This window comes from Dama dama, chromosome 4 (genome assembly GCF_033118175.1).
Source record: "Dama dama isolate Ldn47 chromosome 4, ASM3311817v1, whole genome shotgun sequence".
Classification (NCBI taxonomy): Eukaryota; Metazoa; Chordata; class Mammalia; order Artiodactyla; family Cervidae; genus Dama; species Dama dama.
Window position 1 is genome coordinate 12,683,318 of NC_083684.1, and position 71,549 is coordinate 12,754,866.

Consider the following 71,549-nt stretch of genomic DNA (forward strand, 5'->3'; position numbering starts at 1 on the left):
CCCACAAACTACTCACTTCTCTTGTACCCAGTGATCCCGCATAACCATTCATTTTACAAACGCTTCCTCTGCTGAAACAAAACAAAACGAGTCTGAGAACCTCTGGTGTGTGCCAAATCCTGACATGTATGGAGGTGGCAGCTGAAGCCTGGATGCTTCTGGTGGGCATACTCCTACCCCATATATATATATATATATATATTTTTTTTTTTTCTAATTTGTTACAGTCTTAGCATATCATGCAGGGATAAAATGACTTCGGGGACATTTTCAGAAATTGCACCCAAGTCCAAGTATCTTTCCTGAAAAAGGAGAACTCTTAAGGCAGTGTCAAGCGCACCCGGAAGCCCTGCCCCTGGACAGGTGGGCTGGGATCTCCCCTCCTGTCCTCGCCTGCATTCCTGCTGGATTTCCCAGATCAGCATAGGAAACTTGCCTCGACATCCAGTCAGATTCAGGTTCACCTTGGAAACGCTTGTCCCCTTGTTGGAAACGCTTTTCAACCACACTGGACAAAATCTGTTTTACACAATTTCTCTGCAGGCAGCTTGGCCTCTGCAACAAGTTCAAAGAACTGGGGCTGCAAAATCTACCCTTTTTCTCACCACCCGGCACCCAACTCACTCTTCATCTTCCTCTTCCTAAGAGCAGACTGCAGTGACATTGCTGTATTTTAACATATCACTCCCCAATTAAAACCTGAAAGAAGAAATACATTTTTTCTGTCAATGGCTTAAGAGGACTGTACCTCTAAACTGCTACTAAAACTCCCTTAGTCTTTTTTTTTTTTTTTTTTTCTTCACATTTGTAGCATTTTGGAGCAATCTGCTGGAGTCAAAGAAAGCAGTGAAATCTCCACAACCGACTTCAAAGCCCCTGAATCCTGTATCCACGGAGGGGAGCCTGGTAGCCAAACCAGAGGGGACCTTTTTCAAAGCGGCGGGTGCAGGAACTTACCAGGCATTTCTGCCTTGCTTCTGTGACTGATGCTAATGGTAGACACGTGACCAAAATCCCCACACAGTTCTCTAAAAAATGCCCCTCCCTCTCTTCTTGCGAACACTTTTGGCTGCGACAGTGCAGATGATACAGACAAGGGCTGGAATGGAGGGTCCACTGTAAGTGCTCCGTTAGCTCCTTAACACATAGGATTCTTTCACCCCGTGGGGAGTGTGGAGTGAATGGATTGATGAAGACGAAGGGCTACACCTGGATGGTTTTACTTTTGTAAAAATGAGTGCTGGGCAGAAGTGGCTTCAGAAAAAGGAAACACACCAACTGTCAGGGCACCAGCCAACCCAGTTCATTTCTGTCTTGTGCTTTTCTGTCTTCTGATTCCATGCCCTCTTTGGCCTGGCCTTGCAATTTCTTCTCCATGGGACCCCTGTTTACCCATCTTGGTCAATGTCCAGGACAATCCTTCCTCCCCAACTCACATAGAGACACACACAGTTTACTCCAGCTATGCCCACATTGCTGTACTGAACTAAGATTCGGTCTGTGAATATTCTGTGCTATTAAATATTATAAAAATTAGCGCCGCCCCCCCCCCCCCCAAGATGTCCAGGGTCTTTCTTAGTGACTCAGTTGGTAAAGAATCTACCTGCACTGCAGAAGACTGGGGCTTGACCCCTGGGATGGAAAGGTCCCCTGGAGCAGGAAATGGCAACCCACTCCAGTATTCTTGCCTAGTAAATCCCATGGACAGAGGAGCCTGGTGGGCCACAGTCGGACATGATTTGGCAACTAAACCACAACCACCACCACCAGCAAGATATTGTCCTATTTACAGGCTCACAATACTGTGTAAGACTGCCCACTGACCCACATTCCAGTCCAAAGGGATTATTATTATTACTATTTGGTGATGAGTGGGATGAACGAAGTTTCATAAGATTATTGGTCATTTGTATTTATGTTTTCTAAAAGCTGCCATCTGCCTATCAGGTGGTTTGCCTTCTTTCTTTGGAATTTACTAGATCTTCAAATTAGGGAAATTGGGTCTGTGACCATCTCATGGGTTGTGATTTTCCCCATGCCTTGTTTGGCCTTTGATTTTGTTCCTGGTGAATTCCCTATGTGTTGGTTTTAAATGCTTATGTAGCCAAATGTATTAATCTGGATTTTGTCCAGGCTAAGGAAGATCTTCTCTTTCGTAAGTTAAAAAAACAAACAAACAAACAACAACACTAGTTTCTCTTTGCTACCTTTGTAGCTTTTGCCTTGTGGTGTTCACAAAATCAACCCCTCCACCTTTCACAAATTCCATAGTTTCGGGAAAGGGTTTAACAACCAGGACCAGCACTTATTGTTTTTAACTGTCTACATCCAATAAATCTTGAGAGCAAGAACTATGCTGAATCCTTCAACACCAAATTCTTATTCATGTGTATAGCAGGTACAAAATGAAGTGTTCGTTGATTTAAATCTTAAAATAAAGCATAACAACTTTGACGCCCAACCAGTCGGAGCAAAAGGGTCTATTTTCCAATAGCTCTCCAAAAGAGGACGTTAAGAAATAGGGCTGGAGCAGACTATATTTAACAAGCTGCCCAGGAAAGGAAACTCAGCCCACGAAACTGTCAAGGAAATGTCAGGATATGGGTCTGTGGAAAAGCCAGGAGAGGATTAAGAGAACAACCTCTCATTTCGACAGATCACTAAGATGTCGCCTCCGTCGTGTAAGGAACTTTTCCGAGGCTCCTGTTCTCTGCACACCAGATTCAGGTCCAACCTGCCACTTTCCCGGGGGAATGTGAGACAGAGACGCTGTGTGCTGCGCGCTGAGACAGAGCTGGGCTGGACACAAAAATAAATGAGGCCTGAACTCCAGGCTCACAGAGTTGAGAGCCCAAGAGAAGATGAGAAATTGACAAGGTAGACTGAAGCACGCCCCTGGAGCGGCTGTTTTGTGTGGCTTAATGCTGTGCATTAGGGGAGAATCCATGTGCCTGACGGCGCGTGATTACACATCTTGGTTAATTCCAGCCAGCGGCATCTTCCTCGGTCCTGTGTCTACCACCACCCACCTCAACTAACTAACTAAGTGCCTGCTGGTAATGATGACCAATAATATAAACATCTCATCAGTAACTGCAGAAGTGTGTGCCAATAATTTGGATGGCATCTGTCTTTGGAACCTGACAACTAAATACACTCTCTTCTTTTCCACGCAGAATTTGTGAAAAACACCATCACACGTTTGAAATGAGCTACTGTGCCAGCTCAAAACCCTCAGGATCTCTCTTGGTTTATTCTCTGGGTCCCTGACCAACTGGTGCTTTAGCTGATTGTGTAGACTCGCAGAAGGCCTCTGATCTGAACTCAACTGACCTGTTTCCCAAGACAGGAATTAAGCACAGCAGGGCACATGAGGGCAATGCGGCCTGCCCAGGTCACAAGGCTGTTTGTTTAGTGGCCATGGCAGGTGTAAAATCGAGGCTTCTGGACATCAACTTGGGTTTCTTTTCCCTGTGTGCCTTATCTGACTGCCCTAGCCCTTATTTAAAAAAAAAAAAAGGAAAACAGAGTTGATGCTAATAGAGGACTGGGAAGGCCAGAGGAAGCAGAAAAGACACAAAGCAATTGTTCCTCCCTTTTAATATTAAACTGGACCTTCAAAACGCTGACTTGTAAGAAATACAATAAAACAAGGGAAATTTACCAGCGGCTTCTTCACTTTCTGGGTCTCCATAACTTAACTGTGTCCCTGGACACTTCTACTAGGAGTTCTCAATCCTGACTGTGCATTAGAATCACTGGGAATTAATTAAAAAAAAAATACTGATGCCTGAGCCCCACCAGCCCCTGGAGGTTCTGGTTTAACTGGTCTGGTGCAAGGCATCAACATTTTCTAAAGCCCCATAGGTGCATCCAAGGTTGAAACCTAGTCTCTAGGTTCAGAGACCTATTCATTCCCTAATTCTACTCATTCCTATCTCCCTAAATGATGCACAGGACTCCTGGGTACCGGTTTCCCCTCCCCCATACTGGGACACGCCCATCTCCCAACCCCTGCAGAATCCCATTCTCAGAAAATGTGATTAGGCAGCAGCTGGACATAAAGACCCACCCCTAGACAGTGCTGATTGGACAAAAGCTAGACACCTCACCCAGGTGAACCAATCAGCTATCTCTTCTGAGAACAGGCCAGCAGAGGGGCTGACCACCTCTGCCCTGGGATGTTTAGGGCAGAGCATGGGAATCAGGAGTACTCCAAAGCAAGAAAGCCTGCCTGCCTTCTGCAGGGAGAATGAAGCAGGTGTGCAAACAGAGAAAAGGGAGGAAGGAGGGACAGAGAATGAGACCTCTTCCACCTTAATATGTTTCATGTTTCATGCCCTTAATATACACCTGTATCCTTACAACCAAGGGACAGAACCCTAAAGGCAGAGTTTTTTTACGTCTGAGATTCTAAGGAACTAATGGACTCCTTCCAGGACCTCAAAGTCCCTTAGGAGGCTCATCCAACCACAAAGGGCCAGGTCAAATTTGACAGCGATCCTGGGATTTTTAACCAGAGCAGAGGATCCCACCCTGGTATCCTGAAAGCCCACAGGGAGCCCATGAAGGCAGTTACGGCCCATGAGCCACTACTATCATTGGAAAGACCTATAGGATAACCCACATGATTAGGTTGTCCTTGCTTTTGATTGCATACACATCAGTGGAATTACACCACTTATCCTGCTGATCAGAAGCCCGAGAGCTTTCACAGAGGGCTCTGCTTAATAAAACAAACACACAGAATTACAAATGAATCCTTGAGAATATGGGCTTCATAGGAGAAAATTACGAAAGAGGTCCTTTAGTACTAAATAAAATAATGAAGTCAAGACTTCTTTATCTAGCCAACCATTTTTTCAAAACTGCCTTATTGTTATTTCCACGAGATGGTTGATTAGAAACCAGGCTCCCTGTTCATATAAATTTGGAAGATGCTGTGTGTCATCCATGTTGGTCCTTCGCTATGCAGGATCACGATACATATGAGCGCTTAAAGACTCTGAGATGGACGGAAGCAAAATTAAATGTTTCATTTGGTCTAACCCATAATGTTCCCTAAATGTTTGGCCACAGAACTTCCCAAGCACACCTTCAAAAAATAATTTAGGAGTGGTGGTATTTTTCCAGGGGGAGGGCGGATAAATGACGGTTCTAGATTCTTCTCCATTTTCCAGTGGTGGCAGCACTTATTTTAAAGCAGAGGGAAGGTGTCCAGGATCATAATCACAAAGTTCTTAGAAAACAAATCAGACCTTGCATGGTGTCAAGGTCAAAGTTTTACTCCATAGAACACGGACAGGGGCCAAGTACGGCAGGATGTTCACTCTGCCAGGTGCCCTGCGTACATTATCGTGTTTAATCCCCTGCAGAAGCCTTTGAGGGACCATCCCGACTTTACAGATGCAGAAGTTGTGTATCCTTTTTCATGTGACTACAGATTCTGCTGACAACTTTTTATTAAATGGGGCTTTCAATGGAGTGATTTAACGCTGATTTATCTTCACTATCCAGCAATTTCCTGAGTGTCAATTGTGCACCTGACACTTTACACATTATAGGGTATTAAGGAAATGTACCATCTATTATTTTTTAAATGCTCTTGAAATGACAATCTTTATCTTTGAGTAGGAAAAGGCTGCTCCGTGACCTACCACCATCAAAACCACAGGATCATTCGTTTTTTTGGAGCTAGAGGGGTCCTTAGGGTCAAGATCATGTGAAGGGCTAGCCCCCATCTTCTAGATCCTTCTCAGATTATAACGCATTTTCTTCTAGGCATCACTCAACCCCACTCAGAAGAGGATGGCCAAGGAGGAGAGGGCAAATGAGCCTGCAATACCCGTGCTGAGGTTAAACGCTGAGCTGTTTAACCAGGAAAGAGAGAATAAGCTGGGTGAGGAGAGGTGGCATGGTGTCCAGCTAGAAATGCCTGCATGCTTGTGGTGTGAGGTCAAATCATGTCTGAATTGCTCCTAGGCCTGAGTTTCTACATCTCTATAAAGGGGATTAAAGTAACCCTCCCTCTAGCTGCTCTGAGGATCAGTGATGGCATAGGTCCTGGCTACCAGAGATGCTCAATCAATGTGAAGCTCTGGATGACCATCAAAGGATGGGTCATTCAGAGGATGACGGATGGAGGAGCATCACGGTCTCCAACTCCACAGAAGTTTTCTCTAAGGCCTGACTAACAGGTGACCACCCCGAAGGGACTAGAGGAAATGGTGACTATCAGCTCTGCAGTCACTGTTTAAAAATCTGACTCTCATATAGTTTCTATAACTGCAGAGTTAGAGGGAAAAAATAAAAGTCATCAGCTCGAAACCTAGTTCATTTCTGAAATCCCTGAAAAGTGGGATTGGAAAACAAGCTCTGTATGCATTTGGTAAGATACACACATGTTTCAGCAACCAATATGGAAGTCTACTGCCCCTTCTTCTACATTGTTCCATTCCTTTTGGCGATCTTCCCAAAAGCTGAACTCCAAATAACCTCTAACGCAGTCTCCCCAATATCCTGGTTACACGAGCTGGCATTCTGGGTTCAAGCGTACGTCTCTGGTACCTTTGTAAAACTATTTTCCAGCTTCAGAAAATAAGACCCTGCTAATGAGCAAATCACTAGCAGAAGATCTGCTTTGAAAAACTCATATTTCAATTAATGAGATAATCTGGCACTGACTTAAAATGATCACTTGTTTGGCCAATGTGCATGAACGTCCTTCTTTCATTAAACATACTGTACCTCTATTATACGTAGTGTTCTTTGGGCTTGAAATTTATAGAACACGCTCTTTTATTATTGTATTTTATTTTACTGGAACATTTTAGGGTTTGTTTATTTACATTTGTGCCAGGGAACCTTCCATTTTGCCCCAGTGACTAACCCACACCAATCTCTTCTCTGTACTCAGGAACCCCAGTCTCAAGGCCTCAGACGCTGATAGTTCTATTGATATCTATGATCAATGTCATCTCCCTTTCCATACACTGTATTATTTTTCAAATGTAAAGATTTTATTGTGTACTGTCCTGTTTCTAGGTAGAATTCTATACCCCTTTTCATTTTTGATAGTAACAGTTTAATACTTAAATTTGGAAAGACATACAAGGAAGTCTATAATGAGAAAACTTCAGGATACCCCCATATAAATAACTCTCATCTTCAATGTGACAGATACAAAACAGGGTTTGATGCACAAAGCCTTTCAAAAAACTACACTTTCAGATTCAAACCCAATAGTCCTGAGAAATAAAGGGCTAACTTTTGCTTGATATTAATCACAAATTACTTTTTCCTTTAAAAAATTAATTAAAAACATGAGATGGAATAAATATTTCAGGCAACCAGCAGCAAAATGGGAAAATACCATGTGTTTGGAGTTTTAGTGCCCTCTGAGTACAGAAATTTATTTGCAGCAAGCAGAAAATAGACAGCAAGCATAAAAATACAGCACAGTCCCCCTAGTAAAATTATTTATCAAGCTAACAAGGGAGCGACCCTTCTAGTAACAACAAGCCGGCGAGGAGAAGACATGGCTTTATATTTTACCTTTGGGTTAGCAACCCAGTAAAAATGCCAACTGACAAGCGCTTCACATAAACATTTCTTTCTAAATGAGCTTCCTTGTTAGAAGAAAGGGAAAAAAAGTCTCTCTAGCTAAGGCGCACTACAGCTTACAGAGGACTCAAGCATATATACACTAGCTCTTTAGGGCCAAAATAATATATATAATATAAAAGAAACAGTTAATGTGAATGACGAACGGACTTAACAAAACAAATTTAAAGTTCATTGAAGAAGATGTGCTTATATTCTTATCGCATTATCCTCATATGGATATCGACAGACGTCCGCAGTTTTGTAAGAGGATTTTTCAGGGCCATCTTAACAGTCTCCAAGAAAAAATACATACATATATGCTCATATATAAGATATATATGTACTGACATTGCCTCTACTGTACAAGCCTCATTGCTATATATTTTTTTCAAATATTTATTTTATGAGCAAAGCCCCAAAGTCAGATTTTACAGTTTAATGATACCAAACTTTGATTATAAATTACAGATCACTTTACTGCAGCTTGCAATGGCCAAACCGAAAAAGGGTGAAGAAAGAAGAAGAAAAGAAAAAAAGTGGGGTGGGGGATCCTCGAGTTGAAACCAGACAGTGACTTGATCCCAAGTAAATTTTAAAGAAATAGTAAAAAGATGCATTCTCAGAATAACTGCGGCCTCAATAGCTTGGGAAGTAACACCTGATGGATTTACAATGAAATCACACACTTGGAACCCATCTTCCCTAAAGTGACACATCTGGTCATTAACCATGACTTTTCCCCCCCCTAATTGTATCAGGAGACAACGCACAATGTGAACGACACTGTAAAACGTTGAGTAAGGATAGAAACGTCTTGGAGGATCAGAATTCCTCCTCCTGCACCTCCGGCCATCGCACCCCGATCAGTGCCTTAAAAAAATGCAAATTTCTCAGCAACAGGGAGGAAAAGGTTTTCGTTCCTAATATGATCTGGCTCGAATAAAATAGGATGGAAATAAAATAAAACGAAATCCTTCCTTACTTTTCTTTTTCCTGTGGGGAGCTGGGTGACCGTCACAGTGCTTGCTGCTGCTGAAAGCTCCAAGCTCTGGAGGACTAGGGAAGCTGCTCTGGAGCAGGAACCCGGTGGCAAGGCCCGAACACAGCAACTCAAGCCCTTGCAGTTTGGGAGCTGGGCGGGTTCTTCGCCCGCACACGTGCAGGGAGTGTTTACCGCACGTACGGGTCACGTGCATTTTGGTTACACGGACCTTGGGGCGTTTTCCACCAGGGCTGCTCAGGATGCTACAGGGGAAGTAGAGGAGCGCCAACGGAGGTAACATTTTAATTAACCAGGGTCCCCATGGAGACGAGAGTGTTTCGAACGCATCCCATTTTTTACCAAGAATTTTATCCCCCACAACTAAGCTGGGGAAGACTCTGAAAGCAGCGCGTTCTGCGTCCACGGGCTTCACTGGACCAGCAGAGCGCCAAGCACGTGGGAAGGCCCTGCCTCCTGGGGAAGAAAGTGATGCCTCGGGGCCTCGCGTGCGCATGCATGGTGGATCTCTAGCAGCTGCTGGGAGCTCTCCTTCCGGGCCGCAGGGCAGCCCCAGAAAGCCTGTCCTGTCCCAAACCACTGCTCCTTCCCTGGAAGGGAAAGCTCTGATCCAGATCTCCAAACAACAAAGCACGTGCGCTTTCCTTCTACAACGCAGTGGTGAGGAACTGCTTCGCTTCGGGACTTTAAAAGGAGAAAAAGAGAAGGAGAATAAAAAAGCGGGGGGGTGGGGAGTCTGGGGAAAATGAGTAACGCAATAGTCTTTGAGCATCAGGACAGAACCGCCAGTAGGCACTACCCACTGAAGCGAAGGAACGAGACAGTGCTTCTCAACTGGGGTCCAGAAGATCAAAATCGGTGAAGGGGATTTCTGCTCCCTCCTGGCGACCCTCACCGCTGGGGGGAGAGCAAGGCCAGGCCTGCGTGCCCAGCAGAGTCCCCTGGCCTTCTGAAAAGAAGCGCAGGATTTCCAGCACTGTCAGACGTATCTATGCACCCCAAGATGCTTGGAAAGGACTTTAATGGTTCCATTAGAAAGCGGGCGGGGGCGGGGGTGAAATAAGGAAGAGAAAATGTAAAAGGAAACAGAAAATTCTATTCCCTATTCAAGTCAGCCCAGTAAGAGACCCCGGCTGTCAGCTTCCCCCTGCCATTTCTTGTGCATCAGGAATGAACCTCATTTTAAAATATAAACAAGCCAGAGACACACCATCGGGGGAGGCTCAAGCCCTTTAATTAACCACCATCCGTAAAAAAAGGTCTCCACTTGGATTAAGTTTGGGGTAGGGGTTCAACCCTGGTGTCAGAATTCCTTTAAATAATTGCTAACAGTCTCCCCACCCCCCACCCCAATGACTGAAGACTGCTTGGCTGCTGGCAGGAGCCAGAGAAGAAGAAAAGAAACTTTGTCTGTAGCACCCAATTTAAAGGAGGCAGTGACCTCAGGGTCAATTTCAGATCAATTCGATTCTCACCTCCACTGCCTACCTGCTAGCAAATGAAGTTACTGTGCTTTTCTACAGACTGAAAGGACTAAAAGGAAATCATCACTTGCTGCAAGTGGATGACCCCTTATTAGAGGATGGATGCTTGCTGAAAGGAGCATGGAAAACAACTCCCTTCCTCTTTTTTTGTCACTTTCACCTCACCAGTGATTAAGGTGTAAGATGCACCCCTGGCTTGATAATTAGGTGTTAATATCTTCCAGCAGCTTATACTGGAGGTCAGGGCTGTGTTGTCTCCAGTGACAATAACTGTAGTTCCCACAGCTGGTCTGACTTGCCCACTCAACACCTGATACTCCCTCCCCCTCCCTTCCCCAATATTAATTCCCATCTGAAATGATATAAATGCTAATGGCTTTATTCCCGTAGATGCTGGAAAGAGAGGCAGTCTGAATTCTGCCACTGGCTTACCCTTGTCCCAGCATTTTCCAAATACTGCAAAAAGGAAAAAAAAAAAGGGGGGGGGGGATAAAAAATAAAAGCAAAACCAACCCTTCTGCATAGCTCATTTATTGCTGATAATTTCATTAGGTGCCAGGAAAAGCAAAAAATGCAGACACTAAACAACAACTTTACAGTGATTTTTGGATCGAGGAAACGAAAGACTCAGCAAGCTGGAGGCGAAGAGAGTTTCAACATTGGCATCTGTGAACGGCAGCAATAAATCTGAGATTCTGGCAGGTGACTGAATGTGTGCTTTTAGAAGGAATGCTCTTGACAGAAGCATCATTTTGTTTTAAATAACAAGTGCTATACTCGTGTGCAAAAATCCTTCTCCCCCCACCGCCCCCCCACCCACCTGCCCCCACCAAATGAATGCATAATGTTTCTTTCTTTAAGATAGCCCCTTCAATAGCATCCTAAGGATCACTGAAAATAATGGGACTTCATTAAGCTGGTTGCCCTGTACTTGCTTTGCCGTAATTGATTGATTAAACCTGCTCACTAGTGGGGCCAGTGTCCACGGAAAGGACATTAAGCAGCCTTGTGTGGGAAGGGGGGTGGCTATCTAAACAAACAACAACAACAAACAATTTGATGAGGGAAGCCCCGGTACTAAAACAGTTTAAACAGAATTATTTCCCCTTCCTTTCTCAGTGCCAGCACATACTGTGATGTCATCTGCTTAAGACACACTCCTGGAATCTCTGAGGGGTTGGTCCACTCTCCAAATCTGCATGCCAGGCAGCACCCGACTCTTTGCTGTCCTCCGTGGTGGGGCACTTACTCTGCAAGCTGAGTACTGAGAGGCCCTGAAGGGTCTGCAGTGAAGCCAGGGTCCAGACCAGCCACTGTTCTCACGCGGGCTTTTCAAACACAGGCAATGAGAAGGGAACGCTTGCGTCCTGTGTGTTTCACACGGCCTTTGCCTGAGAACACCTGATTCACCATTTCTGTCAAAATACATTGATGGACTCTGCGAGGGAAATAACGGTAACAGCATCTGTAATTCTATGTCTGAATTAAACAGCTGTGCTCAGGAGCCCACATGGACACTGGACATCAGGCATCCATGCTTGCATTTTATTTCTGGGTGATCACGGGCAGCGGTGTGGGAGGACACGTTATACAAAATAGAAACGAGATTCCGGAGTCCTTTTACTGTGTTTTTGTTTATAACCCAGCTCGTAACAGAGGAAAGCCTCCCTTACGTTGGTTAGAATTCACATTGGCGATGGTACAGTCAGCATAAAACATTTCCAGCTAACTGTGAGATTGGGGAGAGAGAAAACCTGATGGGCACTTAGAACCCGGGGCAGAGCTGTTTATACAGATTCCATCAGGAATCTCCCACGGGCAGCGGGAGAGCCACAAACAGGCCTCTGCCCTGTGTGTGTGTGTGTGTGCGTCCCACCTGCCCTGCCCAGGGCGGCTCTGCTAAGGCTCGGATGCATCCAGGTGGGTCTGAGAGAATGTCAGGAACATCTGTAACGGTAGAGCAGACACATCAGCTGGCTCAGGTCCACCACCTCCCCCTGAAATTAGTGTTTCAGCACACAAGATGAAAGAGCATGTATTAAAGGCCTACCTGCTTTCAATTTTGGTGCAAGCTATGAGTAGCTGTTAATCTCCTTTTGACAATTCACCCTAAGAGACAGCCTCTGAGGTGAATTCCAAAGCCACCCTTGGCCTTAGGGTCACGCAACATTATCACCTGTTTCCATGGCAATGATGCTAATGTGACACCTGACCCAGGGGTGCTACCATGGAAAAACTGACATCAGAGAGCACTGTTGTCTTGGCATGTTAGAAGTCCTTCCTTAGAAGGCACGACCTTGACAAATCACGCACTTGGGCAGACTTGCGTGTATTAAGCTGAAGCATGCACTAGTGGAAAATGTTAAGATCAGGAGATGCTAACAGAAATGGAGCATTTCATCTGTTGGTGACAGTCCTTAGGATCACTATTTTGTAATAATATCAAGAACCATAATATAATCTAGACTATGTTTCTAAGAATAAATAAAAGGTAACTAAATGCCTCCTCAAATGGCTTCTAATCTAATTCTCAGACTCTCATCTAGAAAATGGCCAGAAATAAGCCGTGAAGTTGTACATAACAGAAATCAACAGGAGAGCAGAAAACTACTGGTTGCCCATTTCTGGCTTCCAGGACTGAAATCTCTTAACCAAAGTGACTTTCTGAAAATAAACTAAGTAACTCTCCCAAGAGTATCACATATTAAACTTTTCATATATCCGGTTATAATATCTAATATCACAGAGTAACTTTGAGGAATTGTTCTCCTACCCAACGTCCCCATCTGGCCAAATGCCTCTCTCTTCCCAGTTTTCACCTGTCAATCATGTTCACAGCTGAAATTTGATTTCTCTCCCACCAGTAACCTTATATGGAATATTACCGGGGGGGTCAAGACCCGTGTGAACCCTGCCTTAAAAGTTCATTAACTCTTTGCTCAGAATGGATGGTTTCAGTGTAACAAAACCTGCCCGGTGGGTTAGATCATCCTATTTAATAGATGGCTTTCAAACTGCAATTATAAAGTCAGAGAAGAAAGGGATAAAGTTTAGGTACAGCATGCACACACAAGAACACACAAATTAATCCCAATGGTATACACTGAGTTACAAATCTCCATATGAGAACTATTAAAGAAAATGTTAATTTTGTTTAAGGCTAGGAAAGAAATCATGTTAAACAGTCACAGTCCAGTTACTCAAAGACTTTCCCAATAACAGTATGTAAAAGTAAGTAATCAGATACCATGTTTGAAGAGTGGGGGGAAAATGTGGGTCTGTTTTCTGACATCCTCAATTCACTGTATTCTTAAAGTGTCTCCTTGGCAAAGAGTAGCAATTTGACAGTGTGACTTAAACCAAAAGCTGTATTGCATGCAAATTTCTCAGCAAGCAAATTTCATTTTAAAAAAAATCAAACTTCATTCCATTAGCCAATAAGAGGTAACAGGAATACATAAAACCATAATGCTAAATAATTATTGGTGTAAGAGTGTTGGTATGGTTCTCCAAACGAGGAAGATTCATAATTAAATTCACCCTGGGAATCTTATAATTGAAAACCCATTTAAATAGCTTAATTTTTTTTTTTTTTTTTTGTCAATGAAAATCAGATTTCTGACCCCCATATCCTCCTTCAGCCTAGTGGGGAGTGGCTCCAAACTCACATTTGGATGCAGAGGAGGGACACAATGTGCTTTGAAATTACACTAACTATTCCAAATGTGAGCATGGAGTGAGTTATAGGAGACTGTAAATTTGGAATGGTTATGTGAAGCCGGCCAGCGACCACGGATTCTAATGGTACAGATTCGCCCAGATGGTCTGACATTCAGGCAGAGAGACTGGGCAGCTCTTTGGGAGTCAAGAGACTCCTGCTGGTTCGGACTGAAGGTCTGAGATCCGCTCAGACTGGCCGAGAGCTCTGTACCCCCGCCTCCGTGATGACAACAGGACAGAAAGGCATGCATGCTGGTCTCGCAGTCGCCAGCCTTCTCCCCAGCATCTGGCATCACCACCGATGTACGATGTACGCGTGAAACCCAGACACTATGGCTCCGAGAGCAGGAGGCTTTCACACCTGGAGAGTGATCCGCATTCCTCACTCGCTCGCTCGCTCGCTCCCTCATGGAAAATGCATTAAAACAAGCACATGCAAATCAGAAATCAAGATGTACCTCTTTGACTTCGGGCAACAGGAATTTTCACATCACTGATGTAGAGGATTCCCTTGGGTACCTGATTCAGTAAATATATTAAAATAAACAAAGGGTCATTAATAAACACGAAGAGGGCTTTATAAGGACAGCATGTTCAAGGCCGCCTAACTAGCTACGAGAAGGGCAGAATGAGAGCCAAAGAAGAGGAATTTAGGCCCACTTGCTTTGGCAGCCTGGTCTCAGCCCTGCCAGAGGAAGGGTTCGCATGGAAGAGAACAGCGCGGCGTGCTGCGTCAATCCCCCACCCCCTCACCCTGCCTCTGATCCTGCGAAGGTGGAGACCGTGATGTCCACTGGCCTGGCAGCTGGCATCAGCCCTGAAGCTGCCCTCAGCTCAGAGAATCAAGTGATCCTGGGTTCACAGTGGATGAGGACTGAAAGGTCTCTGATGGGTGTCTCCCAAGTGTTGACAGACTGAGCATCCCTTGGGGAACCAAACTGGTCTACTTCTCCCTGGCTTCGTTACCTAGACCGGATTCTCTTCCATCTTCCCCCCTCCTCTTCCACAGACAGGGTCTACTCTGCTAGTACTGCTGACCTTAATCGTAGATGTTCTCTTAACAAATACAACCATTTAGAGAACACTTTTTTATTTATTAACTTCCACTCTGTTTAAATTAGTAGCAGGGAATGCTTAGAACGGTAATATGAAAATGAGATTGCTTTAGAAAAAAAAAGTCTTTTTTGCTTCACAGTGAATAACAAAGCACAGTAATTCAAAGTAGTTTAGCTTTCTATGGTTCAAAAACCCCTTATTGCTATTAGCTGTACTAATGTTAAGTGGCAAAATAATTATCATTTACTGTACGGAGTCCAATATTTTCCAGACAGCAGTTTAATAACAAAGCAGACCTGTCATTTCTCCATATAGTTAGCCATACTCTACAAGTGCAAACTGTCAAAATATATTTAAAATCTAATTTAAAAAATCAACATGGTTACAACAAATCTGTGTACAATAACTATGATAAACCAGTAAGTCAATCTAATTTTTTTGCCAGTGTGGAGATTCAGTTATTCTTCTTTAATCTGCCTCACTTTTATTTGAATTACTTTACAATTGGTGTGAAAAAATACACATGACACGTACACCTGCTGAAATATCTAGGCTGCTGTAACTGGGATAGAATCTTTTAATTAAGTTTTCATTTAGTGTAACTCTCTAATTTTTCCAATGTCCTTTATCTAAACAGTCTGACTATGCATTAAAACACAGATAAATAAATTTGGACTCATATCTGTCAGAGCTGTCCCAAATACATTATGGGCTTTGATCCACATTTCATGTTAGAAATGATTTTTTAAACGTTATGGCACAAACTGCTCTTTTTCATGTCAGAGTATATACTAATCTTTTGCCAAATATATTATTTCTATGCCAAAAAAAGAAACAAGAAACATACTGAAGTTATAAAACCTGGAAGTGTTATCCATGATATCAATTGTTCTCCATTTCAAGTTCAAATGGCTAATCTCAAAAAACAAACAAAAGACAAAACAAAACTTCCCATATAATGTTACTTTAAAAAAAAACAAAAAACCTTTAGGAACAACAGATTCTGTTTGAAATGCAACTGAATAGAGTATAAAAGCTTCAGAGATTGTGGAGGGAATATTTTTAATTCCTTTGGGGCACTGCAAACATATGTTAAGCTTCTGCAAGGAATATTTTACATGACATCATAGACTTGTGAAGCATTCTTCAATTTTAGAACAATATTACAAAGCAATAATTGAACGGAGACTTTGCAAAAATTCCCCTTTGCCTTCCTGACCAGCTCATTGATAGCCTCTGTTATTTTTGGAGAAAAAGAATCGGGCCTCATTAAATGTGATATTTGGCATCTTGCCTGAAATCTCATAAAGTAGATGTCCTTTTTAGATCATTGGTGTCATTTTCCTCAAGATGACCTCTATTCTCTGGCCACCTGGGGAACCCATCCTGTTATCAAGGTATTTACTTTCCAAAGCAGGGGAGAGAGATTCAGTTCGCACACACGAATAGGGTCCAGAAGCCGTTGCCGGGTTCCGTCCTCATCACCTTCACCCAGCCTAGTCACTAGGGGAGAATGGTGGGGGCAAGGGGACCTCGCCTGGGAGTAGAGAGGAGACTCTCAAGCTGGACTGCACCGGGTGCAGTCCAGGCCGGCCATCTGCTAGCACAGAGCCTCCATGAGCGGGATCTATTTGCCTAACAATTAAATGGTACTTTTTAAATAGCATAGGAATGTGCGGTGATATTCCAAGGAAGATTTGAAAAGGTCTCATTAGTGGTACAGTGCAGGGGGATTTAACATGGACAGGGCGCCCTGAGAACACAGAGACAGTCAGCACGTACCTCCTCGCTGCCCTGAGTCATGCCAAGCCCGGCCAAGGTTTTATGGGAAGACCATCTTTGACTATTCAGGCTCGGTTTGGCTCCCGCCTACCAACACGTGGAGGAGACCGAGGAAGTCTGTCGTGTGCTCATTAGTATGTCCCGATGCGGAAACTGCATATTCATCTTTTAATAGCTCCCCCCTCTACAATGTATTAAAGAGCATCACATGGAGATAAGATAGATAAATGGCAGATGAAAGAATATGTTGGGTTCCCTGCCTGAAAACAGATTCAACCATCATCTTTTAACCGATTTCATCTGAGAATGATTACTGCAGGTCCCCCATCCTGGCAAAAAGGACTTTAGTGGAATCTGACAATGTAAAAGCGGCTCAGATGCTGAGACCCTTGCTTTCCTTTCACCATATTTATCTGCACATTTATGAATCCTTCCCTAAGAGAAGAAGAAGGGGAAAGGGGGAAGTTTATTTAAGAAGGTGCAGAGATGCTTAATTACTTTGCACTCAAGGATCCAAAAAACTGAAGGTCCCTATAGGGGGGAAAAAAAAAATCCCGCATGAAGAGCTCTTTTCTGAAATGAGTGATTTTAAAGTTTGTCCTTTGCAGACAGTTCCTGAGTGTCTGAGATTCGGCAGCCACTGTGTTAAACCCAGGAATCCAAGCGAGCCCCTCTCGCTGAGCTATGGGTGAGATCCTAATGAAGTTTGCTTGAGTGGCTTTCCCCTACAATAAGCATCAAACTGTATCAAGGCAAATCCCAAATATAGTATGGAGATTTCTCGAATGACTTAAAGCAGGTTATCTGGATTTCCTTCCTTTTTTCTTTTGCCTCTTCACCCTGTCTATAACCAGAGAAGGGGAAAAATAAAATAAAATAAAGCTAGATCTGGAAAATGGGCCAGAAAATTAATAGAGTAAAAACCAAATGACCTGGACCTGAAGATCTTACTTCCAGAAGGTTCCTGGGGCGGCTGGAGTGTGGTGTGGGGGTCCCAAGTGGAGGAGGAGCGTTTTAGGACTGAATCTGCTTCCTCCCTCCATGCGCCCACCCCTGTACTCAGCAGAGCAGGTCATTTTCACGTCCCCGAGGCCCCCACTGTGGCTCGGGTGGTCCTCCTGGAACACTTGAACCAAATCCCAATACACGTCCAAGAAGCGGGCTGGGCCCCGGGCGCACTGGGAGTGACGGTCAGTGGTGGTGCCCTGGGTGCAGGTGCGGGCCCGGGCACTTCAGAGGGGAGCCGCTTTGCGGGCAGAGTCCCCAGCCTTCGCTCCCCACCTCGGGGTGTCGCCGGGGCCTGGGGCACGTGGGGGCAGCCGGACCCCACCCCGCGAGCCCTGTCCTTCTGCACCCACCGCGGTGGCCAGGGTATTGGGTGGGTGGAGAGCACAGCTGGGTGGGCAGGGCTGCCCAGGGTGAAGGGGCCCCAGAAGCTGCAGCCGCGCTTAGACACACCACGGCCACCTGCCAGCTCTCCTCCTCATCCCAGCCTCTGTCTGCCCGGGGCCTGGCACAGGAGCGAGCTAACAGGCCCCAAGCCCCAGCTTAGGTGACTGCTTTCTGGTCCAGCGCAGTGACTTCTGAGTCTCTGATGGCCCTGGTGACCAGGCGTGAAATACAGAGAGGACACTGGGATGGGCCAGGGACCAGGTGCTCAGGAGCCGAGGCCCTGGAGCTAAGGACATGGCAGTTGTCTTCAGGGATGCTGGGGACCTCAGGGTCTGCCACCGGCCTGTCAGTCATCCTGCAAATAAATCCGGTCTGGTGGGAAGCAGGGGCCCCAGGAATGACCTAGAGCTGACCCCTGGCGATCAGGGGTCATAAGCCAAGGTTGGTCTCTGTTAGTGACACCACCACCCCCGACCCCAGCCCAGCCCCTGGACACCAGCTAGCTGCCCTCTGCTCCTCTGGTCTGCTTTGCTTCCTGGAAAAATCCCCCAAAGGAGACCAGAAACCCACTTCTCCAGGCCTCCGGAAGTGGACGAAGGCATGGAGAACAAGGAAAAATGTGGGGGGCAAAAGGGAACACGGCTCTGTTGGCCGAGGTTTTCAGCTCAGGGCCCCCTTCACGGCCTGCTTTTCAGCATTCTCCTGGGACAGGGACGGAGTGGGTGGTACGCCTCCTCTCCCACTTCTACAAAGGTTTTGTGGCCTCGCCTATTTCCTACCCGAAAGAACCAACCGCAAGGAAAAACCATTCTTTGGAATCTCAGCTTGGAAACACTCAAGGCTGGTGATCAGAATATTTAGAATAGATTCAGAATCCAAATCCCCCGTGTGTAACTCACACCCAGGCAGGCCTGGGCTGGGTGGGGGCCAAGGGGGTGTGGGGGTGAGCACAGAACTATTTCCCCTCCTCTCCCCCCTCTCCCAAAGCTCCACAGACCACCCCTCCCTCATCCTCCCTTCTTGAATTAATGCCCCTTTCTAATCATAACTAAAGGTCCAAGAATCTGTGGAGAAGGGAGGAATGTGATTTTGCAATCCGAAGTCCTAATTATGGGGGGGGGGTGGTGGTGGTGGAATAGTTATTTGACAAAAAGAAAGGGAAGGAAAAGGAACTGTGTGTTGAACGGGGAAGAGGTGCCTGGTAGATGGTTATGATTTGGGTCGAGAACTGTGCATTCCAATCAGAGCCTCTCTGTGGAAAATGCATTTTGTGAATTTCTTAAAACTGTCCAACTCTGATGCACTTACATACAAAGATCCAATTTCTGTGTGCCGCTGATGTGTTCTTCCTATCTTAGCCTTGTTGTGTTGGGCAAAGTTAGAGAAAACACACAAAGGGCTTTCAAAATTAAACAATGAAACTGTCACGATGCCATCAGACCTACTGCGGTGACCGTAGAAATATGGGCACAACACATCCGACTGGTCCCAAACGCCCCCATGGCAAAGTCACAGGCTGATATGTTCCATAAATGCCCCACACTTAAGACATTCACAATTTCCTCTGAGCTCTTAATTGGGGTTCGAGCTCTAAAATTGTTTTCAAAACAGAAACACATGTGAACATACAGGGAGGAAATGGACAGCTGAACCTGGCTTGCACCTGCGTGCAAATGTGTACACTGGGTGACATGCCTTCGAAGTCGGCGTCAGAGTTCTCTCTGGCGTCCCTCATTTCTCACCTCCCACAGATGCTACAGGGACGGGCGGGGAGCTGCGGGTTTTGCTACGCCTTCGTGCTGAGCAATTTGATTTGCTTTGTTTTTTGTTGTGTCCCTCTCGAAAGGGTAAAGATGCTCCCACATTGTGGCCGGACTGTACTCCTTTATGCCCTGACAGTCATGAGACAGCCTGGGAGACTGAAATGCTCTCACTTCTGTCCCCTACCCCCGCTGGAGGAAAAAAAAAAAAAAAAAAAAATGCCCAGACAGAGCTGGGTTTGTTCACGGGCCCCGGGTGGAGCCAGGCTTGGAGAGGATTCCCCTTTTCTGGGGCTGTGTGATGTCTAGATTTTGAAGATTTATATCAAAAGTGAGAAGAGCAGTGTTATCGAAAGGTGGGTGAAGGCTCCAGCTCTGCTTTTAAACACACGCAAAAACAGACAAACACGCACATCGGCGTGCGGTGGTCTGAAGGGCTGGATCACCTCCCTGGGCTCCTGTCTGCCTAGTGTTGGACTCGGGACATCTTTTAAATTTGGGATGGGCCCGCGATGAGAAAACAAACTTTAAGTGTCTCTCATTTTCCTATTGACAACAAGGAAGGCACCAACTCCAAATTATTCATTCAGCCTCCTGAGGAATCATCAGAAGTGGTGAAAAGTATAGCCTCTCATGGTAGATGTCTCTGCTCTAAAAACAAAGGCATTTATTTCTTCAAAGAAAAGGGACAAAATTTAAGAGTAAATCAAATGAAAGTAAATCGCAGTGGGGAGCCTGGCAGATGAGCAGTCTAAAGCGGGTGAATCAGATTTCCTAGCCTCTCTGATCTCACGTTTATATAAGAAGTAAGGTCTCCGAGCCTGGCTGTGTGTTTTACTGGCATGGAAATTAGCCGGCTAAAGTTTGTCACTCATGGACCTTCCAACCTATCGTGGTTAGTCTTTAACTACCAACAGGCAAAAATGTGGCAAGCAAACTTTTAAATATATTGATCGGCCTAGAATGGTGGGTGGAGAGCGTTTCATCAAGTCAAGGGTGAATACGGAAGTAAGCTGGCCTAAACCAAAAAATAAAGACAACAGCTAAAACCTTCCAACTTCGGAACTCGCGAACCTTTGAATGTGTCAGAAGCCACTTGGGTCATCTCAGACAAGGACATGTGGGGAATTCGGCTCCCGGGACAGCTGCACCCCGTATTTGCAAGGCTGCTCACCATTTGCCCCTGCTCACTGCGTTTAGCCTGAAAGCCGGTGGTTTGGCAAGGGGAGGTCCTATTTAAGAGCAGAAATATCTCGACTTGAAGGGTGTAAATAAAAACTACTGGGGTGAAGGTATAAGGGAGAAAAAGATCAGAACCTTAGAATTGCACATTCGGTAATAAATAAGGCATTTCCCATTGGAATGGCCTCTGTTGAAAGCCCAGGTGGTTATGGCATGAAGGCAAATAAATATGATCATCTAGACATCATTTCCTCACTGAGAACAGGAAGTAGAACCTCTGCCTATTTGATGTCAGTCTATTAATGTGTCAGATACATTGTAAAAAATTATTACATGGTTCTGGGGAAAAAAAAAGGAAACATGGGAAGTGATTTTGTGGCTGTCTGACAGCAGAGAAGGGGGAGGGAAGAAAAGACCACGGAACGGGTGTACTTAACTAACTAGTTTCACTTACGGCTCTGCCTGATGAATGACCACGTTTGACATCACTGATAATTACAATACTATCCAGGGCCCGAGAGGAAACCAGGGTGCTCGGCTCTGCTAAAGCTTCTGCCCGTGGCATCTGCTTGGGGAGGGGAATCAAATTTTTTTTTTTTTTCTTCTTAGTAAAATTATCTGCCAGAGAAACAATGAAGCGTGAAAAAGTACTGTTTAGCGTGTGCATGTCTACCCTAGGCTTTTAAAATGTTGGCTGTTACCTTCTGGGACACTTCCCTTTATACCATTGTATATATCTTGTAAATTTCAGTGGATTTTTTTTTTTTTTTAAGCGATATTACAGGTTGAAAATAAGCGAGTCTATTTGGGTTGGCGCGTGGTAAAGTCAGAAGCACCAGCATGTTTCCTGTGGGTCTGTACCTAAGACCCTCAGACAGAAGGCACAGTTAGCGTGGAGGTTATACATGTAATACCTTTCGTCCCTAACACAATCATTTATTCTCTTTTTAAAAAAGGAAATTAAACAGAAGTCAAGAGTTGGCTGTTTTTCATGACTGCAGACAGTAATAATAATAATAATAATAAATAGAATTCTCATGTAAATTTCATTTTGTGAATACACGGGTAAAGCACATGATCTTGGGGCTTCCAAAATGTGGTACGTCCCACAGATGGCTCCGACTTGTGAGTGGGCTCAGTTCTGCATTTGGAATGAAAGGAATTTTAACACTATTTAGACAAAGCCTCAAATGCAGTGTGAAGGGAAAGCTAGATTTCCTCACATGATTTAAACAACAACAACAAAAATTAGAGACCTATTTGTAATAAGGGCGCTCCGGCAGGATTTAGGATTTTTTGGTTAAAAAAAAAAAAAGCATGTATTTGTGTTCACCACACATTACATTTCAAATCTTTTTAGGAATTTTTTCCCCCAAATATGGTTACTTCTTCTAATGCCTTTTATTAGGAGTTAAACTTCTCTTAAAGGCAGCCACCAAAATCACCTTTTTTTTTTTTCCAACGCCACTTTGTGTTTTTCATATTTGAGTCCAAAACCTGCTTATTATATTGAACTGCCTTGTAGGGTCCTATCAAAACACTTAATTGTTGGACCACTGTATTTTTCTCTGAAGTGGCATTTCCCATGAGATAATTATAATAACTCCATCCTGGTCACTCTTATCTGGAAAATGTGTTTGCCTGAAATCTTGCATCAGATGCTGGGCTCTCTTAAGTGATACATCCATTTCTGCTTCTACAGTGGGAGACTGCAAATCTCGTTGGGATCAGACCAAAAAAAAAAAAATCTCTGAAGCAGAGAAGAACAGCTAAGTTCAAGCACATGGAAGAAGGTTTACTAAGACATCTGTTAAAGCAAAATGAAGTGTGGATTCAGGGTCCCTATCCAAGCTAACAGTGAGAGAAAGGTCAAAATGCCCTGTTAGCCTCTTTCTTCGTGTTCTGTGAAAGAGGGGAGGGAGGCGGATACACCGGCCAGAACTCATCAGCGCCAAGCACAACCTGCTTTCCTCAAAATCAGGCCTTCGTTCAGAGTTGCAATATTATCTTTGTTTCCTTTTTTTAAAAGGACAGAAAAGAAAATAAAACAGAAGTCACTGTGTTGGCCTCTATCTTCAAAACAGTGTCGGCTTTGTCTAACAGCCTATTAGCGATCTAGGGGAAGTTGATGAAGAATGCAAACTGCACTAATTTGTAACATTAGTTGCATGAATTTGTGTCATTTTTAAAATAGGTCAGTGCTGTTAGTGAAGGTGGCTCCAGACTCTCCAAGCGATCTTTTCAGGGAGCCCCCACTCACAACCTGTGTTGGGATAAAACACCAATAAATCAAAACACAGCTTTTATTTCAATCAGGCATTATTTTTTCGCTCCTATTCCAGGAGCTAAGGTGCTTTGCAATCATTACCAGCTCAGCTACATGGAGATGCACTCAGCTAAATTTGCACAGGGAAATATGATTTAATAACACAGTTTAAACCCAGATATATACTTGGACTTCTGTAAGTGAGAGGAGGATTTTTCTTTTTCCTATTTAAGACAAATGACCTTCAAAGTTAAAAACACAAACCAACAACTTTGATGTGTTCAAAGTGTTGATGTGAAATCGTGTCAGGCCTTGCTAACAAGAAAATCATGGCGTGTGAGGGAAGAAGAAAAATAATCAGTTTCAGCCAAAAGGCAAGAACTGTTTGTCTTGACCACTGAATGCATATGTGCCCAAGCCACCTCTGCCAATGCCCTCTTTCTGGGCTCATTTCTCTCCAGATGGGCACGCTACTGGGGGATCAGTCGCTCGGACGAGGCCGAGAAGGCCCTGCTCACAGGCTGGCATGTTTGTTTGTTTCCAGCAGGGCAATGGTGTCTCAACTTATTTAAAAACTGAAAACTTTGAGGGGGAGGGGGATTTTCAGAGATCGCAATTTACATTTACATTACATGTTACTAATTATTAGAAGGACTGCACTAACCAAACAGCCTGTGTTTCACCCTGAATTATTGCCTCCCTACTTCTTCATTACTCCTACCTCTAGAGAAAAGGATGCCTTTCAAACTTCTAATGCAGAATTGGGCCCAGTTAAACTGCACACTAAGAAACTGAGTACAGAATCAAAAAAAAAAAAAAATGCAGTTTATTATTGTAATTATTCTTTCTCTTGATATAACCAGAATTGAAAATGAAAGAAAAGCACATAGGAACATCACGCGTGGTTAGTTAGTAACTCAAGATATAAAACAATTTTGCACAGCAAAATATGTAAAAGAAAAGTAACTGACAAGATTTTTTTATATTTATTGTGGTAAGATTTACTTTTCATTTGTTTTTAAAGACAGGATGTCAGTCCCTGAAAATAACATTTACTGATTATTGCCTTTAAAACTGTGGATTTTTTTTAAGTTACAGAAAATCCAGTTCTGCACCACAATACAACTGTAAAAAAATCTGCATCATCTTAAAACTGTGCAGTAATGCCATTTTTATAACTGCATAAATTTTATTAGCGTTCTAAACAGTTTTGCAAATTTTTTTTGTATTATATGCTTGCAGGTTATATCTTAGTGCAATTCAGTCCCAAATACTTTAATTTGAAAAAAAAAAAAAAAAACATACATTTTGAATGTAAAATACCCCTACAGATATAAACAGGGGTGCTTCCCCTTTTAATACTTTGGTTTTCAATACAGTCAGTGGTATAGCAAAGACTACACATACCCAACTTATATTTAAGTTGCAAGCACATGCTGTATAAGCTACTTTTTTTTTAAACAGTCCCCTTGCAAACTCTACCCCCCTTAACATCACAACAGTAAACAATTTAGTGCATCAATCTTTTAAAAAATCTACAGCTAAACAGACCTAACTCTTTCAAATTTATCTATAACATTCCTTTATCTGTAGCATACATTTTAACTGGGCTAACAGATTATAAAAACTAGAATTAAATTATATACTAGAAACCCATAGCATTCCACATTTGACAATGACCAAAAGCCAAAAAAAAAATAAAAACAAAACAAACCAAAAATAATGGGGCAGATTTCTTTCTCTTAAAAATAAATTTTAGACTGCTTTCGGCAACAGCACAATTTTAGTCCACCCAATGGGGTGGTCATTCTCATTTAAAAAGAATACATTAAGAGTTCTTTACTGTTGGCCTTGTTAAAATTTTTAACCCATTCTGGCATCTTTGACAAGGAACCCCTTCAGTGCATTTACAATGGGAGGCTGAAGTTCTGAGTAACTCAAAGCAGTTTTGGAGCAGATGCAAACTTTCATGGGAAGAAGGCTCTAGGGTTGCACTTTTTTTTTTTTTGTTCTGAACTGAAAAAGTCATGAGGCAATAAAACAAAAGTATGAATGCCAATGCCATAAGTCTTCGAACGTCCATATCCAAGCCAAAAGGAAAAAAAAAAAGAAAAAATAATTATACCATACATGTCCAGCATGCAGGCTTTTTTTTTTATTAATATAATGTCTCTTTTCCATAAAGTCTTTGAAACAGTTATAGTTCATTGTTGCTAAGACAAAGTAGCAAGCATAATAATGCATGAGATGAGAATGAGTTGTTTTTTTTTTTTTTTTAATGGCAGACTAAACTCTCAGATTTGGCATCATAAGGACCAAAACTCACGAGTCACACCCAGAAGGTTGATGCAGGCTTGATTGTGGCAGGTTCATGAGGATTTTTTTCCCTCTATTTAAGCATAACAATGCTCAAAAAACCCCGATGGAACTCAGCACGCTGCAAGTCTATAACATTTCACATTTTTTTTTCCTTTGCAAGCTCAATCTCATATGAAGAACTCAGGAGGAGAAAAAAAACTTAGCCTTTTTTTTTTCTTTAAATCTCAAAGGAGATGGGTGGCAAGGGAGTGAGGGTGGAGGATGGGGGCGGGGGTCGAGATAGGGGCAACACAGCAAGCTCCAAAAACTCAAAGTTCTTAAAAAAAAAAAAAATCCAAACAAAATAAAACACACACACAGAAAATGAACACCAGCTCATGAACTGAAGAAGAAAAAAAAAATATGTGAATGATGCAGGCTTCAAAGGTGAGCATGAGGAACTCTTGTTGAGATCTTTGAACATTGAGCAAGTGAAAGGTGGGGGGGGGGGGATGTTAAAAAAAAATACAAACAACAAAAAAAAAAACAAGCCAGCAAGTTATGGAGAATTTCAGATTGGCAATCCATGAGCCAGACCACCAGCCCCTCCCCGACTCAAAAATAGCCGCCACCACCACCATCATCTGGAGCTGTGTGTGTGTGTGTGTGTGTGTGTGTGTGTGTGTGTGCAGGGGGCAACGGGGGGGCGGGCAGGGGGCAAGCTCGGGAGGGGAGGGGGCGAGGTGGTGGCGAGCAAGGCTCTTGGAACTGCAAGCCCACACCCGAGCCGGACCCCCACGGAGCGCTTATCAAGGTGGCGAGCTGGGGTCGCGTGTCAGACTCACATGAAAAACTCGGGAGAGGACGGGTTGTCGCTGCTCGAACCGTTTTCTCGGAAGCCGCTGCTCACCAGCTTCTCGTACTTCTCCTTGTACGCGTCCCTCTCGCGCACCAGCCTGGAGATCTCCTGCTTGAGGTGGTCGACCTGCTGCAGCAGCTGGTTCTTCTCGGACTCCAGGACGTGCCTCTGCTGCACCCTCTTGAAGCGGCAGGACTGGGCATAGCCGCGGTTTTTCAGGGTCCGCCTTTTCTGCTTCAGCCGGATCACCTCCTCCTTGCTGACCCCGCGCAGCTGCCGGTTCAGCTCGCGCACCGACATGGTCACCAGCTGCTCGTCGGAGAAGCGGTCGTCGAAGTGCAGGCCGCCGGCCGCGGCGTGATGCGGGTGCAGGGCGCCCCCCGCCCCCGCCGCGCCCCCGCCGCCGCCGCCGCCGCCGCCGCCGCCGCCGCCGCCGCCCCCGGCGCTGGCCGGGCCGCCCGCGCCGCCGCCCGAGCCGCCGCCGCCGCCGCCGCCGGCCGAGGCGGACGCGCTGCCCGCGGCGCCTGGCGCGCCGGCCGTCGGGTGGTGGTGGTGGCCGGCGGCGTGGTGGTGGTGGTGGTGGTGGTGGTAATGCGGAGCCGCGCCGCTCTGCGCGGCGGCCGCGGCGATCACGGCGGACACCACGGCGGCGGCGGGGCCCATCTCCTCGCCGCTGCCGCCCAGGGAGGCGCCGGCGCCGGCCCCGGCCGCCGAGGCCAGCTGCTGCGCGCCGCGCGCGTAGCCATCGAAGCCGCCCTGGAGCTGGTGGCTGTTGCTGATGAGCGCCTCGACCGCGTCCTCGGGGCTGAAGCCCAGCGCCTCGGGGTTCAGCTGCTGCGGGTAGCCGGTCATCCAGTAGTAGTCTTCCAGGTGCGCCTTCTGCTCGCTGCCCGAGCCCGGGCTGGGCGCCGAGAAGCTGGGCGAAGGGGGCACCGAGCTGCACGGCGTGCTCATGGGGGTGGAGGACAGCGAGCCCCCGGCGATGAGACGGCCGCACTGGCTGATGATGCGGTCGGTCTCCACCGGCTCCTTTTTCACTTCAAACTTCATCAGATCGAAGTCATTAACATATTCCATGGCCAGGGGACTGGTGGGCAGGTCGGAGTTGCTCATTGCCAGTTCCGATGCCATTCTCCTGCCGCCGCCGCCGCCGCCGCCGCCGCTCCGCCAGATGGGCTGCAGGAGAGGGGCCAGCGGGCTGTGCTGGGTGGCCAGCGGGTGAGCCAGCTTGCCGGGCTGGGGCGCTTCTAGCTCGCGCGGCGGTGGCTGGCCCGAAACCTCCGAGCGCGCACACACACACACACACACCCCCGCCGCCCTGCCCGCGCCCCCCGCGCCCGCCCTCCCTCCCCCCCCGGCTCACGCCAATGTGCTCGCTCGCTCGCCCCGGCCCCTCCTCGCCTGCTCGCCTCCTAGCGCGCGGAGCCGGCGGCTTCAGGCTCGGGAAGGTCCTCCGCGGGCTGCGGTGGCGGTGGCGGCGGCGGCTGCGGCGGCGAAGCCAGAGGAGCCTGGCTGGGTGCGCGGCGTCCCCCGCTCGCCGCTCCGCTGCGCGCTTTGCATAAGGAGGGCTCGGCCCGGCTTGCCGGCCCCGGCTGCAGGCGGGGCGCGCGCGGCGGCCGTTCGGGGCTGCAGGCGCGGCGGGCGGCTGTCCGGGCGGCGCAGGCCTTGGCACGGGGGAGTTAACACTTCATGCTTCTCGCCTCCTCTTCTGCCTGGCTCTTTTTTATTTAAAAAAAATTTTTTTTTCTCTCCCCTCGCTCAACCTCGCGCTCTTCCTCCCTCCGTGCAAAGTGCAAGACAGAGGTGCAGCCGCGCTGGAGGAAAGGGAGGGGTGCGGGGAGTTGAGTTCGTTCTTGCTTTTTTTTTTTTTTTTTTCTTTTAAAGCGAAATAGCGAAGTCCTGGGGAAAAGGCGAGGCGCGGAGCAAAAGGAGGGAGACCGAGCCGACGAGCAGCCGGAGCTATACAGCTCGAAGATGAAAAAAAAAGATTTTAAAGCCTCTGATCCAGCAAGAAGAGTTTAAAGCTATTGCTGAGTTTTATAGCACTCGTGACGTCAGGCCCAAATGGGAAATTGACTGGTACTCCGGACCAATGGGAGGCGGCGGGAGCGCCCGCGATTAGCATAGGAGTCGAGAAACAAGGAAACTTTTCCGAGCTGTCAATCAGGGCCCAATCAGCTGACTGTCAGCTGGGACGGGCAGTCTTAACCCTTCCCGCGCCGCAGCCTCCGCGCGAGGTTGCAAAGCCCGGAGCAAAGTTTGGTGCAAGAGGGGACGAAGTTTTCCGGAGGGGCTGCGGGAACCCCGGTGGACAGCGAGGGCGGTTTGCTTTACTTCGGAGCTAGAGAGGCCTGCCTTCCGGAGCCCCAGCTCGCCTGCCATTCGCTCGGCCACGGTTGGCCTGCTCCCCACCCCCTCACCCCAACCCCTTCCTGACCGCCCCCCCCCCCCCCCCACCAGGGATCATGAATTCGCCGGGTAGATTTTTCTCCTTGCGCCACCTTAGGGCACCCAGGTTTCCGCCCGGGGGGAACCTTCCTTTCCCCGAGCCTGGCAGTGCGCGGAGGGCAAACTTGGACCCAACTCTTTGTCCCTCTCCCCGGTGCCCGCGCGCGCGTAGGAGCGCAGGGGTCCCCACTGCGCGCTCAACCTCGCCCAGCCGCGCGCCTGCCAGGGCGGCTCCAAGTCCGCGGAGAGAGAGAGCCCGTTTTATCAGCCTCTTTTAAAGGACTCGAAATAAGTTGTTCAGGGGTCATTCCGCGCGGGGGCTGGCTGCCTGCTGACGTCTCCAGTCCTTGGCTGGTGGGGTGCGAACGCCTACGCGCATTAACTCCGGGAAAGCTCGGAGTCAGGTCAGCCCGGCTCCTCACCCTCGGGCTTCTGACTCTGGCCCGAGTCTGGCCTTTGGGATTCATTTCTCTCTCTCATACACACACACACACATACTCATCCACCCCCTTATGAAATCTGACTCCTGTTTATCAGGGTCCTGCGCGCCCTTTGCACTTTTACATTTCACTTAATTATTTCAGACTTGATCGTGGGGAGGAACGGGGGCGAAAAAAGAACCAACACCCCAGCCTTCACCAGCTCCCCTCGAAGGGTTAAGTTTTAAACCGCGGTTTCTCGGACGGGTCCGGAAACCCAGAGTGGGGGCTGGGGAGGACGGGAGTCGGGGCTGCTTCTCCCCTCGGGGGTGTTGCAGATGCTAATAACTGTTCAGTTTTCTCCATCGATTCTTCTAAAGCTTTGCAAAAAAAAGAAAAAAAAAAAAAAAAAAAGAAAGAAAGAAAGAAAGAAAAGAAAAAGGAAGGAAAAAAAAGAAAGAAAAAACCCAGCAACTCTGTTTCTAAGATTTTAAAGCGATAGGCCAGATGGAGAAGCCGAGATTTATTTGAGGGAAAGCGAGAGGGCGCGGAGCCGACCCAGCGTTTGGAAGACCAGCCTGCCTGCCTGGATGTTGGACTGTTGATTCCTCCAATTAATGAAATGCACTTGGTGTTAATCATATTTATCTTATTTTATGGGAGGGGGAGACGCTAGGAGGGTGCATTAAAAAAAAAAAATCTGAAAAGCCTGCAAAACGGTCGAAGAGTGAAAACTATTGTTGGACCGAGTTGGTTCTTACCTCAACAGCGCCACCTTTCGGCAAAGGTCAGTTGAAATTGATCCGTGTCCAGTTGTGTTGATGAAAGGAAAAGAAGCTGGTTTCCCTAGGTGGGAGGAGGAAAGAGGGGCGGAAAGTTAGTTTGGCTGCAAGTGGGAGAACCAGACTTTGTCAGGAAAAGGGCTGAAGGCAGTGATGGCAGGTGCGGGGGAACATTTCTTTTCCCCCACCGTCCCCTTTGACTGTGGAGAAAGAGCCCAGGGGACCCGGGAGACTTATGCAAGAGGATCCCGTGTAACAAACTGGGCCCCAAACCCTTTTTTTAAAAAGTGCCAGGATGCATTTTCAACGGGCTTTATGGCAATATCAATAGAATTAAAGTTACTTGTAATTCAGTGATAAATGAGATGTCTCTAGTAAGTAAGATTAAGTGCAGTGCTATAAAGTTGTTTATCTGAAAAGTAATTCTCAGAAAACCTGACTTCTGACACTTAGTCATATATTAAGCCAGTTTCTTGAACATTGCACTTCAGAATGCTCTCACCCACCCGACTGCATACTTTACTATTTATAATGAGACCTGAGGTGTCACTCACTGGCTTCATACACCAGATTAGACTTGTGTTCATTTCTCTCATGCTGGCAGCCTTGGCTTTCAGCAAACCCGGGAATCCCTAAGGAGTGACTCCCCAAAAGGCTTGTAGGCAAGTCCTTACCCTAAAAGGCCAGCACTGTTGGTATTTTCCAGAAAAGCACTTTTTCTTTTCATCATTACTGCAGAGACGATGTTTATAAGAGTAGCTTGGGTTTTATGGGAGTACTTTGTTAGGATGGAATGAGATATGTCCATAACCAGTTTGGGGAAGAAAGAGTGAAGATTATGTCAATATTTATGCAGCCTCACAGAATCTCTTTGCTTTCCTCTGTCAAGCAGTATTTCACCTAGTAATGAAGTTAAGGGATTACAGCTTATGTATTCAGAGGAAAAATTTACTGCTTAAATTACATAAACATATTATGTCATTAGCATTGTCTATAGCAATACTTTTCTAAGTCTTTTTAAAGTTATTAGCCACAAATGCTTGAAGTTTATATTTTAATGTAAAATATGAATTTCAGTATACTTAGGAAGAATTAATTCATTTTTATTACAATTTTTGCTTTAATTCTTTTGCATCTGATTTTTGATAAAAGCTGTGAGATAGATCCCTGCCGCCCATCAAAGTATTTTTGGTTAGGAACACTGAAACTGCTACATTTATAAATAAACAACATTTATAAACAAAGTTCACTAATGAGGAAGATCTTGAGATACAGATTCATGGCCATGCACCTAATTGTTGCAATTATGTATCATTTCTAGAAATTAAATGCCCATGTTTGGGCAGCTAAATGTATTATTATCTGCACATTTTATTTTTGTACACTGCTGTCAAGCCAGGGTATTTTTCTTTCTCTCACTGCAGAGTCTTTTATAGTCTCCCATTTTCTCTTGGAAAAAAAAAAAGATACAAATTATTTTTTCGACATGGAGCAGTGGTGCTCCCAGGCTTATAACTTAATTCTCATTTTTGTCCTTTTTCCTTTATTATTTGGTGACTCACAGGGGTGTCTAAACATTTACAGTCCTCTGTTAGCAGCGTTTCTCTTGTAACAATTGAGCTCTCTCATTTTAATTAGTACTATTCAGGTTTTTGAATCTCTACAATTACAGCAGGCCGCATTTCTTTAGATTTCTTTGCTAACACTGTTTGTTTCACTTCTCTCCTAGCCAATATAATCCAAATACAATATGAACTGTGTTTTCTTACTGCTTAATACCCCCGTGCTATATATACTCTGGTAATCTCTGTAGAACAATATAGAGTAATTTAGAAACCACGCGTTTGTCATTATTGACCAATTCAAACCAGTAGCATTCAACTTTCTGAAAGCAGTGAATCTTTATAGAGGAATTTGGTGGGAGGGAGGAGGGCATGGGTCGAATCACGTAGGAGATTGTGAAACCCTCACATCAAAAACAGTGTTGGTTTCATGTCAGTACGTACATAACAACTTCATGCAAAAAAAAAAAAAAAAAAAATTCAAACCCTGTTTACATCCAAATTATAATGATTCAAAGTGAAAAATAATATGGTCTTCCTGATTGTGAGTTACCACTGTTCAGGTGTATCATGTTGGAATGAGACATATATAACCTAAAAAGAACAAAATGCATCAAGGGTAGCGTCTGAACTCTCTGTTTATCCAGGAGCTGATTTTACGGTACAGAACTAACCAGTGTCCACTGAATTTCACTCTGAAACCAACTGAATCGATTTGAGGAAAGAGTTGTTCAGAGGAACTGAATGATGAGGCATGGCGTGTTCTTAGCTGGAGTGTTAGAGAAATCCTTTTAACAGTCTTTAGTGAGCAGGGCAAGTAAATCACAAATCACTGTTAGCAGATTCATGGAAGAAAATTAATCGAATCAGACGAGATAATCTGATAAGGGTAAAATTGCTGAGGAAACAATCTTGCCTCATATTGGAGAATGTAAGACAACAGTCTGATTACTAGGAGTCGTTATGAATAGGTGAATTATGTGCTAAATAATCATCAGAGTAAATCAGCATTTATTAATTCTTTTCTCTTTAAGCAATTCACAGTTGTAAGTTAAAGCCGCTCTCTCTTTGAAGACACATCTTTTATAATTTTTATTAGAGGTAATTTATTATTTGCATTACCTGTATTTACTTCATAATTGAACATTTTGCATTCAAATTTATGTAATGCATTATGCTTGAGAATATATTTCTGCCTGATTAGCATAAATAGTCACTTACCTCATGAATTACTAACAAAGTTTATCTTAAAATATAGGTTTTTTTATTAAGTGGAACACAAACATATGTACAATAAATTCTGATTTTCCGGTGCAGTTAGAGAATGGCTCACATTTGGTTTCAGGGAAGCCAGGCTTTAAGGGGAGGGGAGTAATCATGAGGAGAGAGCAGAAAATAGATAAATCAGATTTGGAGGTTTCTCTGGGGGCGGGTATACCATTTTGATGGGGGGTTGTGCCTGGTGGGGGGCAGGGGGAAAGGGCAGAAGAAGGGTCTGGGGTCTTCATACACTGTTTAGATTGTTTACTGGAAAGTGGATTCTGAAAAAAACAAAAAAACCCTGCCACTCGTCATCTGTGCCTTTGTGAAAGACCATGGTTGCAAGTATACCTCATTGCCAGAGTTTGGGGCCTTGTTTATGTTGCTGGTTTTGTTTCTTTGTGTCAGGCTCCCAAAGGACTCTACCTTAGAACACAGTGCACATCATTTAGTCAGGTTCTTGTTTGTTTTGCACCAGAGATGTGGGAAAGCCAGATTTTTCTCGAGTGAGAATTCCTAGGACCGCCTCCCAGTCTTACTCCAGCTCCCATCCTTTCCTCATCCAACCAAGACACCCAGTGAGGCCCGGCGGACGGGAGGGGGTTAATCAACAGTTCTGCGTGCACACCAGCATCTGAGCGAAAGGCCTTCTTTGGGGTTTAGGCACCAGAGAGAGATTCAAAGGTAGAGGCCTCTTTCCTGTTCTCGCCATTCCAAATCAACAGATTCCCATGCCTGTCTCTTTTTCTCTTTTCTTTTTTCCTTCTTTCCTTTTTTCCAGAACATAGATATCTCCCTAGCTTTTTCTTCTCCTTCAGTTAGGAACCACTTGCAATTCACCATTCCATCATTAATACCCTTTTTGATCCTATTCATAGAGCTACACCACAGAGGGAATTTGTCCCGATAGCATTCAGCCCTTCGAAGGCTTATCGTGCTGAAGTCAGAACTGATTTTTTACAAAAAGCAGGACTACAGCAACAGGCCTGACAGTGGGGCAACATTGGTTCTGGCTGTGTCTTCCACGCAGGAGACGTCAGGGGACAGACTCCGTAGTTTCGGTCACTTTCCTTCCTCCCCCTGGGTCTGGGGTGATTCTTAGGTCCTGGCCCAGTGGCATTTAGCAGCCATGTGCCCTGCGAGCTGGAACCTCGAGTCCTAGAAAACAGAAAACCAGGCTTAAATGCGTGCATGTTGACTGGAGGACTCGGCTGAGGCAGAGGGTTTCTGAATCTCTGTGTTTCTGAGTTTGTTTGGCTGGACCGGAGAGGAGAGATCCCTTGTGGCCGGTGTTATATCTCTGTTCTTGGTTGCATCGAGGCTTTTGCTGAGCTTTCGCACATGTTGTTCTGGGCACTAGAAACACCCCACCTGCCCAGGGACACCCTCACGGCCTCATCCGTGATGAAGGTGTTCCTGGTCCGTCGGAGAACAGAGAATTGGGCGGGACAGCCCCTCCCGCCCCTAATAAAAATGAAAGTCAGATTTATAGATCCTTTTGCTAGTATTCTTATTTAGTTGTTTTATAAACTATGATCCAAGTTATTGGTTAAATAGAAAGGTTTGAACCAGACCCAAAGGGGAGGACTTCAAACAAAGGAACCACTATCCCTCATCTCCACCCTGGCCCCCTAATTATGGTCTCAGGCGTTACCATCTGTGATAATTGGGGTCCGGGTGTATACTCTCTGCAGAGTGGAACTGTAGCAGGCCCACCATTCTTCACCCTGACAATCTCAGAAAGCAGCTTGGGGCACGCCCCCATTCTTTGGGGAGAACCTTAGACTAGGGAGAGTGTGGAAGTCTGACCTTAACACCCTCCCTCCAATGTACAATCATTGGGACTCTTGCTTTGCAGCACGGGCCCGCACATGGTCAGCACAGCGGCCCATGAGACCGTCAGGGGCCCAGGAGGACATCTGCATTTCTTCTAAAGTCAGAGTTAAAGAAGTGATAATCAACGAGCATGTATCACATCTGTCATTATACCAACACAGCTATACAATATAATCAGGTTTCCTTGTGGAAGAAGGAGTTCATGGAAAGCAAAGTAAGTAGCACCCACACAAGTCTGCATGGGGCCCTGACAGCATGTACTTGATTACCTCCAGTGACTGGGTGCTCACTGCCTCCCTATTTTACCTTCCACCCTGTCCATCTGTCTTCCCACAGTGCTGAGACTTGTGAGGAGAAGCTTTTTGTTTGTCTAGTATCGAGTCGTATCCCTTTCTTCTGTACATGAGTCTAGATTTTAAACACTTGAAAGGATATGATGAGCCCTTACACCCCTCGGGGTGTCCCAGGAGGAGAAGACAGCCACTCTGACACCCTTTCCCCACCATCCATTCCTTTTCATTTCTGGACATGGCCAGTGCCTTCAGCACGTTGACAAATGCCTGAATTTCAAGTGCCCCTGCCTCCCGACTGCTGCCCTGCTCTTAGGGTTCAGATTCCAGAGCTGAACCCAGATCCCCAGGTGTGAGCGTCTCATCACAGAGCAGGCGCTGCCCTCCGCCTCCGGGAGCCGCAGCCCGTCTGCTCCCGTGCACGCCGTGACTTCCCCGGTCTCTCCGGCAGATGCAGCCCAGCAGTGACCCACCAGGGCTGGCCCCAGGCCTCTTCTCCTCGCCCCTCCCCGCTCCTCCGTTTGTGGGCTTGCATTTTTGAACCCAAGCATTGAAACATGCAATGATCTCCCATAGGATCCATCTGTCTCCTTCTGTCGAGCCTGGTCCCTGCCTGTCCAAATCTCCCTTTGGATCTAGAATGTGCCATCAACTAGGTTTAGTTTGCTTTCCACCTCTGTGGCAGCTGCCAATGAAATGGGTATGCTTTTTCTGTGACTTCACCTCTCGGAAACAGGACCCTCACCTGCAAAATGGGTGCTGGTCAGGGTCAGAGACTGTGCCTGTGAAGTGTCTGCTCCACGGGAGGATGCAGGGCAGCTCCCTAAGTGGCTGGAGCCCTTCTGCCCTTCCAGCCCTCCCTGAGCTGTTGATGACAGCATCACAGGGACGAAGCCTCGGCGGCCCCTCTCAGGCCCTCATCAACACACAAAATGACTCGCTGGATTATTTGAGTCCCCTAGTGGACATTCTAAATGAAATGGGCCTAAAACACCACCAAATCAGCAGGGAAATGCAAGTCAAAACTACCATGAGCTATCACCCCCCACCTGTTAGGATAGCTATTATCAAAAAGACAAAAGATAACGAGAGCTGGCAAGGACGCGGCAAAAAAGGGAACTCTTGTGCGCTGTTGGCAGGAATGTCAACTGGTGCAGCTACTGTGGAAAACAGTATGGAGGCTTCTCAGAAAATCAAAAACAGAACTACCATATGGTTCAGCAACTCCCCTTATGGGTATGTATCCAAGGGAAATGAAACCAGTATCTCAAAGAGCCATCTGGAGTCCCATGTTTATCACAGCATTACTTACAATAGCCAGGATATGGAAACAGCCTAAGTATCCATCCATAGGTGAAGGCATAAAGAGAATCTGATACATGATATACAAGGGAATATTATTCAGCCTTAAAAAAGAAAGCGATCCTGCCATTTATGACAACATGGATGAACCTGGAGGACGCTGTACTAAGTGAAATAAGCCAGACACAGAAAGACAAATACCATATGATTGCATTTATATGTGGAATCTGAAAAGGTCACACTTACAGAATCGAGATTAGAATGGTGCTGATGGCAGAGTAAAGGGTGGAGGAAAATGGGGAGAAGTTGATCCAAGGGTACAAAGTGTCAGTTACGCAGGAGGTATTAATTTTACAGCATTCTGGACATGTATGACAAATTGTACCTGTTGTACCTATTGGAGATCTACTTGACAGCATGCTGGCTGTAGTGACCAATACTGTACTGTATGCTGTGTATTGTAATTTGCTAAGAGAGTAGATCTTAAGTGCTCTTAACACACCACACACACACACACACACACACACACACAAAGAAAATAGTAACTGTGATGTAATGGATGTATTAACTAGCGTGGCTGTGGTGGTGATTTCACAATGTATATGCGTACCAGAACATTACAGTGTATACCTGAAATATGTGCAATTTATATTTGTCAATTTTGCCCCAGTAAAGTGGAAACAATGGAACTGGCCTATTTGGTAACTGGTTTCGTTTTAAACCCCATGGGGATGTCGTACACCTACCCTTCTAATCAATTCTAAAACAACTTTACTTTTTTTTATGATATAGACACAGCTCTCTGTCAAGGATGGCAGGTAACTTCGATAGCTTTTTAAAGTTTCACCTGCTCTGACCTCTGTAAACCTCTGCCCTGTCAAAATACACAGTAGTTGTCCAAAGCTGGGACCTCAGAGACTAATAAAAAATAGATGTAACCTAGAAAACCTAAGCAGAAGAGCTCTGAGTGTGTATAAAAGACTTTGCAGTGTGTTCCTTCCCCCTTGCTTCTTCTCTCGTTTCCACCGCCACCTTCCCTGCCATTTCCCAATGCCAGTTTTGAAGCCGCGAGGCTCTGAGGCGCTTTCTTGAACAGAAGAGTTCAGAGTTGCCAGTGTCCACCTTTGAGCTGCCACTGGTCCCCCCTGGCCCCTCTTGAAAGGAGCTCAACATGCAGACTTTTGCAGACTCTGCCCTTTGTGGCTCCCTTCGCTTCTCCTTGCAGAGAAAGCTGGGCATGAAAGCAGGAGGGAGCCGGTGAGCATTTATGACCGGCCGTCCAGGGTCTGTGTCCTGCTTGAGAGCTTGGGGCCGGCTGTCAGAGTGGACCAGGCGGAGTCGTCATCGGGCCTGGAGGAAGGATGGGGACTCTTGGGTGAGTGTCCCTATAGGCTCCAGGCTGCACAAAGAGCTGCTGATCTGGGCTGATCATGTGGGTGCTGGCAGGTTGGGGAATGGGGGTCGGCATGGAGACAGGGTGCTGGTTCACCCTCTGACCTCGGCAAAGCTTCTCTGTCTTCTTCAGCCCATTTCTCTAGCTGAAATTGGGCTGGACTGCATGAAGAGGTTTAAAAAAAAAAAAAAAAAAAAACACCTGGATTGCACAGAGGTAAACTTCTCAGCCCTTTAATGCTGAATACAGGGTAGGTAAGTGGAGACCAGACACCATATAGTCAGAGCTGACATGCCGGGGTGTTGCAAAGCACTGGTGGGCCGTGGTGCCAAAGTCAGAATATCTTTGGGGTCAAAACGACAGCCAGTGCGGCGGGGGCAGAATGGGAGGGCCAAAGCCTCCCGCATCTCCAGACCACAATATGCTGGGGTTGTTGGTCAATGCTGTTTACAGCCTTTGTGGGGCAGAGAAGCGAGAGGGTGAAGCGTGGATTTCTGGGGGGCTGAGCCAGGAGATGCTGCCTTTGGTTCCAGGCCACCAGGAGGCCTGAATCCTGCTCCGTCCCAGGTATGAGGCCTGGGCGATTCTCTGGGCCAGAGTCTACTCCTGGGTCAAAGGTGGGAGCATGTCACACAGTGAGCATGTGTACCCAGGGCTTGCACACGTCAGCTGGCTGCTGGTAAGTGCTCAAGAGAACGGACCTGTTAGTACGAGCCGAGGGCTGTGCCGACGTCCTGCGTGCACCGTTTCCATCTATGGCGCCTCGTGCACACGAGGGTCTCAGGAAATGTCTTCCCTTCTGTCTCCTCTGCTTCTGCCTTCAGGCTGTAGTCATCCCGGGACCTGGCAGAGTTCCTCTCTTTCCCATTCTCGTGAATCTCTGCACGCTTTTGCCCACTGGAGCGCCCCCTTCCCCGCGTGCCCTCCATCCTGTCTCCTGGCTCATTCCGATTCCTCTCCAGGTCCGGGGTAGGCTCGCTGTCCCCCCCTCCGCCCCCCGTGCCCAGTGCCTCCGCGTCCTCCTGGTGCCACGTCAGTTCCTCACCTGCCCCGGCAGCACGCTGAAGCCGGGAGCACACCTCTCACCTCTCCATCTTCTTCACCTACTGCAGTGCTCAGCACACAGTAGGTGCTCAACAAATGTCTATCAAATGGAAGTGGCATCCTAGGTAGTGCTAGTGGTGAAGAAGCTGCCGGCCAATGCAGGAGACACAAGAGATGGGGCTTCAAACCCTGGGCCGGGAAGATCCCCTGGAGGAGGGATGGCAACCCACTCCAGTGTTCTTGCCTGGAGAATCCCCTGGACAGAGGAGCCTGGTGGGCTACAGTCCATGGGGTCGCACAGAGTCAGACGTGACTGAGCATGATCATATATAAACATATATATACACACACAAGCGCTCTGGCTCCTTGCGTCATTTTCTGAAGTGCTAAGGCATAGGGAATGTCCTGCCAAGTGTCCCAGAAAACGCGCCTGTGAGAGGGGGTGGCTGGCTCCTATATTGCGAGGAGGCAGCTCCTACACTCCCCTCCCGAGCCTCTCACGGGCCCCTCCTCGGTTACCAGGAAGCTTATCTCGCACGCTGTTGCGCCCGTGTCCTCCTGAGCCAGACCTGGCTGGAGACACGCTGGAGACGCGCGGGCCCCAGAAGCGAGGTGGGTGCCGGCAGATCCTGCTGGGACGGGACTCTGCAGGGGCGCTGAAACGCCCGGGTGCACCCAGGTGTGTCGTCTGGATTCCAGTGCTGGCTGCCGCCGCCGCCGCCGCCGCCTCGGGCCTCCTTCCAGCCTTGAGTCACGGCTGCCTCCCCCGGGGCTTCGAAGCACACGGACACTCTTTTGTAATCTGCAAGTGTAAGAAAGCCAGCCTGTCCCCGTTTGCACATGCCCACACACCACGCTCATCCCCCAGCACGGCCCCTCTGCAAGGCTGTGCTAAGCTCCGAGCACCGGGGCTGATGTCGGGCAGGCATTTAATAAAGCTTAGGCGTCAGTGCAATCGCCGCTGCTCCCAGAAGCCCTCCCAACTCCTGCCTTTTACTCACCCTATTTATACACCCACGGGTGTATCCTGACCTCTCTTCCAAGGCCTCTGGGGCTTTGGGAATGCACGGTGCAGTGGCTGCAGCTACTTCTTGGCTGTGTCATCTCTGAGTTCTTGACATGCTCTCCGAGTCTCGATCTTCGGCCTACGGTGGGGTGTCAACTTCTGGGCCTCTCTGAACTCCAATGGAGAAACTTTGACCGAAACTGACATAAGCCAAAAGCGAACTTAGGGGCCCAAACAGTGCAGAGACAGGGCTGGCTGCAGGCTAGGCGGGAGCCCCACGCTGCCCTGGGTCCTGCTTCCTCCCGCCTCCCTTCCTGGATCCCTGGCCAGGTCTCCAGGGGGCTCCAGCTCCCACAGGTCCTGTGGGGGTCGGTCTGAAGTCCCAGTTGGGCAAATCAAAGCCAAGGCTGAGGTCAAACCATTTGACTAGTTATCGGCCCACCCTGCTCCAGTCTTTATAGCAAAGGGATGGAATATGTTGACTGACACTTCTCTGGCAGCTCAGACAGTAAAGAACCTGTCTCCAATGTGGGAGATCTGGGTTCGATCCCTGGGTCGGGAAGATCCCCTGGAGAAGGACATGGCAACCCACTCCAGTATTCTTGCCTGAAGAATCCCATGGACGGAGGATAGGGGCGTGCTACATGCAGAGAGTTGAACATGGCTGAGCAACTAACACTTTCACGTGAGACTCAGAAATAGGTGGGCAGGGACCCGGGAAATCGCTGAGTGTGAGGGAGGAGCCGTGTGCCATGGTGTGGAGCCCATCACTAAACGATGACGTGACTGACCGCCAGAATGTGGGAGTTACTCACCCAGGGCTTGCCCTCGGCTCTAACGCACTGGCTTTTCACAGTAGCCCATGGAGACACGTGCTGCTCTTTCTGTTTGGTTCAGAAGGAAGCTAAGGTGCAGAAACATTATGGAGCGTTTCCAAGGTCTGTCAGCTGGTGAATGGTACAGGTATGAATGAATGCAGCGTGGTGGCAAAGTTCATGCTCCGGCCGTCTTATCATCGAGTGTGAGGGGGAGACACGCAAGAAACACAGAGGCAAACAATATATACTATGTTATACTCTGCAATGTAACGTGATATAGCATAGTATAACTTAGTATAGTATCACATAACACCTCATTGTATATAAAATCACACCGTGCATTATATCACGGGAGGCATTGGGAAGTGGTCCTTTTCTTTTCTTTTTTTTTTTGCCATTGCCTCGTGGCTTGTGAGATCTTAGTTCCCCCGACCAGGGATCAAACCTGGGCCCTTGGCAATGAAAGCCTGGAGTCCTAGTCCCTGGACCACCAGCGATTCCCGAGGAAGTGGTCCATCCCAAGAACACCTGCCCCCTGCCTGGAGCATCCGGGGTACCGGATGTGTTGGCCAGCTGACACAGCGAGGCACTCTGTGTGGCCCGTGAGCATCCTTTAGTTGAAGAACCCTGCTTCTGCCATGGCAACAGCATCATTATTACATTCGTATGTCTGTTCTGTCATCCGAAATGTACAAAGAATCAAAAGAAGAAATTCTGAGGAAAGCTCAAACGAGCTGAAATTTCTAGACCTACAGCCTCTGGCCTCCACTGCTGGTGGCTGCTTAGCGATGTCAGATTGACTCTGTGTCCCTAAGACAGTCTAACTGGACCCTTCCAGTGGATAAGACCCCAGGAAATCTGTTTATTGGCAGGTAGAAAAGGAGTGAAGGGTCAAGAGCAAATGATACCAAGCTTTTGTGCTCAGCACTTAATCTTTCTCTCTTCTTTAAAAAAAAAAAAATTCCTTTCTCATTTTTGAAATCTCTGTTGCTCTCTCTGAACTGGTGTTTGCTAAGCTACCCACTCCAATATTTTTGCCTGGAGAGTTCCATGGACAGGAGCCTGGTAGGCTATAGTCCCTGAGGCTGCAAAGAGTGGGACAACTGAGCAGTCAACTCAGTCAACAACTGAGTTGACTGAGCAACTAACACACACACACACACACACACACACACACACACGTACACACACAATATGCTGTGGTCTATTCGTGGGTTGTTTTGGAGTGCTAAAATGCCCAGGCTGAGCTGAAGAGTGAAGATTTTGTTTTAAGGATGAAGTATATCCCTTTTCCTGGCCTTCTCAGAGCTTAGGTTTTAAGGCAAATAACAGCTTGGGCTTCCTCACTTCACCCCTGCCTCCCACCTGGTAGCCTCATAAGCAGTATATGAGGCATGGCATCTAAGCATCAGGCGATTATGAAAATGCTCCTGAGATTAAGCTCACATCTGCAATCTAAACTGCAAACATCTCACCTCCCTCCACTGTCCTGGTGTCATCTGCTCTCAGTTCCCTCAAGGTGACTAAGAGTCTAGTCATTAATATAACACCCACCCGCTTTATTGGAACTTACCGTCAGAAAGGTCTGTTTCCAGAAACTGCCTGCTCTGAAGGCAGCTGCAGGGCCGGCCCTGCTTGGCCATTGCACAAGTCCTTGCACTGTCTCTGTACCAGAATCACTTTCCTAACCTGAGTGCCAACGTCAGGTTGCAGTCCTTGTTCTATGTGGCGTGGAGGAAAGGCTTGATTTTAAGTTACATGATGGGGGAATTAGACTTCTAGAAGCTAGCACTCAATTGTCCACACTCCCACCTTTCCAACAATGTTGGAACCATGTGGTAGAAACGTGATGATGGTGAGGCCGACGATGGTGCCAGACTACTACTATCACGAAACACAGAGGGGAGAGAAATGAGCCAGACCCCGTGAAGAAGCAGTCATCCACATCCGGAATATGGGCAATTCAGTAAGACGAATGTTCCAGTTTCTTCAACAGCCAAATGACCTGTAAGAGAGGGGGAGAAAGGGAGATTGTTACAGATTCAAGCAGGCATTCTTTCAGGTCTAAAAGAGGTGGCTCAAACTCAGAGAGGCAGCAATAGATGGGTGGGAGAGTCGGCCGGGGGGAGGGGGTCAGGGGGTCACTGTCTACACTGATTGCCTTTCCCTGATCCTTGCATTTACCTGTGCTGAGGTCCCCTTCCGTGGGAGACCTGCTTTGGCTGCTTCTCCCTAATCCAAGTGAGATGGTGTATTTCCACTCCATGCTCCGATACCGGCATGACGTTTGTAACTGTGTGTTGAAATTATCCCTATCTGTTTGACTTTTTAAAACATTCAAGGCAACCATAGATCCACATGCAGCTGAAAGGAATCGAATACAATTTTATTACACGCATAGGTTTATGGGTTTCAAGATGCAGGCCTTTTTCGTCACCAGGATCCCACCCCTCCTCACGTCTTTTGTAAGTGCCTTGTGACCCTCTGTTCCCCTCATGATTCTGAGAGCATCTTGACCCAGGGGTCTTACATTTCACCTCTGTTTCCTGGTTCAAGCAAACTTGAACCAGCACCTGAGTTCCAGGTGCTCCTACGTGAAAGCTTGTGGAACAGATTCAAATTCTACCACAGTGAGAGAGTAGGAAAGTCAGAATACTTTCTAGAAAGGTTCTGGCCAAGAGGGACAGAAACTATCTCCGGGCACAAAGAGCTGATGACACACAGTCTACGGGCTCTTTTCCTCCAGAGAGCATGGTGACGATCTCAGTGGTAACTCCGGCGATCTCATTGCCTTAAACTATCATCTTCTCGGTTGATTCAAACAGAAACCTGCACTAAGGGAAGGACAGGTTTCTCTGCAAAATGAACATGTGCATGCCTGACTTGTTTTTTGGTTCTAATTTTGTCCCTTTTGTGTCATCTTTCCACGAATATGGGGGCTCTGAGGTCAACGCACTTGAAAATGATGGACTCGTGGTGACTCGGGCCATGGGGACACCTCCCCTGATGCGGACAGTGTCTTGAGCCAGGAATGGGGAGGTCGTCAGCAAGAGTGTTGGGATTTTTCTTTAGATTTTCTTGTGACAGACGTGGAAGGGGGCAAGCTTTCCTTCACCGGCCTCCAGCCCACTCTTGTTTTTCATCCTACTAATGGCAGGATTTTCAGAAACCATCTTAAGGAGCGGGAATCCTCAAATTACCCCTGAGAGCTTGCTCATATGCCTCACTGTGGGATGAAGACACTGATGACGCATCTGAATCCCTAGGTCTTGACAAAGGAGCGAACACCCCAGTGTGCAGGGCGACTCTGAGTTTCCCCAAGTCTTGAAACGGAGTGACCAGTTGGCCCTGACTGAAATCATTAAGTGTCAGGCTTTCTGTTAGTTGAGCAGTGTGCTCATTTGCTCAGCCACATCTGACTCTTTGAGACCCCATGGACTGTGGCCGGCCAGGCTCCTCCATCCGTGGGATTTCCCAGGCAAGGATACTGGAGTGGGTTGTCATTTCCTCCTCCAGGGGATCTTCAGGACCCAGGGATCGAACCCGTGTCGCCTTACATTGGCAGGCGGATTCTTCACCAGTGCGCCACCTAGGAAGCCCTGTTAGTTGGGCAGATGAAGGGATTAAAAAAAAACAACCCCTGCTGCTCCTCCATAGCTATGTACCATTCCATCTGCCTGTCTGTCCACCCTCCCGTTTTTATGCACAGGGTACAACTCTCTTTCAGCAGCTCCAGGGGACACACGAAAGGCCACTGAAGCAGTAGTTTTCTGAACTTCTCTGCAGTGTCTTCCAGGCACAAGCATATCGTTGCCTCTTGGATACAACAGGAACATCGGCTCCTCTGAATATACGTAAAACAGCTTATTGGTGACCAAAAGAACGGCTGTTACTTTCCTCCTGCTCTAAGTAAGAAGACAACCTGGAGAATCTGACAGAAAAGTAAAACTCTTACCATGGCTATGCGCCTCGCTGCTGCCAGCCTTGAGTATATTTTGCGTTTTGGTTTTCCAGAATTAAATATCTCACCGAGGATTATTTTTTCCCCTCATTGGGATCTATTCACCTCTCTGCAGAAGTCCCTCTGATCATCCCGTTCCACTTGAGGAAGAAGAGAATTTCTCCTGAACAACCTCACCCAGCCTTCCTGAAGCTCCATCATGACAGAGCACACCTCACAGATAGAAGTGCACCTCAACTGGCTCATTCTCACTGGTTCCCCGTCATTCCAAGGATTTTGGATGGAGTGGAATATTCTCTTGAAGGTTTATAGCTGTGTCTTCTCGAGCTCAGTTCAGGGTTCACTGATACCACTGGATGAACGCATCCATCATTCTGCCCTGCGTGGATCTAACTAAAACCTAACTCTCTGGTCACCTAACTCCTCCAAATACAGTGACACAGTCTCATTGCAAGTGCCCATATTGCCAAATCCTTGTCTATAGAGGTCTGGCACAAATTCTGACGTTATACAACAGGAATTGGGAAGGCAAAACACACACTAAACCAATGAAAGGAGAAAAGACACAGGGGAAAAAGATAATAATAAAGCCAGGGCTGACCACCGTGCTCACGTTGTCACGTGGGCGTGGAGAATGGAGACATTCCGGTGGGAGGGAGAGAGAACGGCAGGGCCAGGTGAGCGCTGGGCGGTCCTGAAGTTAAGGCCACGGACCCTTACAGAACTTACAGGGTTGGGGGGTCACTACAGAGGACATCCTCAGGGGCGGGGCTTTCCCATTGTTCTAAGGGAGTAGGTACTTACACCCTGTCTTAACTCATCTTTCTGCATGAGATGTTCAGGGATCATTCTCTGTAAAATGTCAGAGCTACATCAGAGGACCACAGACATGCATCCTAGAAGTCTATAATCCTGCATGTGGAGCCCATCAAAGCTGCTTCTGTTTCAGAGTGGGTGGCAGCTGAAAATTGGCTTCCTTCTTATTTCCAACTTGGGAGGCACTGGGAGGAGTCAGTGTATGTGCTGGAGGTACCACTCCCTTCCTAGAAACACTTCGTTTCAATCGGTCATCCACCAACCTGTGTCTCATCCTGACAGCTAAGAACCCTCTGGTCCAGAGCTTTCGGCTTCCCAAGGCCTGCCCGAGCCATCATGGGGAGGTGGGGCTGGGAGGAGACCTTGACCTTCCTAAGCCCTGGTCTGCACTCTTTGCAAGAGACAACCCCGTCCTCTTCCTTGTCCCCGCTGAGGTGTTGGTCATTTAGCTGTGACGGGAGCACCCCTCTTCCCCGGGAGGCTCCCTTCCAGGCGAGATCCGTGATGAGTCTGATGCCCGCGTTCAGTGTGATTACTGATCATCGGCTTTCTGAGCGAATTCATAGAAATGCGTGACTCGGCTTGTTTTTGCTTCTGAGAACCGGAGGTTGAGCGCCTGTTCCTTGGAGGAAGTTCTGTGGCTGAGAGAGAAAGAAAAGTGTGTACCAGAGTGACCTCCTCCCCAACTGCTGTTGGTGCACGGTGCTAATGAGCCAGGGTCTAGTTGGCCTGGAGTCTGGGAGTTAAGGGGAAAAGTGACTCCGCGGAGGCTGACGGTCCGCGGGTTTCCCTGGTCATCCTCCTGGGGATTCAGCACCACGTGGGCTCAGCCTGGGATAACGAGGCGATGGTTACTAGCCTGCTGGTTTTTTCAGAGGCGATGGCTGGGCAGCTCCGTCTGGGCGCCTGAGCTGGCAACCAGGAAGTTGGAGAGGCAGACCACAGCCCCGCTTCTGCCCCTGCCTGTGCCCAGGAGGCAGAAACGGGTCACGGCCCCACTCTCGGTCAACCTTGATGGGCCACCCGCCAGGGCGCAGCGGGCAGCGGGGCCTGGGAACGGAGCGCGAGCGTGAGGCCGCACGTGAGCGCGCGCGGTCCCCGGGGGGCGCGGGGGAGCCTCGCGGGCCCAGTGTGCGGTGCGCAGCCTCCCACACGGGCAGCCAGGATGACTGCGGGCGAGGGCGGGCGCGCAGGGCACGAGGGGGAGCCGCCTCCTCTCTGCCTCCCCTGATGGGAAGTCAGGGCGGGGCGGGGGAGGAAGGGGGATCTGGTTGAGGGCGGGGAGCCACCAAACCACTTGGCCTTTGAAAGATGGGACTTGAGGGCTAACTGAAGCCTGGAGAAATCCCAGGAGAGCACCCCAGGCCTTTGGACTTGAGTGCAGGCTTCAGATGATGTTTGAATGGAAGAAAAGAAAATAACGATCCAAGTCCCTTATTTCTCTTCCCCACACCCCCAGCACATGGTTTATAGAGGCCCCTATAAAAGGCTTGCCTGGTGGCTCCGTGGTAAAGAATCCGTCTGCCAGTGCCGGAGATTCGGGTTTGATCCCTGGGTCTGGAAGATCCCCTGGAGGAGAACATGGCAACCCACTCCAGTATTCTTGCCTCAAGAACCCCACGGACAGAGGAACCTGGCGGGCTATGGTCCATGGGGTTGCAAGGAGTCAGACACCACCGAGCAATAACTAAAACAACAGCAATGATGATAAAAGGCCAGCGGCATCTTAACCACGCGCTCACCTGGGTCACTCACGCGAAACATGAACCCACCCAAGCACCAGCCAACGCTTCTCGTATCACCCTCTGAATACATCTGTTATGGTTCATTACTGGCTATTTATCTCCATGTACCTGTGAGCTCTTGGAGGGCGGGGAGGAGGGAATCTCATCTTTATCCCCTTTAACTCCAAAGGAACACGGCTTATCACACTAATGAAAAGTCAGTCACTTTGGAAATGAGCAATCGCTGTGGATGTTAAGCCAGTCTTCCTGGGGTGCTCTCTGGGGCCAGAGGGCATCTCCTTGTCTCAGGGTCCAATGAGGAAAGCCACGTTCTGCCCCAGCCTCGAACAGCCCTGGAAGGACAAAAGTGCATCCATTATCTGTCAGCATGATTCAAACCAGATTAAAACGCAACCTTCCTCCCCAAATGACATGAGAACTTGATGCCTAATGTTAATGAATTATGTGTTCCTGGGTCTTTTTTTTTTTTAATTCTATCTTCATTTCTCATCAGCACAAAAGAATGTTCTTTCTCTTTCTGACTTTACCAGAAATGACACTTAACTTGTGCACGAAAAGCTAAGATAAGTTTCTAAGTAAAGGAAGAACCATCATTCTCTCGCTATACGTTGACGGCTAACTGGGGAAAGCCATCTGCAATCAGAATGTACCACATCCTTTCCATGAAAAACCCGCTGTTTGTGATGCTCTGTTGTCCCGAGCCTGTTCCCCCAGCATCCCTGGGGTCAGTCAAAGGTCAAGTTCTTCCAGCCACCGAGAGTGAAGAGGTCACCAAGAAGAAGGTTTTCTGATTCACCTACAAAAAGTAAAGGCCCTTCCTCAAAGTGTTCCCCCACCCCAGCTCACACTCCAATAAGAAGAAAGAGGTAGATGTGGGGGAGAACCATCAGGCAGGTACTGACTGTGAACATGTGTGAGGAAGAGTCCAGAGCCGCAGCCTCAAGTGGGAAACCAGGCGGACAGCCTCTATTGCTGGCTTTCTCTCCCCTCACATGTCATCAGGAACCAACATCTGTGGATCCCACCTTGGGTCCATCCCCATCCATCTTTGTGCACTCACCACATTAAAAAAAAAAAAAAGCAGCTCTATTGAGATAAAATTCGGATACCATGCATTTAAAGTATACTGCACAATTCAGGTTTTTAAATATATATATATATATATATATATATATATATATATATATATGCACAAGGTTGCACAACCCTTCACCCCTATCTAATTCCAGAGCATTTTCATCACCTCCCCCTAAACCAGCCATCCATCACTTTCCATTTCTCCTGATTAGTGATCACCAATCCACTTTCTGTCTCTATAGATTTGCCAGTTCTGGACATTCCATATAAACAGATTCATACAAAATGTGGTTCTCTGCATCTGATTTCTTTTACTTAATGCTGTCAGAGTTCATCTGAGTTGTAGCATGCGTGTGTGTACTTCATTCCTTTTCACGGCTGACTAATATTCCACCGAACACCACGTTCTGCTGATCCACCCATTAGTGGGTGGACGTCTGGGTTGTCTCCACCCTTTGGTCACTGTGAACAAGATTGCTCTGAGCAGCTGCTGTGTACCAGGTGCTGGGGGATGCATGTTCTCATTTCTCTTTGGTCAATACCTGGAGTGGAATTACTGGGTCATACGAGAACATGTCTCTCGCCCCACAGACACCGTCAGAGCCTGTACAGGAAGCCAGAGGGATGGAGTCCTGTCAGGCAGCTGGTACTGAAGCGTCAGCTGGGGCATAGCTCTCACTGCAGCAGCAGCTTGTCACACTCGGAAAGAAGCGCAGCTCTGGTCCAGAAGGTGCAGAGGTGTCTCCCCTCGTCTTCCTCCCCACCCCCACTGATTATTCTCCAGTCACCGTGGCCTCCCTTGGTCACCAGCTCTCTCTTGCCCTGAGCCTCTGCAGACACCATTTATTTATTTTTTTTAACTTATTTTTAGTTAGGGGATAATTGCTTTAAAATACTGTGCTGGCTTCTGCCATGCCTCGTGAATCAGCTGTAAGCATTCATACGTCCCCTCCTCTCTGAACCTCCCTCCCACCGCCCCCATCCCACCCCCCAGGTTGTCACAGAGTGCTGAGAGGAGCTCCCTGGGCTATAGAGCAACTTCCCTTAGCTATTTTACATATGGTAATATGTATGCTCTAATGCCACTCTCTCAGTTCGTCCCACCCTCTCCTTCCCCCCGCTATGTCCAAAAATCTGTTCTGTGTCTGCGTCTCTCTTCCTCCTTGCAAATATGTTCATCAGTACCATTTTTCTAGATTCCATATATACGTGCTAATAGATCATACTTGTTTTTCTCTTTCTGACTTACTTCACTCTCACACCATTTATTTTGCTTTCTCTGCTTAGATTAGAACATGCCATTCTTCACAAACCCAGCCAAATGAATGAGTAAATAAACTGAATTCAGTATATTTAATATATTAACTTGCTCAAGGCCACGCAGCTGGTTGATGGCAGACTCCCCACCGGATTCTTGTATCAAAGGCTTCCTCTTGTTTGTTTGTTTTAAACCTCTCCTCCTTCTAGGTGACCATCTAATATATCAACCTGTACTACAGACCTTTCTATTAACCTCTGGATCAGGCCTTCCTGACCTCAGCACTGTGGATATTTGGGGTTGGGTAATTCTTGGTGGAGGAGGTTGTCCTGTGCATTGATGTAGGGTGTTTCTGGATTCCTAGCTTCCATGAGCTGGATGCCAGTGGCAACCCCTGCCCCCCAAACCTCCCAGCTGTAACAACCCAAAACCCCTCTGGCCATTGCCAAAGTCCTGCAGGGGACAAAATCTTCCAGTAGAGAACCACTGCTCTATAGCTGTTGTCTTCTTCAAAGAATGTTGGAGCTGAGACTAGTCAAGGGCCTTTCCCAACCCCTACTTACCAGATAGAATTCTACCCAATTCCCCCCCTTTAAAAAAAAAAGAAAAAAATTAAATACTTATTTAGGATTTTTAGTTGCAGCATGTGAACTCTTAGCTGCGGCATATGGGATCTAGTTCCCTGATCAGGGATCAAACTTGGGCCTTCTGAATTGGGAGTGTGGAATCTTAGCTGCTGGACCACTAGGGATGTCCCAATTCCCCTTTAATAAGGCAAGGAATGAGAGCTTCTGTGAATTTTAGAAGAAATGCGAAAAAGGTTGAAAATCATGAGTCTGCAATTGATCCACAGTAAATGAGAATCTTTGATATGCCAGATTCCTCATTCTTCCAGAATTTTGGTCCATAAATACCAACTTGGTGGGATCCTAACCCTCTTGGATCAGGCAGGCAGGGTGATCTTGTCCCTTGAGCCATTTCCTCAAAGTACTTTTCTGGGCAGTATGGACCATCCTTTTCAGAGATCAGAACTTCAGAGTCACAGAAAGGGGCAAGAGATGAACAACAGAAGGAGACCCTGTGACAAAGGGGTCCATTTTAAGCTCTCATGTTCATGTTCAACAGCTTTATCTCCCTGCATCCTCAGTCTGAGGACTGAGTCTGAGAAGCTGAAATGAACACGACTGCTCCGAGCCAGTGGCTTTGCAATCCAGGATGCTCCCTGCTCCTGCAATGCTGTTCAAACTTGGATGCAACCAGGGGCTTCATTAATAACCCCCAGGAAAATATGAGTCTTCTTAGCTGGAGATGACCAAATAATAAGATTCATCTTTTTCCCCCTGGCAGAATCAATAAATTTGCATGATGCATATTAAATGTTTAATTAAAAACCCAATGCAAAAGCATTTTCAGGAAGTTATAAAAGGCCTTTGGAGGAGGTCTGGAAGCCAGGGGTTCTTGGAAGTTTATCAAGCATACCGCTTCCCATCAGACACCAGGTTTCATATTTGTTTTGTTTCTCTCTGGTGCCTGAGTTGTTTTGCTCGGAGGACTGCTAACACAACAAAGATCTGAGACGTTAAGGGTCGAACCACCAAACTCCCTCCAGCCAGAGTCCATCTCCTTGCCTTGCCTGCAGGGGGAAGGGAGTTGGGCCCTGAGAGCAGAGCTCATGTTGGAGAAACATCAAGATCCCAAGAGCAATTTGAAGCTGAAGGGGAAAGTGCTTAGAGACAGAATTTCGCTCCTTTGGCTATAATTGCCAGTAAGACTTCCTGGGGCCTTGGGACTGATTAGAGAAGCTGGGCTCAGATGACGCCCCCCAGGTACTCTGATGCTGCAGGATGAAACCTTATTTAGTAGCTGTATTAATTGAATCCTCACTCCGTGTGGATGGATGGAATTCATATCAGGATGCCCCCTCGCTGCTGGAGATGTCCCTTGCTGCTTGTCTCTGCCCTCCAAGATGGAAACTCACCTCATCGCTGATTTTTTTTCCCCATTTACTCATTCACTCTTGCATTCATTCACATGCTTGCTTCTTCCATTAAAGCCGATTTGGAACCTTCTGTATGTGTCCTAAAGTCAACCCTGATCTCCTAAACGCCAGGCACTGTTCTAAGCGATTTACATGCACCATCGTCTCTAACCTCCAGGAGTCTTTTGAAAGCAGAGGGTTTTCTCCAGCCGGAAACAGGAGGAGAAGTTGGAGAGATGCAATGCCCAAGAAGGATCTGACCTGCTGTCATTGACCCGAAGATACCAGTGGGGCCGGGGAGGGGGGATGTGATACGGAAGGTGGGTGCTCCCCAGCTGCAGATCGTGGTTCCCCCCTGACAGTCAGACTTCGTTTCCACCACTACAGAGAAATTCATTCTGCCAACAATCTGAGTGAGCTTGAAAGCAGATTCTTCCCCAGTGAAGTGCTTGGCACCCTGACCTTGGCCTTGGACGATCCCCTGCAGGGCTGAGCCCACGCGGACTCCAGAGCAGCGGAGCCGTGCGGTCACTGCCGGGCACCATCTTCGCTGTGCAGCGCTCACGGTCACCCTGGCTAATGGACTCGTCTCAGTCTCACGATGAGCCGCCAAGCTGAATATCGTTCTCTCTTATAGGTGAAGACACTGGTGTTCAGAGGAGTTAAGCCCACACAGATTGGGGTCAGGGCGGGAGGGAGAGGTCCTAACCACACGGCCTGCTGACTGCATTTCTGAGGTTTCTCCACCCGTCTGTTCAATGGGCCTCACAAAGGTCCAGGGTGGGTGGACGAGTGGTCATCCTCTGCGTGACCCTCTGGCACTGGCAGTGAGGGACCCCAGGCGTTGGAAGGATGTGGGACGGATGTCCCTTACAGCCCCTGGGCGTGAGGAGAGCAGCCTGGTGGGCCAGAGCCGGACGGCGGAGGCTGCAGGGAAGAGGGGAGCGGGTGGAAACGGAGGAGCCAGCGAAGGAGAGAGAACCGGGACAGCGGTGAGGTCAGGATGCGGCAGCCTCGTCCATGGCCAAGAGCACGCACCCCAAAGGCCCACAGTGGCAGCAGGCTCTGTGACGGGGCACCTCCCGTCTTGGGGAGAGGAGCCGCCCCCCCAGGCCAACCTCTGACGCTGTCAGTCAAGGCTGTTGTGGCCCCTGCCGGCCAGTACCGCTCGGCTGGCTTCCACACTGTCTGTCCTGGGGGGCAGAGGTCACACATCAAAGCGTTTTGTCCTGGCCCGCACGCTCCGTGGCTCACCTGACCCTTACCTTCCGGGAGCAGGCCAGCTGTGTTCTGGAGAAAGATGAAGCCGAAGCATAAGGAGCAAGGTTCTAAGACTTGACCCCTCGAGCATCTTTAGAAATCATAGTCATCCTTGCCTTTTCTGATTATGACAGTGTTTTCTGCTCCTTACAGAAATGTTGCAAAGTACAAAAAAAGGAGAAAGAATAAAGGGAAGAAAGCCACTTAGAAACAGTGGTTGTTGATAGGGTTGTCCTCTAAGTTATTTTTTTGGGTAATGAACATACAAAATGTATACACAAGTATGCAGGTGTAAGATGAAAGGGCAGGATTGGCCTGGTCACTGAGTAGCTTTGAGAGTACATCTCAATTGGCCACTGAACACTTAATCATGTGATCATGAAAGAATTTATTTATTTCCTTTATTGAGGGACTTTAAAATACTTTCTTTTTTTTGTAATATACATACAGCTTTGATCTCTACCCTTGTCCATAATTTCTGAATATCTGATCATTTCCACAAGAGAGAGAGAAAAGATGGGTTACCAGGCTGTGATGGTCAATTTCGTGTGTCAGCTTGAGTGACCCCAGCTTACCCAGAGGAGACTTTATTTCAGGGGATGTGAGAATGTTTCTGGAGGAGCTTATTAGCATTTGAACCTGTGGACCCAGTAAAGTAGATGCCCTCCCCAGTGTGGGTGGGCACCAGGGGGATCTGTTGAGGGGCTGAGTAGAACAAAAGGCAGAGGAAGGTGGGATGCACCGCCCCCACACACCCAGCCTGGATCTCTTCTGAGCTGGGATATCTCTCTTCACCTCTCCCTTCGGACTGGGATCAACACAGTTGGGTCCTGGGGTGCTCAGACTGAATGATACCTCTCGTTTTCCTGGGTCTCCAGCTTGCAGATTATTGGAGAGACATACAGGTATCTATACACCTAATCTATGGGGTCTCTTTCTCTGAAGAGCCCTGACTAATATCTAGGCTAACAGGTATACATATTTTGGAGTGTTGATATGACAAAGTACTTTCTACAAAACTTGTATCTGTCTTCCCACACAGAAATGTAATGTGTCGCTAACGTACGCTGCAACATCATTTTTAAACATCAACATCCATTTGAATGACAGCATCTCTCCTGGTTCAAGAGGGAGGGGGCATATGTATACCTATGGCTGATTCATGTTGATGTTTGACCGAAAACAAAATTCTGTAAAGCAATTATCCTTTACTTAAAAAATAACTCAATTAAAAAAAATAAATGCACACCGAAAGCCTGCCCAGGATCGTTTCCTTTGATAACCCCTCCACATACTTGCCACACACAGTCCCCTGCAGCCCAGCCAGGAACAGCCCTCAAGTGTCTCCAAATAAAAACAAATAAATAAATAAGCAAAAGGACTAACTGGGCAACTCTTTCTTTATGCATCTACATTGTTTACAAAGATGTCCACGTTCATCTGATTACACAGGACAGCATTCAAATGAAGATCAAATGCCAAATAACCTTGACTTCAAAATACAGGGCATTTTTTGAGAGCTATGCTTACATCTCTGTCCGAACACTTTTCCAGTTAACTCTTTGTCCATGAGCTCCTATGCCTGGTTCACAGCTCAAGAGCAGCAGGATCACTTAGCTGAACCTCTTTGATGAACGGAAGAAGGAGAGAGAACGAAGCTGACTGAGGATGCAGTGCATGCTGTCCTCTGCACCAGGCTCCACTGTGGATGTGAGTTTTTTTTTTTTTTTTTTTTTTTAGGTCGAACGAGGTACTCTTTTCTACATTTCTGCACATGGGGAAATCAAGGTCAAACTTCAGATGTTTGCCAAGGCTGGAGAACCAGGATTGCCCACAGAGAGGAGACCTGGCCAGAGGCCTGTCTGCTCCCAGCCCCACACCCCATCGGCACTCTGTCCTTTGTCCCAGGACCCTAGAAACAGGTCCTGAAGCAGGTCACCGCCCACAGCAGCACCTGCAGCTCACGGGTAAGGTCCTTCCTCCCCGCAGTTCACAGCCCCCTCCCTTCCTGCCTTTTCAGGTCGGCTCCCAGATGGACCACCTGAACCCAGCCACTCATGGCGGCCTTGGCTGCTGCAGTGGGCAGGGGGCGGGGGGGTGCGGTTGTCTCCAAACAGAGACGTCTGCCCAGAGGACCTGAGCCCCGGAATGAGCCAGGGGAACAGGGCATCGCTCTTTCCTGCTCCACTCTTTGGGTCCCCAGAGGGGACTGCGTGTGCCCTGCCGTGCAAAACCTCTCCGGGGAGCGGCACCTGCCCCAGAGATCTCGCCTCCCTGCCAGCTGGGCCTACGCACGACCACGAGTGAGTCACAAGTGAAAGATGGAAGCGTCTCCCCCGGCTGCTGGGGCCTGGGTCCCCAAACCACATCTCTGTTTTCATATATGTGTTGGGATGATTCAGCGGAAACTTCTGGTCAAACGGATCACCATAGCAACTTTCAGTAGACATCCAGCATGCAAATGAGATGGTGGAAAAGGCCGCTTTCTCCAAAGCCCCAGACCGTCCTCCTCGGAACCTGCCGGGGATTGAATTCTAGACCCTTTGAAGGTTTCACGCAGAGTCTGTGTCAAGGCAGGTCGGCACCTGGCTAGGTCTGCTGGTGTCTTCAGATGCTGAGGTGAGAAAAACAAAGTCCCCGGGTGGTTTCCATGCCCTGAACTGTTCGTCTCACAGGGAAGACGTCTACGGGGGAGCTGGAGGTTCACATTTTCTGTGTCGTTTACAAGCTTCAGGATCCTGGCCAAACTACGCAAACTCTTTGAGCATCAGGATTTTCATCTGTAAAATGGGGCTACAGGTACTTTATGATGTGTCTGAAATGAAGACTGGAAAACGCTTTGCATGCATTAGTCCCTCAATAAGTGGTGGTTACTGTACCGGCCTCGTTGGACCTTATAAAGCTTATTTTCTTTCTTCAGGGCCCATCTTTAATCCAATGCCACTTACATGAAAATTGAGGTGTTGATCACTAGGGATGTAAATGTCACGTGGCATCTGCTCTCAAGGGGCTCAAGAGCTGCTAAGAAGAGGGAAAAAGGGGGTCACGGGCATTAGGCAAGGCAGTGGGTCAAGCAGGCTTGAATTAATCCTGAATGAGCTCTCTCACTTAGAAAACTGCCCTACGCAGATTTCAATGTGAAAAGTCAATGAGGTGTTGGAGAAAGGGAAGTGATTTTATTTTATCAATACATTTTTGACTGTACCAGACAGGGATATCTTTGGCTATAAGAAACAGAATAATTAATTAATGGGGATTTAGGCTTCCCTGGTGGCTCATGAGTAAAGAATCTGCCTGCCAATGCAGAAGACTTGAGTTTGATCCCTGGGTCAGGAAGATCCCCTGGAGAAGGAAACGGCAACCCACTCCAGTGTTCTGGGAGATCCCATGGATGGGGATCCTGGGGGGCTACAGTCCATGGGATCACAAAAGAGTTGGTTACGACTGAGCTACTAAACAACAATAAAGAAGGGTTAATATACTCTCTCACATACACACACACAAATACATAAACAATTCTGGAGGTAGTTGATTGATATCAGTAGTTCAGTGGCTTACAATTATTAAGGTCACCACCTCACTGTCTCTGCAATTCTCATCTTTCCCTCCTTGCTGTCACCTCCCTTTCCCAAGGTTGCTGCTGAAGTTCCAGCCATCATGTTTGCATTCCAAGATGGTAAAAACAAAAGGGAAATTGACGGTACCATTGGAATGTTTATCTTACTTTTGAGAAATGAGTCATAAAGTCATTCCTAGCTATAAGAATACTGAATGAGCAAAGTGACTTTTTTTTTTTTTTGCATAATCAGCTTCTATAGCAGAGACAGATAAAATTGAAGGAGCTAAAGCAATCAACCTATACTACCTGATGTATTCCCTTCAGAGTCATTTATGCTAGGACTAACCATTTAAATATGATTTGTACAGAATTTGTGATATAATTCTAGAATTAGGCAAAGAAACTGCCTCTACTTTGAAGAGTTTAGATGTGGGTAAGTACTCTTTGCCTTCCTCTCTGAAGTCCCAGAAGACTGTCTTGCCTTCCTTCAAAAATCACAAGCTGAATAGTCGCTGCGGAGCAGTCATCATTTCCCAAGCTCTTGGGTACACGGATGGCACCAGGGTAATCCCTGCACAAAAGCCACACTTCCTGACCCAAGAACTCCCCGCCTAGTTGGGAGGCTACCGTTACACCGACCAGCTGGGAGCACGTACACTGGGTTATTGCATGACGGTTTTCAAGCTGTTTTCATACAGCCTCTGCAGCCTTTGAGAGCCTGATGAGAAGTAAGACTGGGTAGTCGCCTCATCACTTAACCTGATGAAATGTCACGTCATCCCCCTTGACTGAGGACCCCAAGGAGGAAGCATGTGTGTAAGTCACAGGGTCTGCGCTCTGCCTCCTCACATAGCTCAGCTCTGATTCGGGGGTCCGGAGTTTGTGGGGTGGCTGGGGAAGGCAGGAAGGTCCCGGTGAGGTATGACAAAGGAGGCCCCGCTCCGGGGAGGACCTCCGGGCGCCTGGGAGAAGCACACCCATGTGACTCTATCTGACCCATGACTTGTGTCTCTTGGGTCCTGGCAAGAAGGAGTGGACGTGGGGAAGCAAGAGGAGTTTTAATAAAGGGAATGCTGACAAGGCGCAGGAACACAGGGAACAGCGAAGCCTTAAGGGGAAGTGCAGCTTCCTGGGGCTTCCAACCCCAGGGAGCCAGGACCACCTCCTGCTGCTGGGAAATGTAAAGAAAGGCTGGGTGACTCCCAGACTCAGAGGAGAAGGGGAAGGAGAGGGAGAAAGAGCCGGACACAGACAGGGCGATACAGGGAGAGAGGAGCAAGGGGCAGAGGGGAGAGGGAGGGGGCTGATGGACAGAGCAGCCTGCCTCTGACTCAAGCCCTGACCTTCAGTCAAGGACACAAGTGATCCCGAGGGCAGGGAGACAGGCATGCACACCCCCCACCCCCCACCCAGTGTTACTCAGAGGCCTGACCCACAGGGAAGCCAGCGGGCTTGGGGAGCTCGTCCACATGCTCATCTCTGCCTCCTGGAGCCTAGACCCGCGTAGAGAGAAGCAGAGCCTGGACCCGGCGGGGTGGAGCGGGGGTGGGAGGGGAGGTGGCGCGCAACAGGGACACAAAACTGAATCTGGGGAAAGAGGCTGCTGACACCCCTCCCCTGGCCCCTGTGTGCCCACAGTGATCTCCACCAGTGGATGTTCCAGAAGCTTCTGCAGAGCCCTTGAGGATGGGGCTCCTGTGTAGAACACGGCCCCTTGGCTGCGGTGCGCTCTGCCTTCGTACTCGGCGCCTGACTGCCCACCCACCCTCACCATCCGGCCCAGGCTCTGAACGTCCTGGTGGAAGGTCAGAAATAGTCTCAGTTGTGCCTCCTCTTAAAAACCCCCAGAGTTACCCTCTGTGGATGAACACGCCCAGCCGGTTTTGTCAGTGTGCCTTTCTCATTAATAAAGTATATGATCCAGAGACTTGCCTGATGGTCCAGTGGCTAAGACTGCGCTCCTAACGCAGGGGGCCCCGGGTTCGATTCCTGCTCGGGGAGCCAGATCCCACGTGCCGAGACTGAGCGTTCACACGCTGCAACTAAAGATTCCGCGTACCACAACGAAGACCCTGTGCAGCCAAGTAAACCCAAATAAACACATATTAAAAAAGACAGTACATTAAAAAGTAACTTACATGATCTAAACCGTAGGAATCTATATCTCCTTAAAGGGATTTGGGTGGAACGAATGGTGTGTCAGAGGGAGATATTTATAGATGTTTCTTTAAATCACTCCATGCATGGAGGAAGGGCATGGTCGGCAGACAGTCAGGGATATTTAAAACAAATGGCTAGTGACAAAAGACAGGGAAAAGTGTGCAGACACATCAATTATAAATGAATATGTTACGTGTATGTTCATTTAATGATGTGTTTGCACTGGGGGCCAATCGACTCAGTCACAATAGAGGCTACCTCCAGTAGCCACATCCGCAGGTTAACGTGTTTATTTCAAGATAACAGAATGAAAGTGACGCTGGAGGATTCTGGGCCATTCTCCCAAGCTGCTCCTACCCCGAGGACGAGGTGTAGCTTCCTGGCACTTGGGAAAAGTGCTTTTGGGAGTGGCCAGGTGTGTTCTGGTGCCTGAACTGGAGGCCTGGCCTCTTGGAGGATCACCAATAATCCCAACATCAAGTTTCAGGTTTGGCAAGAGGCACATAAAAGTGTTCTCAAGGCTCAGTGTTCAAGAAAAAACCGCCTCAGCCACCCAGGCGTCAAGGGAGATGGGCTCTGCCTCTCTCGGAAGGGTGGGACGTGGGCTGGGATTCTTTGGGAGCGGGTGTTGCCTCTGGCATGAGATGTGGGCCACCAGATAGCATCGCCCGGGACATTAACATGGCGGCAGAGAGCTCGTGGGGTGTTCACGTGGGGCCCGGCAGAAAGATGGAAACAGATCAAATAATTTTGACGGAGCAGGTTTCAATCCTCCACCCCTCCCTCCTTGTTAGCACCATTCTGAGAGACAGAGAGGCAGAGATAGAGAGACAGAGAGAAAAAGACAAAGGCAGAGGTGGAGAGAGTGAGAGACAGAGAGAGACCCCAGCCTGCGAGAGCAGTCGACCGTAGGCTGGGACACGTCGGCAGGTGGAGAGGATCTCGGAAGCGAGCATGTTCGCTCACCTGTGGACACGTCTTGATCATCCTCATCTCGGCGCTGAGCCCCGTCCTCCCAGAGGTTTCCAGGCTGTGGACAGACAGACAAGCAAGTCTGAGCTTAGGACAGGAATAACACATCCTGTGACACGTATGCTGGAACGCTCCAGGGCCGGCGCCAAGCTGAATCTCAGTCAGGGCACGGGCCCTGGGTGTCAGAAAGGCAGGCCGCCCACCTGCGTTATTTTCCATTGAAGGCAAATCAGTTGTTATCATGGGAACAGCTGAACTTCGCTCATTCACTTCCAGCCTGAGAGTGTTGCCATTCCTAATTACTTGCAGGGTAATCTTTCATCTTCCAGTTCTCAGAGTCTCTAAAAGGTTGCATGTGGTCATGTATGGAAACACAGATCCCCCAGACCTGGGGGTTTGGGGGGGATATTTCTAAGAGAGGGTGATGCCTGGAATGAGCTACTTATGCTTTACAACAAAACAGACTGAGTGGAAGAAATAGCATGCCGAGCAGCCTGCAGGCTGGCATCCTGGATTCATCCTCCCAGGGTTTCCAAGCCATCTCTTCCCATCCTCGTCCAAGTTCCTGTTGGGATGGGAGGGGACAGTTGGCAGTGGCCCGTAGGGTGTCAACATTAGACGGCCCTGGACTGCACACGGCACACACTCTGGCCTTGACTGAGGGCTCCAGAAATGTTAGGCCTGTCGCTGTCCCTGCGGTTCATTTATTATTAGAGACACTTGTCTCTTGGAAACGCAGACTGTTGATATTCCTGCTCCACAGTCTAGGAGGAGGCAGCGTGGGGCAGCCAGGATTCACAGAGCCACACCCATTCATGTACCCGGCAGTCACGAAACACCTGCTTTGTGGAAGGTGCGGAGCCCCGGGGGAGAGCCTGCAGTGGGCCTCATCTGACCCTGGGCCTCCTGCCTGCAGAGTAACCCCTGAGGCAGAACAGGCTGGGGTTACTTCTGACACGGACGGGAAAGCCCTTGGAGAACGAACGAGCACCGGTGAGTGGTATTGGAGACCCAGAGCTCAGGCAGAGAATGACCCTCGAAGCCATTCAGCTCCCCCAAAACAGAAGGTCCCTCTGCAAAACTCTCCCAAATGAATCTCACGCTGAAGCCAGAGCATCACTGTTTTGCTCTTTGCAAAAATCTCCATCAGGAGCCTTCATGCTGTTGCCGATGGTGCGTTAGGAAATACTGAGGAGCCAGAGCAGAAAAGAGCCATGCACCAAGTATCCACTGTGTGCCAAGTCCTGGCATTTCAGATGCATGACCTGCTCTCGTCTTTTTAATTCTGGGTAGTTGGTGGAATTACCTCCCCATATTATGGATGCAAAAATGGATGCCGACAGAGGTTAATTTTCTTCCTGGACATCCCAGAGCAGATCAGGGCTTTGTGAGAACTTCGCTATTCTTGGCTTTATCCAGACCTTTCCTTCTCCTCCTACTTACTGCAAAATTGGACCAGGACAGTTACCCTGGACTTTAGCCAAAGGACCACTATGAAACCACGGAAGGGAATGGCCCCAAGCTGTCTGCACACACTGACTCCTTTCTGTGGCCTTTCCGCAGAACGTGTGTTGTCCTGGGGAAAATCCCAAGTAGACTTGTGGCCAGAGAGGTCAACCTTTGACCTTGCAGGTCTGGAGTTCGTAGAAAAGACTGAGGTTGCCCGAAATGAGGGAAGGTGATTACAACAGCGAGGTGGAGGAGGCCAGAAAGCAGCGGAGCCAAGGAAATGTTTGCTAGGGCAAAAGGTATCTGAGGACTCCTTAGAAGGTTCCAGTGGTCTCAGAGCCGTGGGATACATGCCCATTACATCATTACCCTATTTCTGGACACCACAGACCCAGCCGCATAGCCTGAGAAGGAAACCAGCCTGTGTTCAGAGTAAATAGTTAACACTTCTGGGCTGGAAGAGATGATTATTCAAAAGTTGGTCCCCACATACAAATGCAAATAACATCCAAAGACACATGAATGCTAATTTCTCCAACGAAGTCTGGAGACAAATGCTAGTCATTAGAAACATTTCCGCGCATTTATATTAGGCCGTCCTCTAAAAGACTTTTCAGACAAATATGTCATCAAGATATTCAAAACCATGTAATCTTATCCAAAGTTTCATCTATCAACAGTACAGTTTTCATCTCTTGCAGCTGTGTGTCAGAACGCTGGGGGAGATTACTCAGCTGATACGGCCGAGCCGGGAGGGGCCGAAGAGAAGTCTTGGGGGTCCGCAGAGCGCCCTGACAGGAAGATCTGGGTTTTCTGAGTGGGTTAGGTCTCTTGGTGACAGGTGAGAGATGCGAGGCAGATGAGGGATGACCTCTAACAGGTCAGAGAAGAAACACTCAGGGGTGTCTCTCTCCACCTTCCTGCCTTCTTCACACACAAGCACTACCGAGATGACCAATTAACTTAGAAGCAGAGCCCCTGGGAGCTCGAGACCCTGTCTGCACCACCTTCTTCTGCAAGAGAAAACCTCAGGCCCGAACACCGCTCCGGGGAGGCTTGGGTGAGGGCAGAGGCTTAGGGTGAAGCGACAGGAGGGCTTGGCATTAAGTCATTTCTCTGAGCCTGTGAACATGTGTCCACTCTTACCATCTCTCCTTTCCTTCTTCTCTCATCCCCCCTTCCCTGGGAAGGGTATTTGGTGAGAAGAGTGCCCAGAGGGAGGCTTCATGCCATCCTTAGGCCTGGAAAAGTTGCTGTTATTTGATTGTTTCCTGGGGGACCATTTGTGGTTGGGTGACTGTATATAGTGTGTGGCTGGTGGTGGTTTTTGGCAGTGATGGAAGGACATTTCTCTGTAATTACACATGTATTAAATGAATCCATTAAATAACTTATTTATCTGTTAATCCACTTATTCATCAGCAGGAATATTCAACCATCCATCCATCTGTTGCTCATCGATAACAAAGTCTGAAGAACCGCCCGTATGGCACTACCATTAATCCCAGTTCTGTGGTCAGGGAAAAAGGAGTAGAGAGGTTACAAAATCAGACCAAGATCCCCAAGCTAACAGAGGAAATGCTGAGACAGACTCATCCACCCTCTGGTTCACTCCATTCAATCCTTGGCCAACCATTTCTTGACTGCCTGCCTTGTCCGAGATACCAAGTCCAGGTACAACAGGAAGGTAAAGATGTTTCTAATTGGCCCCTGCCCTCAAGGAGCTCACATTCTTAAATCAACACCAAGCGCTATGAGGCTGGCATGAGCCCTGTGCCCTGAAATAGTAAGCTGTAAGCTGGTGCAAAAATCCATCAGCTGTGGTGCCAGGGGACATTGCTGGGGGGTGACTGAGGTCATGGGTCTCAACCACCCAGCTTCCACGGGGGTCCTGTCTGAAGGGTACCTTGGTGCTGTAAATCCCACGCTAACAGCTGCTGCTTTGAAGGAGGCTCAGGAAAGGGCAGGCAGAGGAAGGCCCAGCTGCTCTGTGGGTGGTTTGTGATGGCTGCACTGGTCCTCCAGACAACACTTTGTGCAGCTGAGGGGGTAATCTGTGATGCGTGTGTCCTGCAAGCCGAGGGCATGGAGGTTCGTATAAAGAATCACCAAACTGTACAGAATATTCTCAGGGGGAGAAATAATGTGAGCAAGGACACCCAGGCATGAATGGCGATGGGCTGGTAGAGCAAGGTGGTTACACTGCTGAAGAACAGGTAACACACGACGGGGTGACTCATGCAGGAACCAGGGAGACATCTGAACAGTCAGCACAAGAGCTCATGGTGGGGGAATTCCCTGGAGGTTCAGGGGTTAAGACTTTGCCTTCCACTGCTGGGAGTGGGGGGTCGGGGCCTGGATGGGGAGCTGAGATCTCTCATGACTCAGGGCCAAAAAAAACAAAACAACAGCAACAACAAAAAAAAACCAGAAGCAATACAGCAGCAAGTTCTATAACTTTGAAAATGATTCACATTAAAAAAAAAACCAAAATGAACTCATGGAGACTGGTCTCATAGGCCAGCTGAAGAGTCTGGACCTTAGGGGATCCACAAAGTGGGCGAGGAAGATACATATCCAGGTTCGTGGTTCAGGAAAGAATACTTGGCAGTGAATTGGCAGGTTCTGAGGCAGGAGCACTGGTTAGTTGGTTCTTGCAGTTGTTTCAAAGGAGACCTATCTTAGACTCAAGGAGTGGGAGCATGAGAGCTCACAGCAAACTCTTAAAGTATTTGAAAAGTAGAATGGAAAAGACTTATGATTGGTTGGAGTATTGAATGAAGGAGAAAGAAGAGCTAAGCTCAATTCTCAGGCTTCAAACTTGAAATCTGTGTAAACAGTTATTTTTCAACCTCACTAGGGACAAAGAGAGGAGAAGCCAGCTTTGGGGAGTCTGAGAGGCCAACGGGATACCCCAGTGGAGACAAGGCTATCTCAGTGGCAGTTGAAAGTCTGGAGTTGGAGTTCAGAAGATAAAGTACTGGTTGGCAATGGAAACTGAACAACACAGACAGGATGACAAATAGGTAGCTTATGTGCCACTGACAGCCACTTCTGCATCCAGAGCAGGCATCACCAATCACGTGATATTTTTCCCCATTGAGCTTGGCTGCTCGAAGCATTGTGATTCAGGCAGACATGAGCAACAGATTGAAGCTGGGATGGGAGCTGAAATATTCCTGATGACTGTCACAGACATGATGACTGAAGCCACAGAGGGGTTGGGAGTGTCCTCGGGTAGAAAGTGAACAGCTAGTGAAACACACAGGTATTAAGGAGTGTTGACTGTGATGGATGATTCAAGTCCCCATGTCCCCACTTACTGGCTGGGTAAACTTTGAAGATCGGCCTTAACTCCCTAGGTCATAATTATTGATTCGTACAACACGGATAACAACAGCACCTCATTGCATTCTGGGTAACATTACTGTCACGTAAAGTGTTTAGAACAGACAGACACATACATGATGCTCAAACAATGTCATTATAAATGGGGGTAATGGGAAGAACAGAGGAACCTGTAAAAATCAAGAGGAGTTCCCCAGAGCCTATGCCAGCCCAGCAGACCTCTTACCACCCCGAGTCACAGGAGATCCGCCACATTTGGGAAGAATTCTAAACTTGGCTCATTTCTCAGATTTGCCCTCTGTATTCCATGAGCACCCTGCTTCCTCCTTCAACTCAAAGACACTTTGGGGCTGGAATCGCTGCATTGATAATACTGCCTCCTAGTTTTTAACAGTTCCTCTATGTGGATTTTGGAAAAAGTGGTGAATGCTTTGATTTAGCCCAGTGGCCACTGGATCTGAACTTCCTCTGAACGGACAGACGTTCAGTCACAGCCCAGGAGGAGAAGAAGCGGAGTTCCACTCTCTCCCAGCAAGTGAGCCCTTTCTAGTTTAGATTGCCAGGCGTGTGTTACCTGAGAGAGACCTTACGGCCTGTCCAGCAGAGCATCTTAAAAATAAGTACACACATATAATTTGTTTATTTGCCCGCTTTGCTCTTTCCCAATCACTGTCCTCAATCAGAAAGGCAGTTGTGGCCTTTTTGGTGCAGTACAGCATATAAAGTGTTTAACAACAGTGCCCTCAAACTTATGTAGCAAGCATCATATTCATCTGGGTACATAAAAGATTACATTTTCTGAACTGCCTCTCTGCCTGCCCTGCCAGCCTTTCCTAGTCTTTATCAAGAGACTGGAGCTGCTTTCTCTGGGCTTCCGAACCACAGAGTTGCTGTGGGTATGTTATTTTTGTATTTACTTTGGTGGGGGGCAGAGGAGGTGGTTTTTTCACGTTATTTTTCACTATAAATGGGACCGTAAAGGGTAGTACCCTGAATGCAAAGGGTCACACGGTTTCTCGGCCAGACACAGAGCTTGCAGTGCCCTCCGACCGTGAGAGAGCGACTCAGAGGCCATCTGGTTTCTGGTATGATCTACACGCCGGCGACCTGCTGTCGGGTTTGGGATGGCTGATGTTCTCAGAAGATGGAGTCAAGGACGTGTTTTGGTCTCCCCTTCTGATTCCCTGCTGGTGCGTTGCGGTGGGGATGTGTGTCTGTCTGTGGGAGGGGGTCTGTATCTGCTTCTGACCTTGAGCATGCAGGCGAATGTTTTGGTACCGAGGAGGAGAGAGCAAAAGCTGGGAGATGAAGGAGGAGAAGTAAGAGAGGGTCAGGATAAGAGGACCAGAAGTCACAGTGGTCTCACAGGCGGAAGATAGTCCGGATGATTCATCCTGTCATTTGCCCTCTGGCGTCTGTGTCTGGTGTGGTTCGAGGTTCTGGCATCTTACCGTCACTGGCTGGACAGGGTGCCTGGTCTCACAGATGTTACTGCTTAATGGGGGGACGCTGATAATAAACCAGTGATGAAATCAGGTTAATTTCGGAGAAACTGGCTGGTCCAATTACCGATGGAAATACTGCCATCCTACTCAGCAGGGCGGACTGTCTCACGCCTGGGGTTGCTCTCATCTCTGAAGATTCCTCCCCGAGGTCATCTCTGGAACACCTTTTTTTCTCTCTGAGCAGACAGACAGGCTTCTAGTTTGACTCAGATCACTCCATCTCACTTTCAGATTGTTTCCGTAAATTCCAAGTCAGTGGTTGTCAGCATCGGATGACCTCCCCTGCCCCTGCTCCACCCTGCCCCCCCAGCCCTGGGTGCAGCCAGCAGTGTCTGGAGCATTTCAGGCCGTGAGATGTCAGGGATGCTACTAGAATCTACAGATGGCCAAGGATGCTGTTAACCAGCTCCAGTATAAAGCATGGAGCAGCCCCCAAAACAAAGCGCCGTCAAGTCCCAAAGGTCAGTAGTGCTGAGACTCTGGTTTACAAGTTTATTTTCCATCCCCTCCGCTGTGACAAGGCATATTTTGTTCTTTACCACATCCATAATACTGACATCTTGTAGGTGTTCGATAAGCACTTGCTGGTCGGCAGTGCCGATACACAACAGGCGGTATCAAGGGTTTGCTGTGTGAATATCTGATACAGTCTATCGCTTAGCAGCCTCCTGACTTTGAGAAGCCAGCCGACTTTTCTAAACGTCAATAGCTCCCTGACAAAGAATGATCTGACCCAAAAGCCAACAGGGCTGAGGCTGAGAAACCCTGACTCGCTTGAAGCTGGGGTCTGAGCTGACACCCACAGGGCCGGGGATGGTGAGTGCGTGCTTGGGCAGGCATGGCGGTGGGATCCGCCCCGAAGCCTGGCACGGGCCCTTGGGGAGAAGACCTCCCCGCAACTCCTTGGCTTCGTCCCCAGGGAACTTGCTCCCATCCCAGACAGTGGGCTGGAAACCAGCAGAACCTTCGCTGGGGGCTGCCAGGATGGGCTTTCTGCAGAATGGCTCGCGAGAGTCCAGGGGCGGGGGAGCCCTCATGATGCCAACATCCTTACCATCTTGGGGCTCATCCTGGGGAGATGTGTCCCCAGAAAACCTTAGCCGCCCAGCTGCTCCCTGCTCAAGAGCATTTGTTCACAACAGATCTAACCGCACAGAAGCAGCCTGGAATGTACTCTGCCTCTCAGTTCTGCCCCAAAACCGCTGTGCAACAACTGGAATCCACTCGCGATCCCCGCCGGAACAGCATCCAGGCTCGAACCTGAATGGGCCGACTTTCGTGCTGTCTGAGGCATGGGTTTGGGGGAAGGAAAAGAGAAATGAAATATCTGGGAAATTGGAGACATTGTTTCAAGACAACGGTTTTTTTAGGGTGTCTGATTTACTATTCAACTGTGCGCAGCTGCTGTTCGGAAAACGGGACGCGCGCCAAGACGAGAGAGCTGGCGGGGAGGGTCGAGGGGGAGCTGGGACAAAGGGATCCGCAGCGGTGTTTGCACACTTCACGTGTTGACTCGACTTTAAAAAACAACGCCTGAGCCGCTGACCCCTCCTGAGAAGCCGATGGCTGGCATCTCTCGAGTTGCCATCTATCTGCTGAACGGTGGCCTCCCACCTACGAAGCTCTTGCCTTCTTTGTCTTCATTAAAGAGACCGAGGAGACTGCCCTGCCCTCACAGTGCACGTTTTTTAAATCAGCGCTTCAGCAACTGTTGCCTCGTTTTTCTTCTGTCTTCTTCATGCTGGTGTCGAGACCTGCCCACGCGTTGGCACAAAAGACTTTTTTTTTTTTTTAAATTCAGGTAAAACTGATATAACCTGAACGTAACCACTTTTCAGTGCAACTCTGGGGCATTCTGAACATGCGCGACACTGTGCAGCCATCATCTCTTTCTAGTCCCAGAACATCTTCAACCCCCAAAGAAACCCTGCATCCGTGGGGCAGCTACTGCTCATTTCTCTCTCTCCTAAGGCCCCTGGAAACCACGGACGTGCTTCCTGACATTATGGACTCACTCATCCTAAACATTTCGTACAAATGGAATCACACGAGAGGTGACCTTCCGTGTCTGGCCTCTTAGGAGTTTTCGAGGCACAGCCGTGCTGTGGCCTGTGCCCATGCTGTTTCTTTTCATGGCTGAGTACTAATCCATTTTATGGATATACCACATGTCACACTTTGCCTATCCATCCATCCGTCCATGGACATTGGGCTCCTTCCACCTTTTGGCTGGAGTAAATGGTGCTCTAGTAATAGTCACGTGTAAGTATTTATTAGGAGACCTGTTTTCCATTCTTTGCAGGTAATACATTTAGAAATGGAATTGCTGGGCCATATGATGTTTAACTTTTCAAGGAATTAGAAAGATTTTTAAGGCCCTCATTTCCCAACCATCCTTGGTTTCTGATCAGCTGGTAAGTCCCCCACCCAGGAGGAGCCCAGGGCTAAGCGTGATGCACCACCTGAGATGAGCTGGCTCTGTCCGGGAAGGAGGCGGCTGAGGAGAGGCAGAGGCCCCGGGGGCGCCCCTCTTTCCTCGGCCACCACAATAGTTAACTACCCACTTGGCAGGACACTGGGTGCTCAGTCCCATGAGAACCCCACAGAGGAGGCGTGACTTTGTCAGTCTTTTAAAATGAAGAAACAGGGATTCAGAGAGATGAAACCAGTCACCCAAGGATACACAGCTAAGACATAAAGAGCCTTGAAGTGAAGTGAAGTGAAGCCACTCAGTCCTGTCTGACTCTTTGCAACCCCATGGACTGTAGCCCGCCAGGCTCCTTGGTCCATGGGATTTTCCAGGCATGAATACTGGAGTGGGTTGCCATTGCCTTCTCTGGGGGATCTTCCCAACCCAGGGATCAAACCCAGGTCTCCCCCATTGTAGGCAGATGCTTTACCACTGAGCTACCAGGAAAGCCTTATTAAGAGGCTTAATAAGAGCCTTAATAAAGAGCCTTCTTAGGCCTGAAAGCATAAACAAACCTAAAGGCCTATTTAGACCATTTCACCAGGCTCAAAAGGCTGCCTAAAGCAAGGCCCTTCAGGAAGAACTGCCCTCAGCTGAAGGGGAAACCCCTTCCCTTTTGTGGGAAGTCTGATCCAAACACTGCAAAGGAGGTTTCCTTCAGCGCAGGTGACAAAGGAAGCTAGGGACTGGCTTTTTCTGAATGACCATTCGGTGACCTGTGTTACAGGCAATGAATTCTTCTTCACACATTCTTCAGCCACACATTCCTTGCCCCAGTCTAGTTTCCTATCTAGAGTTTTACCCTAAGAGGGAAACAGCTACCTTCATCTTGCCTTCTCATGGACTATTCATCTTAGAGAAGAATAAAAAGGAGCAAAAAGCTCCATGTCTTTCTAAGTAGTCACCTTTCCTAGCACGGGCTAAGTTCTTACGATCCACTAACACGATTCTTCCAATGGCTGTGTGAGTTTGGTGGAGGTGTTGCTTTACTTGGGATGAGAAGTTGACATTCAGAGAGGTTGAGACACCTGCACAGAATCTCCAGGCAACAGGTGGAGGAGACAAGATTCAAAGTGAGGCCTTTCAGAATCTAAAGTCCGTGGAATGCAGGCATTCTGCCGGGTCCACTCCGGATCAATCACCTCCTATTACTGGGTGTCCCGGGCCGCCTCATACACAGCCTCATTGAAACTTCACAAACTTCCAGTTTAAGGCTTGCACACGATCTCACAGTCAATGTCAGCCAAAGACACTTTCATGGGGCTACTTGATGCCAAAGCCCCATGGAGTCTCCCCCTACTGTTCCATGTCCTTGGCCAACACGGCAGTGAGCTCATCCCAGGATCAGGGTCCAGGAGGGACAGCTGCCAAGGAGTCCTGCTCGGCTGCATCGTACACTTCTGACAGCCCCTCTGCACTCGACTCCAGTCAACTGTTGGCTGTGGAGTGAGTGGTCCCCTAACTGGTCCCCATGTTAGGATGGAGCTCTCCGAGAGAGAAGGTTTTTAGAATTGTGCTTGGTTAGTGATTTTCCTACGATGAATTAGAAGGGAAACTGTTCTCAAACGGGGTTTACCTCGGCAGGAGCAGAGGCGTCTTGTCTCTGGGTTAGGACACGTGGGCCAGCAGGTGTGGAGACGGACGTGTGTGTCCTGGCTCAGGCACGTGTGTGCAGCCGGATGGGCACAGATCACATGCACGTGATCGTCTTATTTGTGAGGTGGTCGGTCTGTCAACGTGAACTGCTCCGAGTGTCTGTGCAAGCGTATTTCTGAGTACACGTGTAGCGGGTGGGCTATCAGGAGAAGACGGAGTGGAAGACTCCAGATGGAGGGTCCCCGCTGGGACTGATTGCTGAGGACCTTGGGCTAGAAGAGTCATCTCGGGTTCTCTGGCGGGTGAGGTGAGTCTCTGTGCATCCACGGGGATCTTCTGGCTGGAGGAAGACCACCCTCTCCCGGTGCTGACGACCTGGCTCCCTGGGCAGCGTTTCCATCTGGCCTCAGTCACTCCATGCCTCGTTCGTCTCCTGTGACCTCTAGCCCCTCGTTGTGTGGAGTTCCAGTCTTCCCCCATGGCCCCAGAGGGAAGATCTCCAAGTTCAGGCTGGTAGGGCTTCCCCAGGAGCCCTCTGGCGGGCAGAGTCCCTGCCTCCACTTCCGGATTCTGACTCAGAAGGTTCGGGTTGGGGTCCAAGAACCTGCCTGTTAACCAGCTCCCAAGTTGGTTCTGATGAGATGTCACGGACAGTGCTGGGGGGCTCTCTGGCTTGGAGAACACGCAGGGGTTGACGGACACTGTCTGTCCTTCGTGTCTAACTCCAAGGAGCTGTCTCCACCAGGCTCTGTGATTTCACTGGGGGAGCACGCTGCCTCGAACCCACAGCAGCCTGTCCCGAGACTGAGCTTCATTCAACTCGGAAATCAGATTCTGCTTCTGCTTTCCCCTGGGCAACTCCAGACATAGCCTCAAACGATCATTGTGGGACGAACTCGCACCATTCGGTGAGGATATAAATGGTCTAGCCGCGTGCTTCTTCTCTGAAGCCAGTTACACAACAAGGAATAAGAAGTCATGTGCTTCAGACCAGACTCGGCAAACCCCTCTCTCCTGGAGTCCACAGAGTCTCCTGAATTTAAACACGTTTTCAAAGTTAAAATTCCATCATGCTAAATGCACAGAGTAGTCTTTCAGAGTGAGGATTTATAATACCAATGATGGTCTTCTTCCCCACTGGAAGTGACTTTCTCAACTTCCTACATGGAATCGTAATATCAATTGGAAGGTTCTTTTTTTAAAAAAAAACTTTTTATCCTTTTAACCTCTCTAAATAGGTGAAGGTAGGCTGACTTGCAAAAACTATTTGGCAATCCATTTCTTCATCCTCATCAACCAAATTCTGATTTCATATGACATTGGAATGCAGCCTACAGACCCTAAAAAGGGTGTGTGTGGGAGGGGGAGGGGAGACTTATTTGACAGTGTTACAAGGAGACAAGCTGGAAGCAAACATTTGACACTCCAGCCCTGGAATGCTGTAAAAATTTAATTAGGTGGATCCATTAGTCATGCCCACATGGAGGTTTCATATGGGACTTACAAAAATGCAGGCTACCGAAGGGAATGTTCACCCCTTCCTGTAAATGCCATTTCCCTCGTTATTGGGAAATGTGGTCTCAGTGGGACCACCGAACCAGGTTTTGTATTTACAAAATATGGTTAGGACAAGATTAACAGTGTGGACTGACGGGGTTTTCAAATTCAGGTAAAGAATGACTTTTTAGAAGAGAGTTTGGGGCTGAGAAACGATTCTGGAGCCCACTGCCTTTCATGACTCCCTGACATGGATTTTTGTGTTAAAAGGTACTTGGAGTGATGTGACGTGGTTGACTTTGATGGGACAAGCATGCATCTATTTTTAAGTTGA

The 71,549-nt window shown here is 47.9% G+C and overlaps 1 protein-coding gene and 1 long non-coding RNA gene across 3 annotated transcripts; both read right to left on the minus strand.

The window, feature by feature from the left end:
• Positions 1-10,604: 10,604 nt before the first annotated feature.
• LOC133053426 (uncharacterized) lies at positions 10,605-32,689 on the minus strand. The gene is made up of 3 exons (XR_009692282.1): positions 30,033-32,689; positions 14,268-14,328; positions 10,605-12,036 (listed from the first exon to the last, which is right to left on the minus strand). It is a non-coding gene; the product is annotated as an uncharacterized LOC133053426 (long non-coding RNA).
• Positions 21,946-27,943, minus strand: MAF (MAF bZIP transcription factor). 2 transcript variants are annotated; one of them, XM_061138083.1, is made up of 2 exons: positions 26,391-27,943; positions 21,946-22,122 (listed from the first exon to the last, which is right to left on the minus strand). In XM_061138083.1, exons 1-2 carry the CDS (start codon positions 27,533-27,535, stop codon positions 22,017-22,019), a joined length of 1,251 nt encoding a protein of 416 aa, XP_060994066.1. In that variant the 5' UTR covers positions 27,536-27,943; the 3' UTR covers positions 21,946-22,016. The 2 variants fall into 2 exon arrangements, with proteins under 2 accessions (XP_060994066.1, XP_060994065.1); XM_061138082.1 differs by lacking the exon at positions 21,946-22,122 and having other exon boundaries at positions 24,054-27,934.
• Positions 32,690-71,549: the final 38,860 nt, after the last annotated feature.

What these genes read in the sequence shown, in the direction of transcription:
- MAF (XM_061138083.1), bottom strand. Translation starts at nt 27,535, where the DNA reads ATGGCATCGGAACTGGCAATGAGCAACTCCGACCTGCCCACCAGTCCC. An exon ending in TCCTCTCCCGAGTTTTTCAT is followed by an intron (nt 22,123 to 26,390) that starts GTGAGTCTGACA and finishes TTCCAAATGCAG; the next exon opens with AACTGAGCCCACTCACAAGT.